Consider the following 72,089-nt stretch of genomic DNA (forward strand, 5'->3'; position numbering starts at 1 on the left):
TGTTCATCACATATTTGTACATTCTCTAAAGTAGAATAAAAACTTAACTTCTTCTACAACAAAAAATATTATTAAAATGTTAATCCACAAGATATCCCAACAACTTGAACATAACATAATAAGATTGCCCAACAAAACATGTTATTGAAAAGACATATTTTGATAAGTTAATTATAATAAATTATGATATAAAAACAGGTTATGTGATTCTGTTGTTATCAATTTGCTAGTCTCCTCTGCTCGGGTAGTAACTACGAAATGTACTGTCATGAGCATATGCTCAATTATTATGAGGAACCCTTCTGGACCTGGAGGAACCCTTTGCCAAACTACTGTAAAGATCCCTAGAAAAAAAAACTTTTGCAATATTTCTTAAAGAATTCCTGTATATATTCCTAGCATATGTTTCCAAATTCTTTTGAACAATCTGAGGACAAATTTCAAATTTAACCATAAATAAAATTTCGGAGAGATTTCTGGAGATATACATGGACGAAATCTTGAGGGAGTATCTGTATGAACTCCTGCAGGAATCTGTGGATGAATTTCTGTCTGAATCACAGAAAGTAAGAATACAAGAATCTCTGAAGGCATTTTTGCACTGCTTTCTAAATGTATACCTGAAAAAAAAATCTGGATACATTCCTGCGGAAATTTTCAATTTGATGGGCTGCTTAAAGAAATAGCTGTACGAATTTCTGAAAGAATCTCTGGAAGATTTTCTAAAGAAACTACTGGAAGAGTTTATAAAAGAATCCTTGAAGGAATTTCTGAAAGTACCTTTATAGAAAATTCTGAAAGAATTCCAGGAGAAATTTCCGATGGATTTTCTAAATAGATGTTTTTCCTATGAAGGATACATAAAGTAATCCCTAACTGGAACACACTACCTGGAAGAATTCTTGGAGGAACTTCTGAAGAATTTCATGAGGGAATATCTGAAAGAAACCCTGGAGAAACTTCTTAAAAAATCACTGGCAGAATTTCTGCAAGGAAAAGCCTCTGGTGGAGTTACAGAAAGAAACTTCAGTAGATTTTAAGTCCGAAATCTTGCAGTTATTTCTGAAGGAAATCAGGAAGCAATTTTAGGAGCAATCAATTTAAGATTTTCCAAACGAATCAATCCATCTCATATAGAATTTCTGAATGAATCTCAGGTATAATATATTAAGGACATCCAGGAAAATTTTCTGAAGGAAACTTTCTGACAGACTCTGTGGAAGATATTCTTGAAAACAACTTAGAGAAATTTCTGGAGGAATTCTGAACTTTTGATTTTCTGAAGAAATCCCTGAAAGCATTTCTAAAGGATGATTTCCTGAAGGCATTCTCGTACGGATTTCTGAAAGAATCTTTGAAGCAAATAATGAGGAATGACATGGAAGCTTTTCTTGAGTTATTCTCGAAGAAATTTAAGGTGAATGCTTTAGAGGAAACAAAAAATCGCCGGAACAATTTCTTATAAGCTATCCATGGATAGTTCCTGAATGAATATTTCTGAACGAATCACTTACATAAGTGTTTCCGACGGAGGATTTTCTAAAGCAATCCATGCACGCATACTAAAACAATCTTTTAAGAAATTTAGGAGAAAAAGCTAGAGTTCAATATCTTAATTGATTCCTGTAAGGACCTTAAGAAATCCCAGAACAAAATTTTCGAATAAATCTGGGATAGATTTGAAATTGTTAGGGAAATATGGTGGGTAATCCTTGAATAAATTTCTGAAGATATGCTGGAACAAATTTCTGAACTAATCCTCTCTTATATTGATAAGGGCACAAATATATCCAAAAAAATCACGTAGGCAGTTTCCTTATTTCCAGTAAACCGAAAAACAATTTTCTTACATGTTTTTTTTATCTACACAGCTGGTTACTCATTGAGTAACTTGGAGTAAGCTCTATGATGACATCACTTTTCTGCAAGCCTGAGCGTCTGTTCCGCATATAATGGGCAGTTGAACATCGTCCGAGCACCAATGAAAAACTCTTAAGTCTAAATTAAACTTGTCCACATGTTCCTCCGGATAGGAAACAACAAAACAAGAACACGAACTGATTCAATGGCAACGATCCATGCAACGGAAAAGAACTAGCGATTGTAAACTTGGTACGTAGAGCTGCAGATCTCTCAACTTCATCGGGAGCACCCGCTTACTCGCCGATGTACTAAAGGACCGCAAAAATCGCAGATATGGGAAAGTCAATGGAGGAAACAATTGCATCAGTCCAGCAGAGCTATGTAAATGTGCGAAAAAGAAAACTATGGTTTCGTCTTTAGATTTCGCCACATTGAATCACAAAGGGTCCTCTCATCCTTTTCTAAGCACGTCCTCGATCGAACATCGGAGATCGGAATCTGGCAGGCAGCAAGTGACGATTTATGCGTGTGAGTTCCCCGCACTCCACCCCACGATGCCCATCCCCATTAACAGAGCCCCTCCGACCCGGAGCGAGCTCCCCGAAACGAGCTTGATTTGTCTGCTCTGAAGATAAATTTCCCCAGCGTTTCCTCCAGCGCGCATTGTTTTTATTTTTGTATTAATTTTATTATATACAAGCCGGGTCCGGGTCGTCGTGGGTGCGTTTCCATCGAGAGTAAACGCGCGAGAGACTGAGAAAGTGATTTGTTTACAATCAATTTTTATTTTGTATACAATGGAGCTAACTCACGCACATCCTTCGTCTGGGTCTTGTGCCTCGGAGGAGAAGCGAAAAAAAAACATGGTATGAACATATGGCAAGGTGTGAACATTTTTTTTTATTCTTAAACAGTAATGCAGTGCTAATTTTAGACCTGTTGCCGTCGTCGTCGTTCTGCGATGTTATTCCTTAATGACTACCTCTAAATATTTGCCACGGTTGTGCGTGAACAGATGCAAGAAAACAACTTATGCTATCCACAGATGAACAAATTTACGACTTTTTAATTGACACGAGATATTCAGATACTATTTTATGCTATTTCTGTCTTTATAATTCCTACATTGGTTTTACAATTTTCCTTTTATTTTAACTACATAGTATTAGTCAGTTTGCGCAGCCGATGCTGTGCATCGTTCTTAAAGTCTCTGCAAAGTGATCCTTAACCAGAAACAGGAGAAGATTGACGCAACTCTCCGACGGCAGCAAACAGGATTCCGTGCCGGACGATCCTGTGTGGACCAAATTGTCACGTCCGCATCATTCTGGAGCAAATCAATGAATTCCAAGAATCTTTTTACCTGGTGTTCATTGATTACGAAAAATCTTTCAACCGTCTTATTCACGTAAACATGTGGGGAGCACTTAGGCGCAAGGGTGTCCCTGAGAAAATCATCGGCCTCATTGAAGCACAGTACCGGGCATTTCCGTGCAGAGTACTGCACAACGGTGTCTTGTCCGATCCCATCCGGGTCGTTGCTGGCGTGAAGCACGGATGTATACTATCACCGCTACTGTTTCTTATCGAAATCAACAAGATTCTGGTAGGTGGGATTGATCGTGAACCAAATCGTGGGTTGCTGTGGGTCCATTCCTCGCAGTCTCCCTCTTTAACCACGCCTCTTACCCGACGGTGGTTCCTGAAAATGTGAATATCGTCCGCGAAGCCCTGAAGCATATGCGACCGCGTGACAATGGTTCCAATCTTTTGCACACCAGCTCTCCTTATTGATCATTCAAGTGTTATTATCAATCCAGCTGAAACCCAGTATTTTCGACTAGCGAAGTTGGATTTTTCTCCAAATCCATGCGTCGGATCTAACTTCGGAAGTGGTGTAATATACAGCGTACCACTTCCGATGTTGGGTCCGACGCACGGATTTGGAGATAAATCCAACCTCGCTAGTAGAAAACTCCGATTTTCAACTGAATTGATAACACTATGTTGAACAGTAAGTTTGAAGAGCATCGCTTTGAAGAACATCGTTCAGTCCGTCTATGGTTACGAACGATGACGAAATTTCATCCGCAACCCGTACACTTAAATTCGATCCGTGAATCGTCACCCGAATCAGTCTAATCCGCTTCGCCGGAAAACCATGTTCCATCATAATCTGCCGTAACTCCTTTCCCTTGAACGAATCGCACGCTGCCTTGAAATCAATAAACTAATACAAAATGCAGGGGTTTTCAGACCTTTTGGCTCGTGGTACACTTTTTGGAAAAAAAAACTCAACGCGGTGCACCTGGCTATTAAGGTCAAAGAACACAATTTAGAATTTGATGAACAAGCTGTCCTTGAAATAATATTTCCCAAACCGATGTGATTGTGACACTAACTTGCATTTTGTTTTCATTTATTGTCGAAGCTTCGCTCGTAAAATATTTTCTTGCTGGAGATATTTCTGTAAATTTACGGGTGACATCCTGTGCACACCCATAGTAAATTTCTTGCAGCATTACTGCTATGTTTTAAGTGAATTCGACAATGATCTACGCTAAAAACCCTTGTAAAATCCTTGCAAGCTTATATATTTTCTAAACTTTGGCATATTTCTGACAAAATATTTGGTAAATTTCTTCTTGGTTTTTTGGACACCTCATGAGATCGGCAGAAGATTCCTTTGAAATCATTAACAAATTTTTTATATTCCTGGAAAACTAGTTTTGAAATCATGCCCGGATTTCTTCCGACATTTAAGAAAATCTTTGAAACGTACATTTCTTGAAGGATGCTCGATGCTATGGATATTCATAGCAAATTCTTGAGAAACATGTTATGATATTGCCATTTGCGAGTGCCTGGCAGACAGGGCCCTTGCTGGGTTCCATGCTGGATTCCTTCTTCAATTCGTTTTTTTTCTGTAAATTCATCTATCGCAAGTAGCATCGGGCAATTTTGAATCGATGTTCGCAACATCCATGTTTTTGTTCCGATTAATCGGTTTTTTGAATCGATGTTGAAGCACGAAACCGATCGAATCGATTTTTTTCATTCGATGTTTCTTTCGATTCAAAATTATTAAATTACTTTTTTTCAGAATGCACTGTAGAATTTTACCATTAAATGTACACAAAATCGGAGTACATAAAATCGAGGGTCTATATAATCTAGGGTCCACTAAATCGAGGCATATCAGTATATCAGGTTTCCTGGGCACAATCCCTCCCAGGAGTCTAGGTGAATCTTTCTCAGGATTTTAAAGGGATTCTCCTTATGGTCTAGAGAGGTCCAGAGTGTCCCTTTCAGGGTTCTAGTGCATCCTTCTCAGGATTCTAGGTCAGTCCATCTCTGGATCCCGAACTTTTTTTTAGAATTTCTCCCAGGATTCTAGATTAATTTCTTTTAATAATGTAGTGATTCCCTCTCAGGATTCTGGGGCAATCTCTTTTAAGGAGTAATCTCTTGCAGGATTCTAGGGAAATTTTTAATAGAATTCAGGGAGAATTCCTATTGGAAGAGTTTTTCTCTCATTTCTAGAATAAGGTCTCTCAGGATGCCGGTGTGATAGTTTTCAGCATTTTGAAGGAATCTCTAATAGAATTTTAGAGGGATCCTCACAGAAAAGAGGGACAGTCTGTTTCACGCCACTTTCACACACGTGAAAGTGGCGCGAAACGGAATCCTCACAGTTAGGGGGAGGGTCTTTAAAAATATGGAGGATTTTTTTCTCAGCAGCATTATATGGGAATACCTATCAGAGTTCTAGGGAATCTCTGGATTCTAAGGGAATAGGATAGATCGGTGAAGTATTAGATTTGTAGTACTGAGCTGAATTTTAGTATGGTGAGAAGGTCAATTCTCCGTTTCTGCAATGAAACGGTGCAAAAAGCGTGGGCATTATGATTCATTGCCTAATTTGATGCAGTTTGAGCAAATCTCTGGGAAACAGTGTTGTTATTTTCTCCATTTCTTGCTACATAAGCAACATAGTTATGCAAAGGATTATAAGAAATTTCAGGATTATAAGAATGATATGGGTTTATTGCTCTAAGGATTCTGGAAGACCCTCACTTAGGATCCCACTCAGAATTCGGAGGAAATCTTTCTCAGCATTCTCAGGAAATCCTTTCAGACTTCTTGGAGAATCATACTCAGCATTCTCAGAATTGTGGCGAAATTCCTCCCACAATTCTGGGGGAATATTTCTTAGGATTCTGCGGGAAATGCACACAGGATTGTGGTGGTATCCTTCTCAGGATTCTGATTTAGATCCTTTTAAGATTCTTGGGGAATATCATTGAGTATTCTTTGGATACTCTTCCCAAGATTCTGTAGTCTCCGTCAAGATTCTAGGGAAATTATCTCATGATTCTGGAGAAATCCTCGGGATTCTGAGGCTATATTTTTGAATATTCTAGGGCTTTTTCTTTCAGAATTATTGCGGATTTTACCCCATAATAGACTCACACGCGAAAAATATTGCCCCACCAAAATATTGTCACACCGCTTTTCCCAAAGATTGAGTTTTGCCACCGCTAATAATACCAACATTGAACGCACTCTCTCGGTTGGTGCATTGAATACATGGTTCGCTCAGCTGCTAAATGCCTTGCAATCTGACGTGTGAGTATTTATTTTTCCTCTTCGAAGATTTGCTCGAAAGTCTATCACCGAATAAAAAATGCAATATTAATTATTGAAAAATCACTCACGAGATTCTGGGCAGAATTCTCTAGAGAAATTTGGATTTTGGAAAATCCTTCACCTAGGTTATGTGATTTCTTTTGGGGTTTGAGGGAATCTTTCTCACGATTCTGGCGTAATCCTTCTTAGAGTTCTAAGCTCCACCTTTTTAGGATTCTGGGTCATTTCTTTTAAGTTTCTTGGAATGAATATAGAATTCCGAAAATCTTTTTTTTTTTTTGAGAATCTTTCATCTTTCAGATGAATTTATCTCAAGAATGTGGAAGAATCTCTGTTGGAATTCCTCTCGGGACTCTGGGAGAAATCATCTTGGGATTCTGGAACATTTTGGGAGAATCCCAAGAGGAAGCTTCTCATAGGATTTTGAGACAATCTATCACATGATTCTGGGAGAACTCCTCTCGAGACTCTGAGACAATCCGTCATATAGATATGTACTTATCTCTCTCAGAAATCTAGGAAGAATTCAGAGAGAATTTCTACCAAGATACTGGAAGAGTCTTGCTTTCTTTTCTACATAATGTCGCTCAGGATTCTGGTGTAATCGTGTTCAGCATTCTAAAGAAATCTCTCTCATAATTCTAGAGGAACTCCTTCAGATTTCTGGAGCAGTCTCTTTAAAGATTCTTGGGGAATATTTCTCAGTGTTCTGGGGAATATCTAGATCTCAGGATGTTTCTTTCGATCCAAAAATATTAAATTTCATTTTTATTTTTCAGAATGTACTGTTTTAACGTTATATTCATTTTCGAATCAGAGTCGCGAAATATTCGATGTGCAATCTCCAATTTTAATATTGAATTTATTTAGACAAGCATTCGATCAAATCGGTGAATTGATTCTGCTAATCCGATTCGAATCGATTCACAAAAATCGATGTCTCTGCCATATTTGCCCAATGCTAATCGCAAGTGATGTGAAGGTAGAACTTTTGAACTGTCGCGGTGCAGTTGTCAAGGCTTCAGCAAGTGCACCGCGGTGCACGCTCTGAAAACTCCAGACAGAATGGATCTGTAGGTTGTACTCCAAAATTCATCGAGAATCTTCCGCAGGGTGAATATTTGATCCGTCGTTGATTGGTCCTCACGAAAACCAGACTGATATTCGCAGACGAAAGACTCTTCAATTGGCTTCAGACTGTTAAACAAAATTCCGAACAACATTTTATACAAATCTTCTAGTAGGTTTCCATCAAGGATTCCTCTAAAGATTTAATCAGGAATTCCTCACGGGATTCGGTATTTCAGGACTCCTTCCAGGATTTCTTAATTGATCCTTCTTCAGGGACTTCTCCTGGAATTCTTTCAAGAATTTCTCCAGGACTCTATCATGGATTCCTTCAAAACTTGTTTGAACATTTTTTTTTTCATTTATTTAATTTCATTTATTTATAACGGTAAATACAATGGATTTAACTACTCATACTAAACTAATATTCGTTCAATATCTATCTTTGAGTATTTGAATTAAGACAATTCTAGTCTGTAACTTGTTTCGGGATTCTTTCATTGATTCCCCTCAGGATTCCTGTGGAGTATAGAGATGCGCGGCTCTTCTTCTTTTTCGGCATCGCATCAGGGATTCTTTCTGGAACTCCTCCAATGATTCCACCCAGAATTCTCCCGGGTTCTTTCACGGATAATTCCCTAGATTCCTTTAGAAATTGCTTAACTGAATTTATTAAAGATTATTGAATACTTCTAAGATTCTTTCAGAAATGTTTTCCGGAATCTGTCAAGGGAATCCATTCGAGATTATTTCGGGGTTTCCTCCATTGATCCTTCCCGAGTTTCATTCAGGAAATTCTCAAGGATTCCTCCAGGGATTCCTTCAGGATTTTGACAAGAATTTCTTCAGGATTTTCTTTTTCTAGAATTCCATTAGGAATTCATCCCGGGATTCTTGCATTGATTCCTCCCGGGAATCTTATGTAGATTTCTCTCGAGAATCGTTCACGGATTTCTGCTGGAATTCCTACAGGGATTTCTCCCGGAGTTCTTTGAGAAATTCTTCCCATGATTCCTTCCGATATTCCTTCTAGGGTTTTCTTCCAGGATTTTCCTGAGCCAGGATTCCTCCACATTATTATCCCGGAATACCATGTGGGGAAGTGGATTCTTTTATAATGTACCAAGCCATGAATTAAATATGGCAAAATATGCTACAGCGACCAGAAGGACATAAAACAAATATTGGAAAAGGATTTTTTCCGAGATCTTTTTTTTATAATAGTGAATCAATTTTAGTTAGATCAGGTAGTTAGATTGAGCCTATAAGTCTACAATCATATGATTTGTGGAAACTCATTGGAACTTTATGAGGAGCAACTATCGAAAGATGAAACTACAGATGTGTCCACATCTTTGGGCAACGAACATATACAAAAGTGGAATGAAATCAAGGAAAGCGATTTTTCGAAGACGAAAACTAAAACCCACTATATAGATTCGTAACACAAAGTAGAGCGAATGTATTTCAAATCACGCCCCGCCGTGTTGAGTACCAATGAGCACATTGCACGCCCCAGACAAAAAGGGCAGCACTAGTAGGGCTTCCCAAGGGAGCAGACAAAAATATGATTCTAGGCTTATAACTGCGCACTGTTCGTAGGTATGTCCATCGCTGGGTAAAAACAATCACATGTGGTAATGGAAAACCACAAAACAATGCAATGAATATAGATTCCTAGGCGTGATGTTCAAAATTAAAAAAAAATATGGAAATACATCAAATTGAACTCAGTATCTGACTGTTGATCGTGACATTTCAATTCTTAATAACAAATTAGTTAAAACATATCTTCCCCATTTTGATCAGTGACATCCCTAGCAAAAGAAAATCCATAAATTTACATTCGTCTGACAGGTATAAAAGGAAAATTGCGCTTCCACGAAGTCTCATTTCTTCGACGAAGCTTCACTTACAAGTTTTAACTGATAACTTCAACCACATTTCCACTACTTGTATTTTCGAGTTCAGAATTTCTCCCTCAGTAGAAAGTGCCTACCTCTGGCCCTGCCCAAACAAAACCATCATGACAATCACAAACAGCAGCACAGCCTCCTCCTGGTTCCAGTGGGCCTCGGAACAGTGCTCCTTTTGGGAAGCGGTATCGCGCGGCAATAACCTCAGCAATCCAATCGGTCCCCTAGCGATGCTGAAGGACGGCAGCGAAGTGACCGCGGGAAGTGAATTGGTGTAATGACAGATGCTCCCATTCCGAAAACAGTGCATCAATACAGTGTTGAATCTTTTCGTCCTTGTAGATCTGTCGGAACAATGCTCTCCTCGGCTGAGCTGGGGCTACTTACCGGAGTGCTGATGACCCTATTCCTGCGCCACAAGTTCAATCGCCTGAAGGAAGAGCTGGTCGAATGCAAAGTCCAGAAAAGAATCAAAAACCTTACGATGATCGACGTGCGACATTTCCTGTTTATTTTAATCACATTTCTCGAGTTCGTGGCACTGTCTCCAATTTTCTTCTCAATTTTCTACGGTTTCAAGTGCTACCGATTGGTGGTAGCATGTGTTCTAAAGCGACGCCACGGGTCACATTTCAAGGGGCTCCTGGACGGAGCGGATGTCGTGTGGGCTATCGAGCGGGATAACTCACGTGGCATGATCAACATTATGGCGTACATCGAAGAACCCGTTGCACGGCTCGCGACGAAGGAAAACTCAACGTGTGCCGAACTGCTGCTGGTGCTTCGGAAACGAATCTCGTCGAGGCTAATGAGATCGCACCAGGCACACCCGAAAATGTTCTGGAAGCGACATTTAGAGCTGGGATACTATTGGTGGAGTGATCTTTCGCAGTTGAGTATCGAAGACTACATTCGTTATCTGGAGTATATTCCGGTGGTTGAGGGCGAGAAGTATATTGATGAGAGGCAGTTGCGTGCAGTGATGAGTGAAATCAATAATCGGTATCTACCGGACGAGCATAGCTCATCGTGGGAAATCTTGGTCGGCAGGCAGCCCCTGTTGGTTAAGGAACGTGACATGCTGAGATATCCAGTGAGTACATTATGGAAGATAAATTATACTTAAAGTAAGGTATCTGTGTGTCCGTTTATTATTCAGTGGATCAAGTGAACAATGCGTGTGATGTCCATTCCGTACATACCGTTTACATACCCAAGACACTCGAAAACTGAGTAAGCTCGCTGGACGACAATGAAGTGCTATAAGTCAGTTGGACATGTTTGCAATCGGTTACTCAGATTTCAATTCCGAACTGGTACATACGGAGCGAAACGAAAAAGCAAAACAACAGATCGATTTCTTCACGAGTTCGTGAGTGGTTCATTGTTTTTTAAGCTAGCGCTTTTTTGGAGTCCGGCCAGTGCAGAATATTTGGCTTCATGTGTACCGTGCTTTAATTTCTCATATGAATGAGTTATATGTTCTACTATGAATGTGAGCATTTATGTATTTTTTTTATCTGTGTTAACGAGATTTTTAGCCCAAAGGCTAGTTCATCTCGGGACCCACGCTCTACTTCCCTTCCGAAGGAAGAACTCACATTTTGCGAGTTTGTCGGGAGTGGGATTCGATCCCAGGTCCTCGGCGTGATAGTCGAGTGTTCTAACCATCACACCAGATCCGCTCCACCGATTTTATGTAAATTGATGAGCTCGTTCCATATTATAATTGAAAAAAAATCTCGCAATGCATCATGTTCTAAGCAGCAAAGTCTTCTGGAGTAATTTGAAATATTACAGGGTTCGTCATGGGATATATTGGCGTAAGATTAGAAGCTAAAATTAGGGCCCATATAGTCGAGGCGGTAAACGCACGGGTATCCAGCATGACCATGCTGAGGGTGACGGGTTCGATTCCCGGTCGGTCCAGGATCTTTTCGTAAAGGAAATTTCTTTGACTTCCTGGCATAGAGTATCTTCGTGCCTGCCACACGATATACACATGCAAAATGGTCATTGGCAGAGGAAGCTCTCAGTTAATAACTGTGGAAGTGCTCATAGAACACTAAGCTGAGAAGCAGGCTTTGTCCCAGTGAGGACGTTACGCCAAGAAGAAGAAGTAGAAGCTAAAATTGGATTTTTTTTATATTTTTGTATTATTTTTTTTAACAAATATTTAAAAAGTTCACCATCTATGGTGCCAACGTGTTTCAGGTTGCATAGTATTTATTGTGCTCTACACTGTGAAATGGACATCAGAACATGATAAACAGCATCTGCGGGATACATTCTATTGTATGCTTGCTGAATCGCATTTGTCAACCCTGTGACTCCCAGATCCACCCACTACTCTACACTGCCAATCCAAAGTCTAAGATAATCATGAAAATGTAGAGATTGTTGGTTCCCATAAAAATGATTGTCAAATTTGTTCTTTGTTCTCCAAATACCATGAAGAAGTGGCTAACGCCGTATTGGTGTTCTAAATTTGGGAGTTCTCGTTTGGCGTACACGAACACAACAGAAGTACATGCTCACAGGAATATGAACATGGTATACATATGCTCGTGGTATATTTCGTAATTGGTAAAAATGTAGATTATTTAAGAAAAATTACCGAAGCATTAGTATTCGATAGCAAAAAAAGTAGCGTAGGACTCGGAACGAGCAAGTGTTCATGTTTTATATCACGTGCACGATCACATCTTCCGATTATCAAGTAAGTGGTGAAAGCATTGGGCAATTCAGTGCAAACTGGTGATTTCTTTTCCTCACTGCTATTGCATGACATTATCGCTCATTCAAGCCAAACATTTCTATAGGTCGTATGTGCAGATGAGAGGCTCTGTTTAAGTGTTCTCTCTTTCGATTATAACATGCTTGTATTCATAAATTTTGATTTACTTTATGCGTTGGAAGATAGTTCAATCAATCCTTTTCCGATCCTCACATCACAAATAGTCAAAATGTCCACTGTGACATCGTAATAATTTAAAGAGAGTCGGAACACTCTTTTTTGCAGATTGGACCTTTGGATATGTTTGTAGCCATTTCTTTTAATAACTTATTGCTCTGCAATAATACAAATACTACGAAATTTATGGTATTGTAAAGGCCACGTAGACACTTGAAGTCAGGGATGCCATAGTTATTTGTATTAACTATCATTAAAAACGGCTACGCAGTCTCGAAATTAGCCAAAGATTACCCAGACGTTATCATCACCACCAGACAATCCCGAACAATCCACCAGCTACACACGAAAGTCAAATATCCTACAAGAAAAGAAGAATTTAGTAACATAATTTATAAGATTCCATGCAACGACTGTGATAGCTGTTACGTTGGAATGACGAGGAATAATATGAGCAAAAGACTAATAGGACACAGAAACAATGTAAACAAGCTAGAGAAATTGATGAACGAACACCAGACTAACACAGAAGCAGCCAAAGAAACACTAATAGAGACAACCACAGCCCTGATCCAACACTGCATACAACACAACCATAGATTTAACTTAGACCTAACAGAGATTATAGACCACAGCTACAAACCGACACTACTTCCATTCCTCGAGATGTGCCACATCACAAACACAGACCACACAATTAATAAACGGACAGACATTGATAGACTAAGTATCACATACGCAGCAGTGTTGCACAGCATCAAAAATTCATCCAAACGATACACACTTGACACACAAGAAAATACTGAATACGAAACGTAGTTATTAAGATAGGGCAGTTTTCGCTACCAACAAATTTTAAACATAATTGAGGGGATGATAAAGGCAAAATTGCGCCATTGCCAAATGTCCGTTGAAAGTTATTACAAGCAAAATAAATGTAAAACAATTAGTTTCCGTAAATTTTATTAGATCAGACAAGTAACTAGACAACATTTAAAATGACTATAATTTTACAGCATGTACCAACAAATTAATGACAGGACAGTTACAGTTAGACGAAACACAAGACCAAAAACGACCAAATTAGTGTAAGTTACCGTGACAAAATTATGTAACAGACCAATTAGTACATGTATTAAATTCTAGTTCCCCCTGAAGAAGACACTAACCCCGTGTCGAAACGTTGGGCAAGTAATAAACATCGTTTGCTAATTTCGAGACTGCGTAGCCGTTTTTAATGATAAGGACTGTTCATTAAATAAAGAGGACATCTGTTTACCAATAGTTTAGAGTTAAAACTAAACAAAAATTTGTGAATTTTGCTCAGTGTGTAAAAACATTGTTCACTTCGCCAAACACATTCAAAGAAAACGGAAAAAAGTGAGAAATTTTGAGCGATGGGTTGGATTAGCTTAGCGACTAGCAGATAAATTCTGCACAAATGGTGCTCCAAAAAGTTGTCGTTTCGAGAATTGGCATACTAGTACACTTCCGGGACCGCAATTTTTCAACGCTGAGCAGGGGACAGATGTGCTGGATGATATAGAGTACATCAGAACCGAAAAATTTGAGAAAAAGTTTTAGGTGTAGCTAGCAAATTGTTCATGTGGCTTAAACAGTTCTTCGTATTTCACAACAGGAACGATAAACGTTGAAAATAACATAAAGGAATGCATCAAAAAACGACTTCTGCCCATCTATCGAAAACATACGGATCCTCCATTGTTTTGGCCGGATCTGGCATCCGCTCATTACGTTTCTTCTACACTAGAGATGCTCAAGGCGGAAAAAGTCGATTTTATCGAAAAATGGCAAAATCCATCAAACTTCCCTGAACTGCGTCCTGTGAAAAGATACTGGACTATAATTAAGCGGCATCTCAAGAAAGATGTAATAGAAGCAAGTTCTGTTGATTGCTTCAACAAAATTTGGTCTGCGGCACAACGAAAGCTTACGGAGAAAGTTGTGCAGAATCTAATGGGAGGTATCAAGAGAAAAGTCCGAGCGTTCTTCAGAAATGCGAAGTAAATGTTCAAACTCACGTGAATTCGGCCACATGTATGTTGATTGTCTTATATAAAAAACAAATTTATGAATTTGTTCGAAAATTAATCTTTTCTATTGAAAAACAGGTGTCCCCTTTCTTTAATGAACAGTCCTTAGTTGAAACGATACAGTCGAACCTCCACTAGGTTATTTGTATTATACAGATTTTTGAGGTTCCGTACAGATTTCAATTTATGTGAAATACAGATTTTTGAGATTGATGGGCTATTTTTTTGTATGGGTTACAGATTTGTTACATAAATTTTGTATGAGATACAGATTTTTGATAAGATAGATACAGATTGTTCAAAAAATCATCTGGCATCCCTGCTTGAAGTGTTTACAGAAACAGATTTGCATAAATTGCAATTGGTGATTTGATGTTGCATGAAGAAGAAGAACGATGGTGTTTTGAAAAAATCTTATCCCCATAACACAGGGGAAGTTTTTAAAATGCCTCTATAAAATCTAAAACAAAATCTAATTAAAAACGGTTTAATGTACGGTGTTAGACTTTGAACGGACTACAAATTAAGTATCTTAACAAGAAAACAATGTTGAATTTAATTTTATACGTTCAATATGTAGTCCGTCCAAAGTCTAACACCGTACATCAAACCGTTTTTAATTAGACTTTGTTTTAGATTTTATAGAGGCATTTTAAAATCTTCCCCTGTGTTGTAGGGATAGGATTTTTTTCAAAACACCATCGTTCTTCTTCTTCTTCTTCATGCAACATTAAATCACCAATCCCGCCTGGGGGAGTTGTGCATTGCATTGCCTATCATAACCAAGATCTGTTACAATCTATATTTGTTGGTTTGGCTAATTAGCCACAATTTCTGCAAACTAATTAAGCACCTTCTTGACTTTTTAAGAAGTACTCAAGTAATTAGCAAGCTTTTCAAATAGCATTTTTTCAGCATTATTGTTGTCTTAACGACAACACTTTTAATGCTAATTATCCATAGATATGCCCTAAGGCAGGGGTTTTCAGATCGTGCACCACGGTGCACTTGGTGCCCCGTGAAGTCTTGACAAGTGCACTGCGTAATTGATATCAATAGCATCGAACACCCTTCATCTTTCAAGTTATGTGCCTTATGGCAAGAATGTCGCTAAAAATCTCAAAAGTAAGCTAGTTAAGTAGTTTTTTTTCTTGTTGTCCAATCATTTGGCCGAATGTCATTTGAGTTTGCCGAATTAGCCTAACTTTACCAAACACCGTATGTAACATATGTAAACGAAAAAGAGATCACTCACCTGTGGATGATTTGTGGAAAAAATACCCGGATTTTCACGCTTCTGAAATGCTCAATGTATGAATGAGCTGCTATGGGAACAGCGAACTTCCCCTTCGATTTTCTCCGTTCGTGGATTTTGTTAGATACGGTGTTTGGTAAAGTTAGGCTTGAATTATGATCAAAATAATTCGGAGGAACTTTCTGGCAGCTGCCAGTATAATGATAAATATTTCCTTCTTTAAATCATGTATCCTAAGTAACACACTTGTCAGAGAAGAGTCACAGCGGCACAGGTTTTTTTTTAGCAGAAGTCACTGTGATTTTCTTCTACCAAATAAGGATTTATTTGTTAGATGTAAGTCACAGTCACTTCTGCGCAATAAAAACCTGCGCCACCGTCTTCATTGACAAGTGTGTTACTAGTTTAACTATTTAGGGGTTAGTTGGCATTGAAACTGCAAAAATTTATCAGATATATTTCGTTCTTTAAATCATAGGCGGTTCTTTAGAATTATACTGATGTAGAGAACAGTGCCATGCGCTCACTTAAGTTTATCATTCATTATTCGGTCAAACGGCATTCGGTAATACGACCCTTTCGGGCAAATGGCGTTCGGCCACATGACCCAGGACCGTTTTTCTTCGGTATTGCTTAAAATCTGAAAAGGAATCTATCAATGATCTCGAGATAAGTTTACCAGGATTTTATTAAAAACTTTTATATGATTTTCATGTCCAATTTTCTTTTCATCCTCTAATGAACTGGACAGACTATCGGGAAGACATCTACAACAAATGTTGCCAGTTATTTTCTAGACCTCTGAAAAAGTAGCTTCCAAGAATCTTGCATGGACTTTGCCATAGATCTCTGCGATTTGAAAAATACGACAAGTTCGAAATTGTATTCTTTTACAATATAACAATACAGTGCCATGCAATTCGGACAGGTGCACCGCAATGCAACTAATTTACGAAAAGTGCACCGTCAGCCAAAAGACCTGAAAACCCCTGCCCTAAGGATTCTAACACAATGCTAGAATTACATCATAGTAACTGCTATACAAAACTTGCGCTGCCGTAACTCTTGCATGACACGTGTGTTGAAACGTCGTAACAAAAATGTCAAAGAAACGTAACACCTCGTCTTTTTTTATTTTTTTCAACGAAACCATAACAAAAGCACTTCAGTAGATGTTCATATTTTAAACATGTGTTAAAGCAGTTATTACTGGGTTCTTTAAGGGTATCTAGACTATTTCTGGTCATTTATCCGGACTTATTTTTAAGAATAAATCAAAATAGAAAATTTCTTAACTTTTGGTGCAATATTCAATAATTAGATAAAACAAAATTTCCTTTGCTAAACGCGATTTTCTTTAAAAACTTTTGAAAGTTCTAATCGAATAGAAATACTTTTCCGGGAAACAAAATTGCTACACAAAAGTGTCTCCAAACAGAGTGCGTAAAAGATTTTTTTTTTTTAGATGAACTTCAACAAAACTTTTACATCAATAGAAATTTCATTTTATTGGTAGTTTAACAAATTTTGACAATTAATTTACTGACCTTTCCGGCTATACCTGCTGACCAGTATGAATGAAATATACGTTAGAAATTGAAACATTTGAAGGCAGAGATAAATTTGTGAAAAAATTGCCACTTGTTTTGGTAGGATTCGAACGCACGACACCGTATCGCTAGTGCGGCACTTTATCTAACTAAGCCACAGAACAAGTTACGATTCTGTAGAATGTCAAAGAGTGCAAGAGAATGACATCTAAGAGCCGAAGGAGATATAAAGCTGTGAAAAACGGACCCGGTTAGGGTGGCGCTTCGAATCCAGTTTAACTTTCTATTCTGCAGAATCGTAAATTGTTTTGTGGCTTAGTTGATAGAAGCGCCAAACTAGCGATACGAAGTTGCGGGTTCGAATCCCACAGAAACAAGTAGTATGTTTCACAAAAATAATCCCAATTTGTCAAATAAACGCACTTTGACTTCAAATTTTTCAAGTTTTTTCGTCTTTTACAAATAAACCCATTATTTGACAATGATTATACATATGTCTGTTGATGAAACGATTATATTATGCGAACAACTGCTTAGTATTTGTCTGCATCAGTTCGCTGTTATCATAAGAAAGTGAAGATGATGTTTTTTTTTACATTTATTGTAACAAGGAGCTAACTCTACACTTGTGAAGATGGATGACTTTTGGAGATGTTTTGGAAATAAGGACCAGTTTTTGACACCTAGTATTCAAAAAATTCTAAAAAACAGTGGTAAGGCTTTTGCCGAAGTTAACCCCTATCTTTATGCCGTTAATAAAGATTAATAATAATACCTATCTTTATGCAATCTGAATCTTGAAATACTCGTAGAGTTTTATAATCTCAAGTAGAGTTCAACCATGTTTTATTTTTTAGATTTTAAACTGAACGTCAATGTCTAAAACTCATATAAATGATATTGATTCAGATGAAAGTTTAAACTATGCGTTCTATCTGAACAAGATGTCATGTACACTGTAAATCAGAAGATTCCAGTAGCCTCTTGACATTTCAGCCAAAATATCGAAATAAATGGATGGCCAACATTCGATCTGAATATTTCAAGCGAACTTTGAAACAACTACGTGAAAAAGTAACTGAATCAAATAAGAAATAAAATATTTGAATAAACAAACTTTTGTATGATATGGTTTTCCCTAATTCCAAAAAAAAAACAGTAAATTTTCAAAAATATGAATAAAACACCAGATTCAGGGTTTGTCCCGGGCCACCCGATGCCTAAATCCAGTACTGATCCAGTAGTGACTCTTTTAAGTGATGTGAACGGGGAGGGAAAATTTATATCTTGTTTTTTTTATTTATACAGGGTCTTGGAGCTTTTGGGAAGGAGCACCTATTTTGGGCACTTGCTGCTATACCTCGGTCAATTTCAAACCGATTGACTTGAATTGTTGCACCTGGCTAGAGACTGTGCGTAGCTGACCGTGTCTCAAAAATCAAGACAATCGGTTCAAAATTCACTAAGTTATAGCAGCTCCTGCCCAAATAGTCCCAGACTGTAAATGTAAGGCGACATTCAGACAATAAATTGACTTACTTTTACTGATTTTCTGATAAGTTTATTCACAAATAATTTGAATGGATTTCTCAGAGAGATCCTGGAAATTTGAGGATAGTTATCCCAAAAAAAATCTTTAAAATTCTTGTAGATCAGTTGTTTGACTGATCCTGGATTTTTCAAATCTTTAAACAAATTCTGCCGAAAATAGTAAGCGATGTACAGCTGATGCATTAAGATGAATTTTACATCATTTTTGCTTGAAATTTGGTTCTCAAACAATATCTTCTAGTTCTTGAGAGCATTATTTACAATAATACTGGTTAAACCTTTTGTGAAAGTTCAGCAGTGATGATTGATTGGATTCCCAGATGAATTGCAAACAGCGTTTTTAAGAGTATTTAATACATATATTGCGAATTGCATGTAAATTTTGTTAAGTAAAGTATTGCAAATAATTATGCTTCAATACTGGCTGAAGTTATTTCTGCTTCAAGTTCTGAAAAAGGTTTCTGCTGGAATTCCCTTAGGTACCATTTACTTACAAAAATAAGGGGAGGCATATGGTTACGTTCGTAGCCCCTTTTTCAATACGCTTAGTACATTTCTTCTCACTGCTCGGGAAAGTATCCACAGTATTACCCGGGTACCACAGATATGGTATATTGTACAGAATTCAAATAATTCCAAAAGGCCCTAGATAGGGGAACTTACGTTTCCTCGGACGATTTGTTCTCTTCGTCATGAGGGGGTTTTTGAAACGTCAAGCCTCAAGACTTTTCCAACCAAGCTGGATTACACGACCAAGTTACAGGAAATTTGGCCGACAAAAACCCCTCGTGACGAAGAGAACAAACCTGCCGATGATACCTAATGTCACCCTAGCTTTTGGATCTGGGAATCAATCTGAGCTTCAACGCAAACTTGAAGAACCCTGAATTAAAATACTTAAGTTACCCAACGATTGTGTCTCTTTAGCAAAATGTAGCATAAAACTCACGAGTTAATTATTTTTCAGATCATCTTCCGGGTTCATCACTCTCTCGGAGATGGAGTTGCTCTACTCCGTCTGTTACTGGAAGGAATCGTCGACAAAGAAATGCCCTCTCGTTGGAAGCGTATCTCTAGCTTCAAGATAATGAACATCGAACATATTCTAAACGAAAAGTCACTCGGCTCAATGCCACGCCAAAACATGCTGACCAAGTTCTGGGAAAGATGTCCCTCCCCTCGGGCAATCTACGAATGGAAACAGAAACACCTGCGGCTTCTATGGACCATCTTCACCGCTCCGGCATTCTTCCACGAGGTGGCCAAGCGCCGCGTTGACGATAACTGCATCCACGCCAGTGACCTCTCGAATCGTAAAGTAGTCAGCTGGATTCACGAGGAAGAAACGAGTGACTCCCGGTGGATACAGATCATCAAACGGACGAAGCAGCAAGTTCCCGGAGCTCGGTTTTCCGATGCCTTTTTGACGGCTCTGTCCAGCAGCTTGCAGAAGTATTTTGCGCTGAAGTCGGATTTCGTACCTAGTAACATAACCGTTGTGTTGCCGACTCGGGTCGAACGGGAATGTAAGGATCTTTTGGTAAAATTATTGTTCACATGTATAATTACAAATTCAAATTTCTAGCTCCCCAGTTGAAACTGCATAACAAATTCTCGGTGGCACTTCAAACTTTACCGATTGCACCTGGGGTTGATCTCCAGGAACCAAATCGTTACCAGAATCTCCTCAATCGCCTAGGGGACGTCAAGCAGCATTCCGATGTTCTTCGCTCATCACCCGACTATTTGGTAACATCATTCGATTCTTTGTATAATTTAAGCTTAATAGTTCTCTTCTCGCAGATCAACTTCTGGATCATGTCGACGGTGGCGTGCCTCTTCCCGGATCCGATGCTTCGTAAAATCCTCACAAGCGCACACAGCACTCTGGCGATTTCGAACCTTCCGGGACCGCAACAGAAACCGTGCATCCATGGGTACGAGCTGAAAAATCTAAGCTTTTGGATACCGAACATTGGTCAAACGGCCGTTGGGCTGACGTTGCTCACCTACGGAGGACGGATGCAGTTGGGAATTCTGGCCGATCGCGCAGTGATTGATAATGAAGACGATGCGCATTCGATTCTTGAGGAGACAATTGCGGAAATTGAGCGAATGGGTGCTGTGGTGGATGAGACTTCGTGAGGAGGAGCGAGCAATGGGAATATCCAAATTATAAGACTGTAGAGAACCTTCGGAGGATACAATATATGATGTGTACACTTTTGGTTAATGGTTTTTGAGTTACATCACTTTTTGACGCCGAAAATCAAGAATTGCAATTAAAAAATACGTTTCCCCTCCAAAAAAGTTTGATTTTTTCAAAAATATTGTTTCCCTATAAATAACCCCGACAATCACTATAAAAATTTCTTTCGTGTGTTGAATTGTTTTATAATAGCGCTTCAAGAATTCATTGAAACTACATAAGACCAAAGGCATTCTCTATGACCGTTATAAGGCTATCATAAAATCAAATTAAAGCTATGCAATTACTTCAGAAATTCTGCCATGAGTTTTGTTCACTAAAACTTCTCCATGAATGTGAGCAGAAATTCCTCCATGGATTGTTCCATTAAAAATTCCTCAAAACATTTATTCAGAAATTTCTCTAGAGCTTTCTTTGAATAGTCCTTCAGAGATGCCTTCCGAAATTCTTTCAAGGTTTTTTATTTAAATTGTTCAAAAAATGCCTTTGTAATTTCATACAGGGGAAATTTTGGGTAGTATTCCATCAGAAAATGTTACAGCACTTTCTTTCCGATTTTTTTCAAAAATCTTCTAAGGATTGATTCAAAAATGTGTTTTAATTTTTAATAAAACCCTTCAGGGATTCCTTCAGAAATTTCACAAAGAATTGTTGAAGATTTTTTTCATGGATTCCTCTATGAATTTGTTCATAAACTTCTCCAATGTTTTTTTAGAAAATCCTTCAGAGATTCGTCCAGATTTGTTACTGGGGATTTTACAGATTTTTTTTTTTTTTCAAAAAACCCTTTGGATATTCTTTTACGAATTCTTTCAAACAATTGTGCAATGATTATTCCAAAAACTCCTGCAGGGTTTTCAGTTCTGTTCTGTTACTCAGAATCTATATACAAAAAATACAGGAATTCTTTCAAAATTTCTCCAAGCATTCTCTCAAAAAATCTTTTAGAGAATAATTCCAAAATCTAACGAATTCCTGTAGGGGTTCCTTCAGTTTTCTCCCGATGAAAACTTTTAAGAAATCGTCCGTGGCTTGCTTTTCAAATTTCTTTCGAAATTTATTTAAAAATTCTTCCAGAGTTGCCGTTTGAGATTTCTTAAATTTACTTAAAATTACTCAAGGGATTCAATCACGAAATATTCCGAAATTTCACCAGAGGCTCCTTAAGAGATTTAACTGGATTTTTTTTTTAAATTCCCATAATTTCTTCAAATTTTTTCAAATTCTTCACGAAATTTCTACTTCAGAAATTGCTCTCTTTCGAAAATCGGGGAAATTTTTACAATCCTTCATTCAGAATTTTTTCAAGGACTGCTTCCAAGCTCTTCCAAGAACTCTTATGGGAATGTTGGAGGATTTTTATTTCAGACACTCTTTCCAAGATTCCTGTTGAAACTCAAACAAAGATTTCTTCTGGAACTCCATCACGTATTTCTTTATGTACTTTTTCTGCATTTCCTCCAGGATTTCCTCCAAGGAAACCATTAGGAATTTCTCCTTGATATCTTCCAAGAATTCTTTCAAAACATCATTTAGGATTTTTATTGAGAGATTTCTTCAAGAACTCCTCTGAAAATATCTCAAGGTTAGGTACTCATCGGGGATTCTTTCAAGAATTTATTGAAAATTTCTTCATTTTTTAATTTCTTTAGGAATTTCTTTGGAGATATCTTCAGAGACTCTAATCATAAATAACATAAAAATATTTGAATGCGATATAATGGCAAAACTTGTTATTTTTTGTCTTTGGTTTGTTCTTCTTCTCTACCCGAGATTTCTTCCACAATTTCTCCAGGGATTCTTTGAGTAAATCTTGCATTGATTGCTGCCAGTTTTTTTCGAAATTGCTGGACTAATTAGCTGTAAAATAAAAAAATTAGAACTCCATGTAAAAAATCTCAAACGTTTCATATAGAAATTTCTCCACGGATTGCGTCAGATATTCTTATTAAGGTTCTTCCAGAACTTTTTTCAAGAGATCCCTTAGAAACTTTTCATGAATTCCTTCAGGAATTTCTTCATGAAATGTTCCGAAATTTGGAAATTTGCTCAGCGATTACTTTAGAAATTCTTCAAGAATTTTTTTTATAAATTCCCAAAATTTCTTCAAATTACTACAAATATTCTTTTACGAAATTTGTCCATCAGAAATGCCACGGATGCCTTTAGAAAGTTTCAAGAAATCCTCCAAATCAAAGGAGAATTTTTACATATTGTTCCAAGGATTTCTTCGGAAATTCCTTCAAAACTTGTAGGATTTTTTTTATTTTTCAGACATCAATTGAAAAACTTGTTTTAAAAATTCATGTAGAAACTCAAACAATCTATGGATCCTTCTGAAATTCTGGCAATTTCTTCAGAATATCTCCCTTTCATTTCTTCAGGCAGTTTATGGATTCCTTCAGATATTTCTGTTTTTTTATTTATTTTTTTATTGACGTGTATTTTAACATTTGGCTAATTCTACACTTAGATATTCCTGTTCTTCAGAAGTCGTTTCAAGAATTTGTTTGAAAATTTCTTCAGATTCTTCAGATACCGTGATTTCGGGTGAAATTGATCAGTGGGGTGAAATTGATCGACGAGAGGTACATTTTTATTTGTTAAAAATATCGCTTTAAACTTAAAACAGTTTGTAAAAAATGATCATCATCTGGCTCAAGAGTTATTGAATGATAAGTTTACATGTTTTACTGCCAATTAGTCACATATTTTTGTACAAAATTCAATATTTTCCAAAACTGCGGGTCAGGCGAACTTCAAAGACACTTTCAAACTTTTGTTACCGTAGCTGTATCGCAAATGTAATGAATATTCGAATGAATGTTTCTAGCTGCCAAGTATTCGCTAAACCCGATTTTGTCATCAAAAGTCCTATGAATTTTGAAATTTATGCATAAAATTGTACTTTTCCGGAAGTTATAACATATTTGGTATAGAAATTGCATACTTTCAGGCGTTTTCTTAAGATTTATTAAACTTCAAACTTAAATAATTAAAAATTTAGTAAACTTGTTAAAAATTTGCATACATTTTCGAATTCCGGGGTGGTTGAATCAGGAGGAAAAAATAATTTTCAGCACTTACAAAAACAATTCACTGACTGATCAATTTCACCCCGAAATTAAAATTTTTGATTTTTTATTTCAAATGATATTTTTTGTAATAAAAAGATTTGCAGTACAATTTTTAACCTCGTTGACTGATGAAAGCCATGGTCGTACTTGTTTTAAAGCATTAAATTTAACCATACCAATAAGTATTCAAAAAATATTCGCCAAAAACTACAAAAAGTGATCAATTTCACCCGAAATCACGGTACTTAGATCCATTAATTTCTTCAGAGATTTCTCAAGCTTCTTCAGAATTTTCTTTAAAGACATCTACAGACAGGTGGAGCGGATCTGGTGTGAAAACCTCAATTTTTGCATGTTATTTTTATTCACTTTTAATTTATGCACCTTTTTTATGTCCTGCATAAAAAAAGGGGAAAGCTACTCAGAACCAATATTGTGCATAAGAATATTTAATAATGACGGTAACTATTGCAACGGCGGCTAGAGGGTGTTTATAGGGATGAGCAAATGGAAGTCACATGGGAGTTTCAGGGGGTCCCAAGGGGTTTCTGCGGCGTACCAGGAGATCTCAGGGGAATTTTCCGAAGTCTGAGGGGGTTTCCGAAAGCATTGCAGTTTCAGAGGATTTTCGATGGGTTTTGGAGGCGTTACAGATACGTGTTCGGGGGTTTCCGAGGGTCTCACGTGCGTTACATGGACCCAAGTGGGTCTTAGAGAAATTTGAAGGCGTTAGGCAGGTGTTTTTGGGGGTTCAGATGCGTTACATTGGGTCCGAGGGGATTTTAGAAGGATTATGGAGGCATTTCAGGATGTTTCAGAGCATTTTCGGCGGGATCCAGAGGCGTTACGGAGGAGTTTCCGGGGGTTTCGGAACGTCTCAGGTGATATCCAAATTATAAGACTGTAGAGAACCTTCGGAGGATACAATAAATGATGTGTACACTTTTGGTTAATGGTTTTTGAGTTACATCACTTTTTGACGCCGAAAATCAAGAATTGCAATTAAAAAGTACGTTTCCCCAATGAATGAACGAATTTTCCAAAAATATTTTTCCCCCCATCAATAACCCCGATAATCACTATAAAAATGTCTTTCATGTGTTGAATTGTTTTATAATAGCGTTACATAAGGTCCGAGGGGGTCTAAGGGGAATTTTGGAGACATTTCAGGATGTTTCAAAGCATTTTCGGCGGGATCCAGAGGCGTTACGGAGGAGTTTCCGGGGGTTTCGGAACGTCTCAGGTGCGTTACATAAGGTCCGAGGGGGTCTAAGGGGTATTTTGGAGGCATTTCAGGAAGTTTTAGAGCATTTCCGATGGGATTTAGAGGCATTACGGAAGCGTTACGGAGGAGCTTTCGGGGATTTCGGAGCGTCGCAGGTGCGTTACATGGGGTCCGATGAGGTCTAAGGGGGATTTTGGAGGCTTTTCAGGATGTTTCGGAGCGTTTTCGGCGGGATTCAGAGGTGTTACGGAAGCATTACGTAGGAGTTTTAAGGAGTTTCTGAGCGTCTCAGGTGCGTTATATGGGGTTCGAGAGGGGATCTTTGAGGCGTTTCATGAAGTTGCTGAGGATTTTCAGGAATTTCATCCCAAAGTCCCTTGAAACGCCCCTGAAATGCTATTTGATTTAAAGATGTTCTGGAAATCACCTGATGCGACTATGACCTGAAATACCTCGAAAAGCCACTGAAATGCTATCATTTTGGAGGTTCAGATGCATTACATTGGGTCCGAGGGGATTTTAGAAGGATTTTGGAGGCATTTCAGGATGTTTCAGAGCATTTCCGGTGGGATCCAGAGGCGTTACGGAGGAGTTTTCGGGGGTTTCGGAGCGTCTCAGGTGCGTTACATGGGGTCCGATGAGGTCTAAGGGGGATTCTGGAGGCTCTTCAGGATGTTTCGGAGCGTTTTCGGCGGGATTTAGAGGTGTTACAGAAGCATTACGTAGGAGTTTTAAGGAGTTTCTGAGCGTCTCAGGTGCGTTATATGGGGTTGACCTGAAATACCTCCAAACGCCACTGAAATGCTATCATTTTAGGGGTTCAGATGCGTTACATTGGGTCCGAGGGGATTTTAGAAGGATTTTGGAGGCATTTCAGGATGTTTCTGAGCATTTCCGGTGGGATCCAGAGGCGTTACGGAGGAGTTTTCAAGCGTTTCGGAGCGTCTCAGGTGAGTTCGGGACGGGCTTGGTGGTCTAGTGGCTACCGCTTCTGATTCGTATGCAGAAGGTCATGGGTCCAATCCCTGGCCCGTCCTTTTCATCCTACTTTGTATCTTTCTATCCACTTTCTCTCACTCTCTCTTCTCTACATATACAACTCATGTATATTCATATGTTCATAGCCATCGGTAGAACCAGAAACGAATTGAAAAAAAGTCGTTTCCCTCCCTTCCAACTTCCACTCACAGCACAGTGTATATATAACGCCTATAAGTTATGCAACCAAAGCGTGCTGTGCCGCTTGACCTTATTCACCTTATTCACCACACAATCTATCACGAACACTATAAATAACCCTATCCATGGATCGCATCACCGACCCAACGGTGACTCCCAGATCTCCCATCCTTTCCGTCTAACAAAACCCCAGTCCGTGCGGGTTGTGGGACGCAGAGTGCTCTCGGTCTCTAGTAGCAACAACCAGTACACTCTAACATTCCTTTCCCTTCCCCAGCTGACTATAAGGACTTGGCCGGCGCCGTTATTGATCAAATATGCATGAGCTGCTAAAATTGCACTTTGAGAATAAGTGGAATGTCCCAGTCCCTTATTCAGTTGGATCACAGTGCAACTGGTACCAGTTCAGATCAATCACGGAGGAGCAACCATTGACATGTATAGTCAGAATTGATCGTTTTTGATCGATCGTGATCGTTTCGGAGCGTCTCAGGTGTGTTACATGGGGTCCGATGAGGTCTAAGGGGGATTTTGGAGGCTTTTCAAGATGTTTCAGAGCGTTTTCGGCGAAATTCAGAGGTATTACGGAAGCATTACATAGGAGTTAAAGGAGTTTCTGAGCGTCTCAGGTGCGTTATATGGGGTTCGAGAAGGGATCTTTGAGGCGTTTCAGGAAGTTGCAGAGGATTTTCAGGCACCCCATCCCAAAGTCATTTGAGACGCCCCTGAAATGCAATTTGATTTAAAGATGTTCTTGAAACCACCTGATGCGACTATAACCTGCAATACCTCGAAACGCCACTGAAATGCTATCATACGCCCCTAAAATCCCTTAAGGCACCTTGAAACGTCCCTGAAACCCCCTAATTTCTCTTGAAATGCCCCTGAATTTCCCGTAATTTCATGAAAACGCCACCAAAACCTGACAGAACGCCCTTAAAGGCACCCGAAATTCCCTAACATACTGCATACAGAGATTACTTCAGAAATTCCTCCGTTATTCCTCTGCGTATGTTCTTTGACATTTCTCCAGCATCTCTTCCAGGAATTTCAAAATTTATTTTAGGACTTTTAATAGGGGATTTCCATAGTATTTCTGAAAATATCGGAAAATATTTAACCAAGGGTTTCACAACGAGTTGCTTCAGATATTCTGCAAAATGTTTTCAGAAATTTATTTCTTCGGGATTTTTGAGGATTCCTTAAAATATTTCAGAACTCATTTAGAAATGTATTTAGAAAGTGCTTTTGATTTTTTTCCTGAAACATCTTCTTCAGTATACCAAAAATTATTTCAAAAATTTCAACAGGAATTTCTTTTTGACATCTTCCAGGAATTCTTCAAAAAAATCGTTTAGGATTTTTATTAAGAGATTTCTTCAGCTATTCTTCTGAAAATATCTCAAGAGGTTTTGTTAATTATTCGTCACAACGAGTTGCTTTAGGTATTCCTCCAGGTGTTTCTTCAAAAAATCCTGCTTTAATTTATTCAGGATATTTTATTTTGATGTTGTTCTTTGCTTGGGTAGATCGACTCAAATATTTAGATTTTTTATTATATCACTTCAAAGTCGAGAAGTGTTGCAAGTTACTCCATTAGACGGTAGGTATATGATATCAATTATCATGCGTTTCCCTTTATCAATAGTAACTAACGTTATTTATCAATAATGGCGTTCGATCCACATGTTATCTCTAGTAGATACAAATGAACATTTCAATTGACTGTGAGGGCAGTAGTGATAACAAAAATTGCATTTCGTATTCAGATCTGCAGAACTTGGCCCGTTGGATCAGCCAAAATTACTTAGCTGACCTAGGCGCTGTCCATAAACTACGTAGATTCATTTTTGACCATCTAGACGTTTGTCCATACTAAATTTATTTGTTTGTTTATTTGTTTGTTCGTCTATGCGACCCCCTCCTCCCTAAGAGTCTACGTAGTGTATGGACAAGCCCCCATTAACCTAAGCCCTGGTAGTGTCTCGTTGCAACAAAGGTTAATGTTTTACGACAATTCTGCTCAAGTCGTTGAGTTGCCAGACAACACACTTGCGCAAGCGTAATCTCGTTTAACACCGCTAGAAAGACCGTCTGTGAGTAATCTCAAATAGGGGAATCCGGTGTCGCGAAAAAATTCTCAATAATTACTCATTCAGCGTCCGACAGTATGACCCCAATGTTCTTTAACTGTCGACGCGACTTTTGCGGCATTGCAATCTCATATACCTAGGTCAGTGCAGTTTTGCTTTTACTGGCTGTAAGTAGTTACTCGTTGAAATTTCACACAAGGCACACGCTCTTTGCGGCAGTGAAGCTTCGTCCATTATCGAAAATGCAGCGATTTATTTCATTCTTAGTTTTCTTGCCATTTGCTCCAGTGCTGTTGTTGATGGTTCTAGCGTTTCGAGTTTATCGGCAGGTCCTTTCATACATCCTTCGAGTGAAGCATGGAGATAGCTTTGTCGGGATGCTGGACGGTCGAGATGCCATGTGGGGCTTAGAAGAGCATAAGAACTGTGGAGTGGTGAACATCGTGGCTTTTGTGGAAGATAGCGCAGTGAAAGGTGAAGATGATTTACCTGAAAAGCTAAGGGGTATATTTGTGAAGAGATTTGCAACGTTGATTGAACATAAGAGAGATCAGTACAGAAAAGGACTGTTGAAACGAAATCGTGCATTTGGCTACTACTACTGGACGGATGACCTCAACATCAAGGCCGGCGATTACATCAGGCTTGTAGAACCTAAATCAAGGGGCGTCAATTTAAGTGAATTGGAAATACAGGAGCTTGCAGGTCGTATAACTACTGCCAACCTGCCCTACAATCATAGTGCTTTATGGGAAATTGTAGTCTTCTCAAAGCCTATTCTGGATGATAAACGAAACGTTCTAAAGTATCCAGTAGGTATAACGCAAACTATACATGAACTCAAATTTATTGAAAGTAGATACTTACAGGTATTCCTGCGATTTCATCATTCAATGGGCGATGGAGTTGCGATTCTTCGGTTCGTAATGGAAGAAATCATGAATCCTACTGAAATGTGGAAGTTTTCACCAAAAGTGGATAGTAAACCAGGATCCCACCAAACTAATAACCTCTCCGTGTGGTTGAACGCACTTTACGAATTTCCTGCCCATATTATTAGAATACTACTGATCAGGTCCGACAAAAATTCACTGGACACGAACAACATCAGTCCGCACAAAATGGTGTGCTGGCAAAACGAACGTTCAGTTTGCAAAAGCCTGCGCTGGTTGCCGTTACTCGAAAAAATTCAAACTAGACAATCTGGAGTGGCTTACAGTAGTGTATTTCTCACTGCTCTATCTGGAACGCTACACAAGTATTTCGATGCCAGAGGAGAACATCCCGGTGCCCTGACAATTGCTCTACCGATCCGAATGAAACATGAAGGTGATAGTTGATTATTGATCCGTTTTCAAGTCTGTTTTCTAAATAATTTCTAACAACTGCAGAGGTGAATCTGAAATTGGAGAACGCGTTTGCAACCCCTATGGAACGTATACCGTTGAAGCCATGTGTGCAGCTGGATGATCCAAGTCGACAACAGAAGTTGATAAACAACTTGGCTGCTATGAAACAGACAACCAAAATCCTACGATCAACATCTAACTTACTGGTAACTACACCTTAAATTTTGAATAACAAATTGACTTCACCTTCCATCCACCCAATCTAGATCACCCACCTCATAACGATCAGCTTGGCGGCAGCATTCCCGATGCCCATCCTCAAATACCTTTCCAAGTTGTTCCACATCACGGCGTCGGTATCCGCCATGCCGATGTTGAAGAAGAACCTCCAGGTTGGGCCGTACGAGCTCAAAGATATGATATTCTGGCCACCGGCATTCGGCAGCGTAGGACTGAACTTCTCGCTGTTTGTCTACGGCAATCAACTGCAGTTGGCACTGCTGGCCGATGGCTCGGTGCTGGGAACGGTCCAGGAAGGGATGGACCTGTTGGAGGAGATTATGCACGAGATCGAGCGCATGGATACGGTTATGGGGGAATGAAGATTCAGGATAATTCTGATACAGTGGAACCTCTTTTTATGCACATGGCTGGGTCTGCATAAGTTAAAAATGTGCAAAAATCTAAAAAAAAAGGCATAAAAAGGAGGACATTTCAAGACCAACAATTGAAAAGGCCACAACAACATTTTGTAAACAAACATGTTGCTATCGACTTGAGGCCTTTTGAGCTCCACCCACACACCTCACCACCACTAACAGATAGCGCAAACATCAAGCTTTTGTCAATGGTGGTGAGATGCGTGGGTGGATCCCAGAAGGCCCTAAGTCGACAGAAACGTGTCTGTTTACGCAATGTTGATGTGGCCTTTTCAATTGTTGGTCTTGATTTGTGCATAAATGAAGTTTGGGTTTTAATGAGGGAATGTAGTTCTCGAGAATAGGTCTTGCTCTTGGTCATTTGAGATGGGGCTAGCGTTAGGGGGGTTTCCTGAAAGTTCCCAGAGAGCCCAGAAAAAGGGGTTCCAAGTGGCTTCAGGGACGTTTCAGGGGTTTATTTCAGGGAATTTGAGAAAACTTTTATAGGCATTCTGTCAGGTTTTGTTGGTGTTATAATGGGATTAAGGGGAATCCAGGGGCATTTCAATAGTATTAAAAGGGTTTCAGGGACGTTTCAAGGTGCTTTAAGGGAAATTCAGGAGCTCGCAGCGTAAGGGGTTTGATGGGCGTTTCAAGGCTTTTCAGAGAATTTCCGGGGGTTTCAGGAGCATTTTAAGTGCGTTCCTAGAGGTTTTAAGGGGTTTTCGGGTGCATTTCAGGGGTTTTCTGGAGGCTATTGAAGGCGTCTAAAAGGGTTTCAGGGGCATTTCAAATTGATTATGGTAATTTCAATGGCGTTTCAATAGGATTACGAAGGTTTCAGGGGCGTTTCGAGGCATTTAAGAACAGGTTCGTATCAGGAGGTTTCAAGAACACCTTGAAATCAAAGGGCATTGCAGGGGCTTTTCAAAAAATATTGTGATGGAGTCTTTGGAAATTCTCTGAAACTTCCTGAAATGCCTCAAAAGATCTCCCTGGAACCGCCAAATGACCATATAATATAAGCTTACATGGTCATTTTCACAAAATTGGCCATAACTCAGTAACGATACATTCCAAAAATTTCAGCGATCAAAGCTTTTAAAATAACCTTCCCAAAAATATTTTTTTGAAAATTTTCCGCGAGTTCGGACATAGTTTTTTCGGCTTTTCCTTGTGAATTTTCTCGACGGTGAAAAATTTTGTGGAAATCTTTTTCCACTTCACATTTTTTTGAATTCCTGAGAAAATTTGCTTTCGTTTTCATTAAAAAAACTTTGTTTCTACGATGCTTCGTTCTTAAGTTATGATGTTTCAAAGAAAAGGCTTTTATTGCACATTTGGACATATTTCAACAAAATTGGCCATAACTCAAAAACTAAAAAAAAGTGCATTCCAAAAATTTCAGCGATTAAAGCTTATAAAATAGAATTCCCAAAAAGATTTTTTTCAAATATTCCCATGAGTTCGGGCATAGTTTTTCCGGCTTTTCTTTACGAATTTTCTCAACTGTGGAAAATTGTGTGGAAAACTTTTTCCAGTTCATATTTGTTTTTGGATTCCTGAGAAAATTTGCTTTCATTTTCTAAAAAAAACTTTGTTTCTATGATGCTTCGTTCTTAAGTTATGATTTTTCAAAGTAAGTAGTGTCAGGGGAAAACCAAAAATTTCCACCTGAGTTTTCCGGGAAAATAGGCGACCCTGAATTTTTCTCAATTCTTTTTTGTTCATATATCCATGAGCCCTGCCTGTGGAAAAAGTTTCATGAAAATCTGAGACCCTTCGGCCTAATTTGTACGATAATAAAAAAAAATTCCATATGTAAAATTTTCTTCGCATGCAAGCAAACTACAAATTGAACTGGTTAAGCCCAAGAATTCCTAAACTAATCAAAGGAAAAGCATAGAGTATTTTTCACATTTGGAAATATCGGCTATAAAAGCCCACGAAATGTTAACGATTAAGCGCTGATTATTTGGCATAAACCCATTAACTACCATGCGCCTCCAACACCTTCCATTATTCCAACGATGATGGAGAATTTCACATAAAGCTAAAGCGGGAAATGACAGCGGGTATTTTGCCCAACCTTGAGATACGTTTTGACCACAACAGCACCTGAAATGATACATTTTTCTTAATGTGTATTTGATGCGCCTTATTTGGTATTACGCGAGTTAAAAGTTTGTATCTCTTACAGTCAAAGTATTGAACTATCTTCCAAAATGTAAGACATCAATAAAAGCATCATTGCTTTAGTTATATCACCACGTTTGCTTTACGGTGCGTTATGTCCTGCTATTCTCTATACTTTATTTTAAGCAAACAAATGCCAAATCTACCAGTTCATGTTGGTCGTGCAGCAGAATCTGAGATATACGTGCAGAGCGATGGATTATTATTCCAATGACATTCCATATCGTTCCATTGAAAGAAAGTTCTCAACTATGCCCATGTAAATGATATGTTGCGTGTTGGATAAGTACCGTTTAAATACCAGTAGCCATTCGTACCGCGTAAAAAAAAACTCAGTTTAAGATTCAAAAAACCGCGTAAAAAAGTCTCACCATTTCTCGACGAATCGTGCAAAACTTAGACGATGAAATTTTGTTGTATGAAGTTTTCATGCATGAAAACCGCGTAAAAAAGACCTGACTGTACGTTGCTTCTGCAAACCTTAGCGTCTTTTCTCCAGGAGGATAAACATATTAAAAAAAAGTGTAGGATTGTCGAAACTCAATTCATGGTCTAATGTAGAGTATAACATGTGATCTGCGACCGAAACAGATTGGGCAGGCGTTTACTATCACAGTTTCAGGTAAGATACTAAGGTAGTACAATCGATGTAGTACCCGGTATTTAGTAAGTTAAATGTTCGTATACTATGGTGAAATGCCATGAAATGGTGCAAACAACGTGAGTATTATGATTTATTGTCTAATTTGATGCTGTTTGAGCCAAAACTTTGGGTCACTGTGTTGTTCTATTCTCCATTTCTTGCCTTTCATCTAGTGCACTGTGTTGCTGACAACAACGGGAATTATTTTTGGAATGATTCGACTATAATTTTAATAACTATGGGAGTTTTTCGGATTTCAGTCACGGAGAAAGCGTTGGTGGCAATGAAGCCGAAAAATTCCATGGATGTGCATTACTTTTGCCATGATTGCCAGTACATGACGAGCTCGATGTACCCTCTGTACAGGACTTCTGAAGTACAGTAAACGCACCTATCAGCAAGGCAACAGAGAGCTCCATCGGGTACTTGGAAAAGAGTCGACGAACTAAATGGTTCTACGGGGAGTGCAGAGCGATTTCCGAGAAGAAGAACGCAACACGCGTGGTAATGCTGTACAGCATAGAACCCAGAAGAACGTAGAACTATACCATATACTATGTGGAGAGAAGGGAAATTAAGCTGCTGTGCCGTCTCAAGATACATGGAAGTTTTATAAGAAGTTCTACACGTCTTACAACGGCTTCGTGCCGCAAGTCGAAATCTGCAGAGATAAGGACAAAAACTCTTAACGGATGAGCGTGAGGTGATTGAAAAATGAAAGTGCACTTCGGTGAACACCTGTATAGTGTAAAGAACCTCAGCGCAACAGAGGACGGAAATACGATCCAACTTTCACGCTGAGGGAGTTAAGGATGTCATTCACAAGACTAAAACCAACTAAGCAGCTGAAAAGGATGATATCACAGCTGAACTCATCATGATGGGCCCAGAAAAGTTGGCCACCTGTCTGATCGATTGAGAGTTCTTAACATAAAAAAGGGACATGAAACTTGTTATAAAATTTCATTCTGGGGCAATCCATTGAAGTAGAATTGCTAAAAAGTCGCAGAAGTAAATTTCAATGGCTTAGAGATTCCATTACTAACACCCTTGAGACTTCCCGAAACAGTTTTAAGATCCCCTGGTGCCCCCTAAGAACTCCCTAAAACGCCCCTGAAACATCCCTGAGACCACCTTATATGCCCTGAAACCCCCCACAAAACCCAAATAAAATCCTCTCTGCGACACTCTATTGTTTCTACCTCCTTTTGATTTAATTTATAAACGGCCCCGGCTACTTTTGCCATAATTACCGTCATTATTACAATTTGAATGCACAACATTGGTACAGAATAGGTAGCTCTACTCTTTTTAGGTAGGTCCAAAAAATATGTGTGCATAAAAATAAACTGCTTAAAAAAAGGTTTGGTGTACACCCAAACCTCAATTTAGGTAATGAGCTGGAATTGCCTATATATAATCTTACTACCTAATGACTTTCAAGGTCAAACGGAAGTAAAAGAAAGCTGAATGATAGGATACTTAAAGGGGGTCATGTCGGGTGTTTCATGAGAGGCGGGGCAATCAAGGGCACTTTCGAGGGTTTCATAGGGTATCATGTGTGTATAATTTCAGAGGCTTCCGGATGCGTTACAGGTAAGAATTTCAGAGGCGTTTCCGGGGGTTCAGGAGGCTCTCATGTGCTTTACAGGGGATCCACCTCGATGATGACCGCTGTAATGCCTACCAAATATTGTTTTTTTTGGAAAAGTTGTTCATTCCAAGAAATTCGAGTTTAGCTGCTTTTCGTCATACAAAATTAAATGATTTTACTTCTGCTGATCAACTGTGGACGCATCCCATACGGTTCAATACAAGCAAAAGGAAACATTTTTTGATATTTTTGATACCAAAAAGAGATTCGACGTACGAAAGAAAAAAAACAACAAAACGCTATATCCAACCGTTCTTTAGTTACAGCAAATTGAAAAAAAATGCATTTGACCTTGTAAAACGTTATTTGAGATTTTTTTAGATTTTTGGGTAAAAAAATACCCCTTATTTTTCAGACACCTACCTATGCGAATTGGCCATCTGGGAATAACATTTTAAAAAGTCCGTTTTTTTGTTTATTTTTTTTTTTATTTTCTGTTAAAAAAGAGATATAATAGTTACATGCATTTGTCCAGCTTCGGCTACTTAGCAAATCTTCTTTCTGTAGAAAAATAATAAAAAACGTACCCTTTGAGGTTTTTGAAAAATTGAAATCATATGAACTTTTACATAGATCGGCAGTGATTATTACTCTCAATGTACATAAAGGGGATACTCAAAATAACTGGGACAGGTAAAATTTTCACTTTTCAAAAAATGTTCAACTAGCTGTAACTTTTCGAAAAGGGCATCAAATATTCTGAAATTTTACTGTAAGTTCATCAACTAGTTGTGTATCGATGGTCTAATTTTTGAAAAGATTGGGCTATTTTACACGCAGTTAGAAAGATTCTTGAAAAGGGTATAATTATTCGATATCCTGCTTTGAGCTCTTATATGTCCAGATTCAATGAACCAAATACAATGAAATTTTGATCAATCATGACTATTATAATGAACTTTGACAAACATTTGACTTATTTTCAAATTATTAATAGGAAAAAAAAGTTATAGCATTTTCATTTATTCCATGCATTTTAGTAAATATATCTATTTTTATTATCCCATTACTTTTCAATTTAATGCCGGCCGTTTGCTCGCTTTCCTTCGAAACATAAATATATTCAAGTCAATTAGAGGGAATTGAAATGAACTATAATTACTATCTCGAATATCGAAACGATGGATAAATTGGTGTTATATTAGAAAAATAATCTAATCGTTACAATATTCTTTCGTGTAAATATGTAATGTTAGGTTAAGTCAAAAAAATTTAATAGCATATTATATTAGTCATAAATGATCAAAATTTCATTGCATTTGGTTTGTTGAATCCGGAGATATAACATCTCAAAGTTGGCTATCGCATAATTATACCTTTACTAGAATATTACTAACTTCGTGTAGAATAGCCCGACCTTTTCCAAAATTGGACCACTGATACACAACTATAGACTGTTTCATAAATTATAAAAACACTAACTATAACCTGCCATTTCAATTTAAGCACAATATCCCAAAAGTTTCTTCTAGCTCTTATAGTAAACATGCTAACGAAGCAAATAATACCAATTTTGTTGATATTTGTGGTAAAAGTTAAAAAATAGGGCTCTGTAAACTAGATGATTAAAATTTGAAGTTGCACAAAGTGGTCAAAAAATGTAGCATAGTAGAAAAGAAAAAAAAAACTCGCAGATTAAATATTTAATTTCCAAACACAATAAAAATTGCTGTATCGATAATAAAAGATATTTCTCGATTGGTAAAAGTAATTTTTACTGGAATATTTGATCAAGAACCACCATTACGGGCCTTCTCAAAACAAAATTTTTGTTTCTAATTTCTCAACAACACCAGTAGCAACAAACGTTAAGCAAACGAATGTCTTAATTACTGTTTACTGCATTCATTTTTATGGTATGACAAGCTTTGCCATCTGAAGGATCGAATGAGCTGAAAAAATAAGTTTGTTTAGATTCAATGCGTGCAGGAAAGCTATGAAACTGTGTGGTAGTTCTTATGTTCCGTAGAAAAACTTAAAAAATGAGAAACTTGATCTCCGAAAAAATATTGTGGAAATGCCTATATCGATTTTTCCCAAATTTTGATCAAGGCATTCCTTAGACAACTTGTTGAGAAAGCGAATGTGATAAAAATTTAGATAATTTTTGGTGATTAGTGATAAAAAATGTTGAAATCATTAATAAACACCTTTGTGAAAATGCAAGCTTGGAAAATTAAGGTATTTGTTAGAGAACTCGACAGTTCTTCAAAATATCAAGACAATTGAAAGGAAATATAAAAATATGGAGTACAATATGCTATACTCTGAAAGAAGTTGGTACAAATCATTAGAACAGTTCATTTAATTTAATAAACAAAGTGTATTTATAATTTCTGAAACAGTCTATAGTTGATGAACTTACAGTAAAAAAATTAGATTATTTGATGCCCTTTTCAAAAAGTTACAGCTAGTTGAACATTTTTTGAAATGTGGTAATTTCACCTGTCCCAGTTATTTTGAGTATCCCCTGTATATTCTAAAAGGTCGCGTCTATGCGATTCGTTCGTTGAACTAAGAATTCTCAATAAACATAATGGAAGCCAATACTGAAGTTGTTAGGTTATTCTAAAATACTTCTTAAAAATTAAGAAATGTTTTTTTTTTAGTTTGCAGTCCAATTTTTTGCAAACTTACTGTTCCTCTGAATATCTTTCTATGCATACCAGAACAACAGTGTACCCATATTGATAATCCTCACGCTGGGTAGGTAATTTGTCACAAACAAGCATTATTTGTACCTTTTGAACAATCAATCGCTAGCCATCTTGCGGCACTAACGGAAAAGTTGAGCTTAGCCCCCAAGCGGTGAATAGACGAAACATATGTTCGGTGGAAGAAACATTTCTCGTTACCATGCACGCGCATCGAGAAACTACGCAAGTCATGTATAAATTCAGTGCATACGTGGTTAGAGGTAGTTGAATTTATTGAATAATGAATAAAAAATTTAAAAACAAATATCTATTTATTTAAATGTCAAATCAATTAAGATTCATTAAATGCATGAGCTGCTGGAATTTAACTTCGGTATCAGTGGAGACTCACGACCCTTATTCATTGGGAATCAAGTGCAATTTATATCAGTTTACTTTTACTTATAGGTACAGTCGGGTCTCCTATTAGACGCTGCCACTCACTTTACGCCCATTTCCAGACTGTCTTCTAACCAATTTAGTTCATTTTTTGTATGTGATGAGTCTATAGTAAGCACTAACTGCACACAAAAAATCAGCTGAATTGGATGCAAGACAGCTGAGAAATTGCGGTGGGCGTAAAGTGGGTGGCAGGGTCTAATTGAGACTCGACTGTATTCCACTTAACCCACCCAGGTTCATTATCCTAATCATTTGGGTTCGTTAAAATATTTTTTTGGATTTTTACCTCAGTTTTTATAGATTTTGTATATTAGTATTGTTGAGCATAATTCGGAAAGCTGACTAAAACCAGTAAAAATCAATAGTATTCATACCTCATTGTAGTTCTATAGAGTAATGCGGGGCAAAAGTTCGCACTTAACAGACTTCACAAAATAACTATTTAACGAAAAGAAAACAATATCGTTTTTCTTCGTCTAACGGGTCCCTATCATGTTGCCTTCAAAACGTAGTACTAGATTTTTTCGCGTTCCTTCTGTAGTTTTAGTAATTAAATTTTTAAAACAAGTACTCCAATGCGAACTTTTGCCCCATAGTGGGGGCAAAAGTTCGCATTATGCGGGGCAAAAGTTCGCACCTTGTACAGGGTAGTTTATTGGTGTGATGTTCATTTATTTCATGTTAATTCATGTTCGTCTTTTCACTCTAGCCATGAAATCTGTTTCTTTCTGCTTTAGCATTACGGCCCAACTGGAATACGACCAGATGTTCAGCTTTTCTATACAGTGTGTTTTATGAAGACTTCCACAACTATTAACTAAGAGCTGTCCTTTACAGCGTTACTGAAGTTGTCAAAATACATTGTGGGCTAATCATAGAGATACGTGTTGCTCAAAATACAAGAAAAAAAATCAAATATGCAGTAAAACTGTTGAACGGGACCGTAATCGAATCTTATCCCCGTCAGTATAGTGATGCATTATAACTGTGAATTCACAAACTAAGCTATAAAAGACCCCGGTAAAGTAGATGAACATATAGGACATTCAGAAACATACGAGAAGACACGACGAGGATGACGAAGAAAATGTTTTGAAATGTTTTTTAACCATTTTTCATTTATTGATTTGAATGGGTGGACATAATGTTTGCCTTACAGTCAAACTTCTTACAAAACTAAGTTCAAACCCTATGCCGCATCGATTTCAGGGTGCATACTTTACATATTATGCATATATAGTAGTTTCTTTACGAAATTGTCATTGCTTCAAATATTCCATAATTATATTGATGTACTAGACTCAAAAATCTAGTGCGAACTTTTGCCCCACAGCTACTGCGAACTTTTGCCCCACTGTCGAGGTTTTAACAATGTCCCTTTCTGCAAGAAGCACTAGTAGTTTATTGTTTATTCGAATGCACCTCGCGAACTACTATGGAATAACGATTCTCCGCCATCAAAATGTTTTGAGATTCTTCTTCTTCCTGTTACTACATATTCTTATTCCAAAAGGTCTAAAAATTCTATCAAAACACCTAGAAACACATTTTTTCGCATATCTCTGCCAAACCATAATGAAATCGTTCCAATTTTTATTGATGAGTAGCTGACCTGATTATGTGTCGAACCCATACAGATTTGTTTGGGCTCTTAACTCGTGCTCAGAAAAAGACCCACTGCGAACTTTTGCCCCGTGCGAACTTTTGCCCCGCATTACTCTACAAGGTAATATTTGAAACACTACTGTGACATCTAAGCGAAATGAATATGTGTATGCCCGGTTTTTTTTAACATTAACATTATACCGTAGTAAATTTAGTTTTTTGCAGTAAATATTTACAAATATATTATAATAAAATAAATGAAAAAAATAGTTGAATTTAGAAAATTATGCCAGTTTTATTAGAATTGAATTCAGCATCAAAATGGTTGCAACATTCAAACATGTAACATATTAAAGTTTTTTTTTTTATTTCTTTATTATAGAGATTTTTAGCCATTGGCTATATTAATGTTTTAATTCGAGGTCTCACCAGTTATAACCTGGAGATATTTTATGATTAGAATAAGATCATTTTTCTAAACAGAAAAACATCAAAACTATTGTGAAATAATTACAAGTATTAATTTATCAAAAAATCATAGAAACACAATTACTAAACAATGATTCATAAACATACAAAGTTAAGAAGATACTGAGTCCTAGTTTGAAAGAACAAGACACATCAATTCTAGTTTAGCGTGGGACATTTCTTTCCAATTAACACATTTTAGCTCAGTTGTCAACAGTGTTTTGTAGCAAACATGTTTTATTAGACTTCGTCAATTTCTTACTTCAGTTCCATAACATATCTAAATACTAAATCTATTTCAGTATAATCACTTTTCACAAACAGTTGCTATCGCTTTCATGCATCCTACTAGTTCAGCACATAATCATTGCAATTCCAAGTGTTTCCTTCTCCCATCGGTAGTAGCTCTTAATCTGCTCACAGGCTCTCAGCTAATAACTCGCAAGGTTCACGGTTTGTACTCCTTCTCCTAATCCAATTTGAGATACATATGACTAATTTTTGGAGAACGATCCCAACTATGAACTAGCTTTTCCCCCTGTTCTTAAACGAAAAAAAAACATACAAATTAAGCGTGAAATCTTAGGCCGTAGTGTCCAGAGTAACGTGACAAATGGACTTGATGGTACCGCTCTAAAATAATTTGTTTTTTGGCAAGAGAACTAGGAACCAATTTGATGATCAGGTGTGAAAACATAAAAACTATAGGAAACCAAACCAGCAGCTATTCAATAATCACCCATTCGCACAAGACGCTTTCAATCGTGCTGACATTCCTAAATGCTTGCTAAAGCTGATCACAGAAACACGCCCTAGAAGTCAACCGCCGCGCCGCTTGCACCCCACTTCTCTTCTTGTCCTGTGTGTCTTGATGTTTCCTTAATGCCTACAGGCTACTCCTTCGCTATGTGCTGTTCTAGCATACTGATTCTGAACTGATAATTATGCACCATTTGATTTCCGCCAACTGTTGCTCTGTACGCCCCATCAGAGTTTCGAAAGGTACCGCTAATATTCCGAATTAGTTGCTTTCACAGATTTTCATATAGTGTGTATCCTATAAGGTTGATTAGTTTCACGATAGGTTTTTTAAGTATTCTTTTTGTTTGTTTGTCTTGTCTTGTGTGTAAAACTGTGTGTGTATTTTGGTTTCTTATGCGATTTGTTGTGCTGTCTTGCTTCTACTTATGTTACAACTCAGACTTTCACAGGTTTTTGGTAATATTGTTGAATATTCTCCTCCCCCACCAGGATTCCAGATCGAACGGTTTGAAGTCGACCAGCACCGGACTGGGCGGGTCGTTGTAGTACAGGGTGGTGGTACTACTGTTGGAACCATTCGACGACATCGAACTGGTGCTGCAGGATGATGAGAGGGAGGTGTTCGAACCTGAAAGCGAATGAGATTCATACATTAGCTGTGAAAGATATACGAGAGTGTGCATAGTCGCCTTACTCATACTGTCTGGCGATCCTGGGACGTCATAGGGATTGGACGCCATCACCATGTTCCACGCTGAAAATGGAAGAAAAAGGAAGCGTCGTTAGTTACCAGTTACGGCATTCGTAAAAATATCTCTCACTGTTCGTCATCAGAAGCAGAGCAAAACAAGGCATAAACGTTTCGTAATTTATTTATAGCACAAATCACTTTCGCTGTCGTTAGCGTGTGTCGCGTTTCATTGAGTAAACACTCATTTCCGAAGCTTACATCTATTGTGTTTTTTCGGACGCAAAGGAAACGGACGATAAATAACCATAATGTAAACTCTCCTCATATTGACGACATTGAAAGTTCACCAAGGGTTTTGACTCTTGGTATGAATATTGCAAAAAAAAAATCCTTGTTTTAACACGGTTTCTCCCAAGTCTCTCCTACATTTTCGGGAAAACTTCTCATATATTGTTGCCAAATTCCTCGGAAATCTGTTCAAAAGTTCTTCGGAAGTCTGCTCAAGAGATTCTCGAGTATACCTCCAGGAGTTACTCGGAGAAATGGAGTTCCTAGGAAATTCCTCAATGTAATCCTCGACATTCCTCCAGGAGTTCCTCGAAAACTCCTCCAGAAGTTCCTCGGGAATTCCTATTGCAGTTTCTCGGGAATTCTTCCAGGAAATCTTCAGGAATTCCTCCAGGAGTTCTTAGAGAATTCTTTAAGAAGCTTCTCGAGAATTCCTTCTGGAGTTACTCGGGAATATCTTACGGGGTTCATCGAGAATTCTTTCAAGAATTCATCGGGACATTCTCCAAGAGTTCCTCGAAAATTCCTCCAGGAGCTCCTCGAAAATTCCTCCAGAAGTTTGCCGAGAATTTCTTAGGAACTCCTCCAGGAGTTCCTCGAAAATTCGTCCTGGAGTTCCTTGGGAATTCATCCTGAACTTCCTTGGACATTCATTCAGGAAATCCTCAAGAATTCGAGAATTTGTAATTTCTCCAGGAGTTCCTAGGAAATTCCTCCCTGTAATCCTCGGTATTCCTCCAGGAGTTTCTCGAAAACTCTTCCAGAAGTTCCTCGAGAATTCCTCTTGGAGTTTCCTGGGAATTCCTCCAGGACTTCTTTGACAATTCTTTAATAAGCTTCTCGAGAATTCTTTCTGGAGTTCCTCGGGAATTCCTTCAGGGGTTCATCGTGAATTCCTTCAGGAGTTCCTCGCGAATTCTTTCAGGAGCTCCTCGAGACATTCTCCAAGAGTTTCTCGAAAAATCCTACAGGAGTTCTTCGGCAATTCCTCCAGAAGTTTACCGAGAATTTCTTGAGAATTCCTCCAGCAATTTCTCGGGAATTCCTCCGGGAGTTCCTTGGGAAATCATCCTGGACTTCCTTGGACATTCCTCCAGGAATTCCTCGGGAATTCCGTTAAGGGATCCTAGAGAGTTAACTCCCCCAGGAGTTTGCTGAGAATTTCATCAGGAGTTCTTCGGAAATTCCTCAAAGAAATCCCCAGCAATTTCTCCAGGAGTTCTTCGGGAATTCCTCCAGGAGTTCTTTGATAATTCTTTAAGAAGCTTCAGAAATTCCCTGTGAATTCTATCAGGAGCTCCTAGGGACATTCTCCAAGAGTTCCTTGAAAATTCCTCCAGAAGTTTGCCGAGAATATCTTGGGAATTCCTCCAGGAGTTCCTCGGAAGTTCCTTGGGCGTTTATCCTGGACTTCCTTAGGCATTCCTCTAGGAGTTCCTCGGGAATTTTTCTAGGTGTTCCTCGAAAATACCTCCATGAGTTCCTCGCAAACTCCCCCAGGTGTTTGCTGAGAATTTCATTAGGAGCTCTTCGGAAATTCCTCCAAAAGATCCTCTGTAATTTCCCTAGAAGTTCCTTGGAAATTCTTCCGTGTAATCCTCGGCATTCCTCCAGAAGTTCCTCGAAAAACCCTCCAGAAGTTCGTAGGGAATTCCTCTTGAAGTTTCTCGGGAATTCCTCCAGGAGTTCTTTGGGAATTCCAGGAGCTCCTCAGCAATTCCTCCAGAAGTTTGCGAGAATTTCTCCAGGAGTTCCTCCTAGAGTTCCTTGGGAATTCATCCTGGACTTCCTTGGACATTTCTCTAGGAATTTCTCGGGAATTATGTTGAGGGATCCTCGAGAATTCCTCCAGGAATTCCTCGGGAATTTATCCAGGTGTTCCTCGAAAATACCTCCAGGAGTTCCTCGTGAACTTTCCCAGGAGTTTGCTGAGAATTTCATCAGGAGTTCTTCGGAAATTCCTCTAAAAGATCCTCTGTAATTTCTCCAAGAGTTCTTAGAAAATTCCTCCATGTAATCCTCGGCATTCCTCTAGAAGTTCCGCGATAAATCTTCCAGAAGTTCCTCGGGAATTCTTCTTGAAGTTTCTCAGGACCTCCTCCAGGAGATCTTGGAAATGCCTTCAGGAGTTCTTTGAGAATTCTTTAAGAAGCTTTTTGAGAATTCCTTTTGACGTTCCTCGGGAATTCCTTCAGGGGTTCATCGTGAATTCCTTCAGGAGTTCCTCGTTAATTCTTTCAGGAGCTCCTCAGGACATTCTCCAAAAAATCCTTAACCCTAAAAGGGATACCTTCATGGCCTCAGTTTCGTCACCTCGCTGAATGTGTTCCATCAAAGACGAGCTCTGAAAGGCGCCTGGGATCCAATGGACCCCAGGTATCCCTTTTAGGGTTAAAAATTCCTCCAGGAGTTCCTCGACAATTCCTCCAGAAGTTTGCCGAGAATTTCTTGGGAATTCTTCCAGGAGTTCCTCGGAATTCCTCCTGGAGCTCTCTGGGAATTCATCCTGAACTTCCTGGAAATCCTCGAGAACTCCGTTAGGGGATCCTCGAGAATTTCTCCAGGAATTCCACGGGAATTTCTCCAGGTATTTCACAGAAATACCTCCATGAATGCCCCGCAAACTCCCCCAGGAGTTTGCTGAGAATTTCAACAGGAGTTCTTCTGAAATTCCTCAAAAAGATCCTTTCAGTAACAAATTTTGCAAACGACGTATAATCAATGCTACACCATTGATTCTCCAAGAGTTCCTTGAAAATTCCTCCAGGAGTTCCTCAGCGATTCCTCCAGAAATTTGCCGAGAATTTCTTGGGGATTCCTCCAGGAGTTCCTCGGGAATACCTCCTGGAGTTCCATGGCAGTTTGTCCTGAATTTTCTTGGACATTTCTCGAGGAATTCCTCGGGAATTCCGTTAGGGGATCGTCAAGAATTTCTCCAGCAGTTCCTCGGGAATTTCTCCAGGTTTTCCTCGAAAATACCTCCATGAGTTCCTCGCAAACTTCCTCAGGAATTTGCTGAGAATTTCATCAGGAGTTCTTTGGAAATTCCTCAAAGAGATCCTCTGTAATTTCTCCAGGAGTTCCTGGGAAAATCCTCCTTGAGTTTATCAAGAATTATTCTAGAAGTTCCTCGGGAATTTCTGCAAGAGTTCAGCAGAAATCCTTCCACGAGTTCCTCGAAAATTCTTTCTAGAGTTATTCGGAGATCTCTTCAAGAGATACTTGGGAATTCCTCCTGAAGTTCCTCGGGAATTCCTAATGGAGTTTTTCGAGATATCCCCCAGGAGCTTCTCGATCATTACTTCAGGAGTTCTTAAAGAATTCCTTTAGAGTTTCATCAAGAATTTCTCCAGAATATCATCGGTAATTCTTCCGGGAGTTTCTCGAAAATCGCTGCAGGAGTTTCTCGAGTATACCTCCAGGAGTTCTTCGGGAATTCCTGAAGGAAATCTCTCTAGGAGCTCCTAGAGAATCTTTCTCGCATTTTATCGGAAATTCTTCAAGAGTTTATCAGAAATTTATCTAAATGACCTTCAGGAAATCCTCTGGAATTCCCGTGAACTTAGAAGAATTCCCGACGAACTCTTGGATGGATTCCCGAGGAACTCCTATAGGAATTTCAGAGGATCTCCTGGAGGAATTCCCGATGAAATCTTGGAGGAATTCTCGGGCAACTCCTGGAGAAATTCCCGAAGAACTTTTCTTGAAAATTTCCTGGAGGAATTCTAGAGTATTCCTGGGAGATATTCCCGAAGAACTTGTTGAAAAATTCCCGCGTATCCCCTGGAAGAACTCCCAAGGAACTCCTGGAGGAATTCCTCAGGATCTCCTGGAGGAATTCTTGATCAATTCTTAGAGGAATTTCCAGGAACCTCCTGAAAGAATTCACGAGATCTTCTGGAAGGATTCTCGTGATCTCCTGGAGAAATTCCCAAGGATTTCCAAGAATATTTCCCGAACAACATCTGAAAGAGTTCCTGAGGAACTCCTGAAGGGAAGGAATTCCCGGGAAATCTCTGGGAGTATCAAGATTAACTCTCGGGGACTTATGAAGAAATTCCCGAAGGATCTGCTGGAGGAATTCTCGCAGATTTCCTGGAGAATCATCAAGGATCCCCTGAAAAAAATCCATTGACGAATTCCTGAAGTAAAATCTGGAGGGAGTTCTCGGATATTTTATGTAGTTATTCCCTTTCAAATCATGAAGTAATTCCCAGGGTAATCAATTGTTGCAGGAATGTTTCTAAAGGTGTTCCCGTGGTATTCGTAGGGAAGCCATGGAGGGACTCCCAGGATACTCCTGGAGAAATTCCTCCCAGGAATTCCTGGAGGGATTCTCGATGAACTCGTGGTAGAATGACTTCTGGAAGAAATCTCCAAGAACTGTGTAACTGGAGGAAATCCCGAGGAACTCCTAGACGAAATTTCCGACGAGCTCTTGGATGATATCCTGAAAGAATTTCCGATGGGATTCCCGAGGAACTCCTGGAGAATTTCCGAGGATTTCCTTGAGGAATTCCCGAGGGACTCCTGGAGGAATTTACGATGAATTTCTAGAGGAATTTCCGAGGAACTGCTGAAAGAACTCCCGAGGAACTGCTGGAGGTATTCCGAGAAACTCTTTAAGGAGTTTCTGTAAGGAGTTCCTGAAAGGATTTCCGATGAATTCCTGCTGGAATACTAGATGAACTCCTGGATCCTCCTTCCTCGCGAATTCCCTGAAGGATCGCCAAAGATCTTCTGGCGGAATTCCCAAGGAACTCCGGGAGGAATTTCCATGGAACACTTGAAGAAATTCCCGAGGATCTCCTGGAGAAATTCCCGAGATATTCCAAGAGGAGTTTCCAGTGCACTCCTGGAGCAATTCACGAAAGATCTTCTGGAGGAGTTCCCGTGATCTCCTGGAGCAATTTTCGAGGAATTCCCAAGGATGTCCAAGCATATTTCCCGAAGAACATCTGGCGAAGTTCCTGAAGAACTCCTGACAAAATTCCCGGGAAATCTCTGGGAGCTCCAAGATTAACTCTTGGGGACTTCTGTGGATATTGCCTGTCAAATCTTGTAGAAATTCCCAGGGTAATCCTAGAGGGTTTCTACCACAACTGCTGCAGGAATGTTTCTAAAGATGTTCCCGTGGTATTCGTAGGGAAGCCATGCCCGAGCAGAAGAAAATAACAAGTGAATAACATATCAAGGTATTTATCTAAAATACTACCATACCCTGATATGCCCTTCATTAGGTGGTAATAAGAGGTAAAATATCAAAAACGAATACCAACATTTTGTATAAATAACACCTACAAAATAACAAGTCTTGTTATTTATATAATGAATGCATACCTAAGATTTAAAGTGCTGTATTTGTTAACCAAAAGTTATTGAATAACAAACTAATAACATTTCTTGTTATTAAATGTTATATTTGTTAGATGACTTCATGATGTAAAAGCAAATATTGTTCTTCGGTTATTTTCTCTGCTAAACCAACAAATACTACATAAATACCAAACTCTGCTCAAATACCTGAAACTGTTATTGCGATGTTCTCATGACATTTCGTAGAATACCGCAGCAATAACAATTTTAGGTATTAGAGCACATGTTGCTCTTCGCATGGTATTTGTAAGGTATGCCCTTCTGCTCGGGTGGTGGAACTCCCAGGATACTCATGGAGAAATTTCCGTGAAACTCCCAAAGGAATTCCTGAAAACTCCGGAAGCAATTCCCGGGATACTTCTGGGGGAATGCCGGGGGAGGGCACCTGGACTAGTTCTCGGGAAACTCCACGAGGACTTCCCGGTGAACTAAGGAAATTGTCTTCGAATTTCGACTGTTGGTGATTATGTTGGAAGGGGAATGGCGTTCAGTCTTTGGAGGAATGGCGTTCAGTCTTTGGAGGAATAACTCAAAAACGGATTCTTAAGCTTTCATACGACGTTTCGTTATTCCTCCAAAGACTGAACACCGTTCCCCTTCCAACATAAGGAAATTGTTGTAAAACTCCTGGAGGAATCCCAGAAGGTACTTCATGAGGATGACCTGTCCTAAGGTATAGATAGAGGATCTGGTCGGGCTATCACCTTTGGTATAGCTTCCGGTGGGAGAGCATTCCCCACTCAGCCGCCGGTTGCCAGAACAGGCTGTTCCACTCTACAACAAAATTGTTTGTTGGGCTTGTCATTTTGAACTGTATTAACGCCAAGAAAAAAAATAATGTATTGCCCCTCTTTTGGCAACAGCATGCATTGAACATATAAAAGAAAAACATTTCAATCAAAAACAATAAACTGCCAATGCGAACAATGTTGTGCACAAATCCCACTTCGAATACCCGCGTGAGAGGACACCGAAGTGACGCTATCACCACAAGGCATAATAACAATCGAACAAAAAGAGCAAAGTCATTCGCAGTTCAGAAGAACTCTCTCCCAGACAGACGGTAGTAACAATAACAGCAATACTCACAGTCATTGATATATTTTATCAGCTCTTCGTGCTGCGGGCTGAGATGCTCTGGCTCTGATTGCTGCTGTTGCTGCGCTCGATGCGCCGATGACTTTTTCGTCGTCTGAAACACCGGCCGGGGTATGCTGCAAGTGAGAGATATCGAGAAACGGTTATCAGATAATGTTGATCATGTTCGAGATGGCTGAATGTTCTATTGTAAAAGCTAAGGTTTCAGTTGTAACGTTGTAACTACTAACGGAAGCGATAGAGACAGTTTCTTTTCCTCTTAGAAAGCAGATTAAAATAAACACGTCAATCAGTTCTTTTTCTGACCGCGTTCTAGTCAAACACAACATCCGTATAACAGGCAAAGGCAGTGGAAACAAGGGCAAGACAAGCAAGTTATGTAAATTATCTCTTATCGCATCAAGCGTTCGCGCGCGCACACATGTGGACCTCCGCACACGTGATGAAGGCATTCCCTACTCGCTACTACTGTCTCCGCGTAGTCCATCGTTCATCCAAAGCAAAGTTTCTTTTTTGGTTGAACAAACATGGCACTTGAGTTGAAGCAATCGAGAGCATCGAAAATAGATCGAATGTCTCTGGGTGTCCCTTCGGAATGGTTGTTTTCCATGTTGTCAAGCAGAAGAACCAAAGCGGAGACCAAAGCGTTGACGGACGGACGGACGGACGGGAATTTTCGAGAGTGCACGCTTGTTTACTCGAGCGAGAGCCGAAATCTTATCTATCCGACCGGATAAACTTTTCCGTAGGCTGCGTCGCTCGTGGTGTCACCAGAAAAGCTGCGATCGATTCACCTACGGCGATATACAGTGTATCAAACAATTGTTCGTACAGCAAATTTTTTGTCAAAATAATTTTTCATTCAAATGTTTATAACTGTTTTATACGTCAATCAAAAACGCTGAAATTTTGACCAATCATAAACTATATATTGCAGCTCCATTGGTAAAATTTTGAGCGAGATCGAATAAATTTTCAGAAAGTTATAGAACTTTTAGTAAAACTTTTAGGATTTTTGAACACATTTTTAAAACATTATATCTCAATATGTAGTAGATGAAACTTTTTCAATCTTTTTTGTGTTACAGCTTATACCTAAGGCTTTCATATGCAGCTTCGTTTGAGGTTTTATATTCACTACATAAAATATGAAAAATGTGCTTATGTAGTTGACGATGTTTTAAAATTTACCATATTTTGCTCATAACCTGCCAAGCGTTTTCCACCAATAAAAGTGCATTAACTGAACGTAAAGTCCATAGGGTCTACTCTTCATATGTAGTTTAGTAGGTATAACTGTATAAAAATATTACATTAAGAGAGTTCAAAAAAGTTGAAAACACTTGGCACATTTATTGAACAAAATATGATAAACTTCCAAATGACACTCTGAACATATACAGATTTTTCATATTTTTTGTAGTGGATATAAAACCTCAAATAAAGCTGCATATGAAAGGCTTAGGTATAAGCTATAACACAAAAAAATGAAGCAGTTTCATCTAGTACATATTGAGATATAATGTTTTAAAAATGTGTTCAAAAATCTTTTAAGTTCTACTAAAGTGTCTATAACTTTCAGAAAACTTATTCGATCTCACTCAAAATTTCACCAATGGAGCTTTAATATACGGGTTATAATTGGTCAGCGATTTTGATTGACGTATAAAAAAGTTATAAACATTTAAATGAAAAATTATATTGACCAAAAAATAACTGTACGGACAATTGTTTGATACACTGTAGGGTTTTCAACTAATTCCCGTCTGTGTAAGCACCGACCAATAAGGATCGTTTTATTCTTGCACCTCGTCTAACGCTTCATGGCCAATTTTTTTTCCGGGAATGGAGCCCATCTTCAGCATAGTGTTCCCATTTTCAAAGTTAATAAGCGTCTTTTGTTTAGTTTATTATTTCTGTATTTTTTGTTAGGAGTGAACATGCATGATAACAAAAATAACGGCAACAATTGATGCTTGAATGAATGAAAACAGCTCTGCCACCGTTCCAAATGTTCTGGCAATAATGTCCATGTCGTCCGCAAAGCACACAAATTGTCCGGATTTTGTGAAAATTGTTCCCCGGCTGTTGAGCCCTGCTCGTCGCATCACACCCTCCAGAGCGATGTTGAAGAGTAGGCATGAGAGTCCATCGCCTTGTCGCAGTCCCCGGCGAGATTCGAATGAACTGGATAGTTCAGCCGAAACCCTTACGCAGTTTTGCACACCGTCCATCGTTGCTTTAATCAGTCTAGTCAGCTTCCCAGGAAAGCCGTTTTCGTCCATGATTCTCCATAGCTCTGCGCGGTTGATACTGTCGTATGCCGCTTTGAAGTCGATGAACAGGTGATGCGTTAGGACCTGGTATTCACGGCATTTCTGGAGGATTTGCCGTACGGTGAAGACCTGGTCCGTTGTCGACCGGCCGTCGATGAAGCCAGCTTGATAACTTCCCACGAACTCATTCGATTTAGGTGACAGACGACGGAAGATGATCTGGGATAGCACTTTATAGGTAGCATTCAAAATAGTGATCGCCCTGAAGTTCTCACATTCCAAATGGTCGCCTTTCTTGTGAATGGGGCAGATTACCTTCCACTCCTCCGGTAGCTGTTCGGTTCCCCAGATCCTGACTATCAGCCGATGCAAACAGGTGGCCAACTTTTCTGGGCCCATCTTGATGAGTTCAGCTGCGATACCATCCTTACCAGCTGCTTTGTTGGTTTTGAGCTGGTGAATGGCATCCTTAACTTCCCTCAGCGTGGGAGTTGGTTCATTTCCGTCCTCCGCTGCACTGGCGTCGTCGTTTCTTCCGTTGCCGTGGGCTCCCGTGCCTACGTTCTCTACGCCGTGCTGCTTCCACCTTTCGATCACCTCACGTCCGTCCGTCAAGAGGCCTCCGTCTTTATCCCTGCATATTTCGGCTCGCGGCACGAAGCCGTTGCGAGATGCGTTGAGCTTCTGATAGAACTTCCGTGTTTCTTGGGAACGGCACAGCAGTTCCATTTCTTCACACTCCGCTTCTTCCAGGCGGCGCTTTTTCTCCCGAAAGAGGCGGGTCTGCCGTTTCCGCTTCTGTTTATAACGTTCCACGTTCTGTCGAGTCCCTTGCTGTCTGTATCGCTCCACATTCTGTCGGGTTCCATGCTGCAGCATTACCGCCCTCGCTACATTCTTCTCCTCCAAAACCGTTCTGCACTCTTCGTCGAACCATTCGTTCCGTCGATTCCGTTCCACTTACCCGATGGTGCTCTCGGCTGCGTCGTTGATGGCTGCTTTCACTGTACTCCAGCAGTCCTCTAGAGGGGCCTCATCGAGCTCGCCCTCGTCTGGCAACGCGGCTTCGAGATTCTGCGCGTATGCTGAGGCGACATCCGGTTGCTTCAGTCGCTCTAGGTTGTACCGTGGCGGTCGCCGTACCGTACATTGTTGATGACGGAGAGTTTTGGGCGCAGTTTCACCATCACCAGATAGTGGTCGGAGTCGATTTTGGCGCCACGATAGGTCCTGACGTCGATAATGTCGGAGAAGTGCCGTCCGTCAATCAGAACGTGGTCGATTTGAGATTCCGTATGCTGTGGTGCTCTCCAGGTGTAACGATAAGGGAGGCTGTGTTGGAAAAAGGTGCTACGTATGGCCATATTTTTGGAGGCGGCGAAATCAATGAGTCGTAGGCCGTTTTCGTTTGTCTGCTGGTGGGCGCTGAACTTACCAATCGTCGGTCTGAATTCCTCCTCCTGGCCTACCTGAGCGTTCAAATCACCTATGATGATCTTGACGTCGTGGCTTGGGCAGCGATCGTACTCGCGTTCGAGCTGCGCGTAAAATGCGCCCTTGTCATCATCAGTACTTCCGGAGTGTGGGCTGTGCACGTTTATTATGCTGAAGTTGAAGAATCGGCCTTTGATCCTCAACCTGCACATTCTTTCGTCGATCGGCCACCAACCGATCACGCGCCTCTGCATATCACCCATCACGATGAAAGCTGGTCCCAGCTCGCGTGTGTTGCCGCAGCTCTGGTAGATGGTATCTAAACGTTCGCACTATGGATCCTGTCCAACACACCTCCTGCAGCGCTACGATGCCGAACCCGCGGTCCTTCAGTAGATCGGCGAGTATGCGGGTGCTCCCAATGAAGTTGAGAGATCGGCAGTTCCACGTACCGAGTTTTCAATCGCAAGTCCTTTTTGTTCGCTGGGGTCGTTGCCGTTGGTCTTGGTTCGTATTATTCTGTTGCTGATTTTCCGTTACAATGGGTTTTTACGGCTGGCTCGTAGGGCCTGACACCAACCCCCTACTTTCCGGAGGACCATAGTGCACAGTTGAGCTTAGAGTCCTTCCCTGGCACTCGGACGTAGATCAGCCGCCCCTAACATGGGAATTAGACGCTGTTGTGAGCCGCTCCTCCTGGAGAACAGACGCTCAGGTTTACCGAAGCAAACCCCCTCTTCCCTGTCAGCCTACGACCAAAGTTCCCACCGGGGTTGGTTACCCGATCTACCCTAAGGTTGCTCATAGTTTCCGGCCTTCACAATAAGTATGATTGTTTAATTGATTAGAGATTCCTTCAAGGATTTATCCAAGAATTCCACTATTTTCTTAGCGGTAACTTAATTGATTCCTTATGGGATTCTTCCACATGTTAATTTTCTTCCTGGTCTTATGTCCATACTGAAACGAAGCCTGCTTCTCGGCTTGATGTCCTATGAGTACTGATGTTTTGTGGCTTCTCAGTCTTTACAAAATCAAAACGCTGGTATTTTCGTTTGTCCGACGTTTCGGTCCGTTTACGACCTTTTTCAGGGACTCAATAGTTACAGTGTTCTCGTCCAGTGTGGTTTTGGCTCGACGTTCGCACTGGAACATGGCCTGCCTCTCTTCAACTTAAAGTTATTAATTCAAGGGCTTTCTTTGCCTGCCATTGCATGAATTTGTACATTGTGAGGCAAGGACAATGAAACACTAATGCCCGGGGAGTCAAGAAAATTTTCTCGACCGGAACGGGAATCGAACCCGCCATCTCCAGATTGGCAATCTGTAGCCTTAACCACTAGGCTAACTGGATGCCCTATCGGAAAGAAAACTCGATCCAAAGTTAGCACTCCGGAACTTAGTACCTAACCCGAGAACGGTCACCATTGCTTTTCCAAGCTTTGGAGCTTTTGTAGCTTGATATCTTGGACAGGTACGAAGATGCGAAGATTCGAACTCGTCTCCCATAGCTGTTTCCTGATTTTTCAGGGATTTCTCTCTGGATTTTTCAAATATTCCTCCCTCAATTTTTTATGGATCTTTTCCCGGGATTCCACTCGGTATTTTTTTCTGTACTTATTTTGAGACTTCTCCGAGATTCTTCTATGAAAATTCGTCCCGGGATTTTTTTAGAGATTTCTATAGGGATACCTACAGATTTTCTTTCAGCAATTTTCATCTCGGATTTTTTTTTTCAACTATTTTTATTTTACATATTTTTTTCGCGAATTTATCGAAGATTTTTACATGGATTTTCCCTCTAATAACCCAAAGATTCCTTCTAATGTTTCTCTATAGATATATCCAGTGATTTATTCAGGAACTCCTCCATATATTCGGCCAAGATTCTATCCAGGACATATCTTGAGATTTTCTCAAAGATTCCTCCTGAGAATCTCTTCTCAAAATTCTTCCATTGATTCCTCCTTCTATTCTTCTAATGTGTTATCCGCAATTCTCGGGTTCTTCCCAGCATTCATTCAAAAATTCTTCGCAGAAATCCTCCATTTTTTCACCATTACTTTTGAAATATTTTAAGAGATTTTTTCAACAATTACTTCGTGGATGTCTCCTGAGATTTCTTAAACGATTTTTTTTAATCCACCAAGAATATTTCCCAGATTCCTCTCAGGATTACTTCTTTCGTTCCTTCAGGGGTTCACCCAAGAATCTCTTCAAATCCCTCAGATATTACTGCAAGGACTATTACCGAGATTTCTTCAAAGATTCATCCCAAACATTCTCCGGAAATTCTTTTCTAGATTCCTACTACTCAGTCGCGTGATTCCAACAGAGATTTCGCATGATTTTTTTCGCCGATTTTCCCAAAATCAGGTGTTTCTTCATGATTTTTGCCGGATTTGTTTAGCGCTCCCTCCCGGCTGTCCTCTCGATATTTTTCTAGGATATCTGGGATTCTCTCCAGAGATTTTTTCTAATACTGTCAAAGGATACTGTCAAATATTTCTTCATGATTTCCATAACTGTGTATATTCCTACAAAATACTTAAGATAAGATGTACATGGGATGTCCCATTAGAGTCGCAATGCCAGGAGGAAGAAGATAAGCAAGAAGGGAAAGTACCAGCACTCGAATTTTGTTAATATGGACAATTGATCTTGAGCTTGAGCTTGATTGACTGCCCGTGGATGCTACTCCAGTATCGCCAGACCAGCTACACTCACACCAGGAACCAATGAGATATTTGACAGGGACTAGCAGGCATCTTCAGTGTGTGACTGTTGGTGAACTTATATTTTAGACGACAAAGGCGTCTGCCACATCAGGTTGCAGGTCAATGTGGGTAAGGGGAAGGAAGTGATGATTGCAATGGGTTGTATCCTCATCAGATCGAATATACCTTTGCGTCTGCACAAACTCATGGGTATGTCGGAGTGTTGGTTGGCTGAAGGTTCACACATTAGTGCGTGAATGCCAGGCGTAAGGTGAAAGATTAGTGTTTTAATTACTCTGAAGATAATGCGGACAGTTCACCTAGCTCGTAGGGGTTGTCTGATAGATTATGCTGTAAAAGTTGAAGGTAAGGAAAACGGATTTTCAACCGATGGCTATGAACATGTGAAAATCCATGAGCTGTATTATGTAGAGTGTATATGGAAAGTCTATAGGTACACAGATCGAAAAAATAGTGTAATAGTAGTTTACGCAACAAGGTGCAGAATGAGGACTTTTACAGCACGATAATGGATAATGTCGACGAGTGCTGGAAAAATCGAGTTCTGCACCGAGTTGCGTACAACGTTTTTTGCAATTTCATAAATTACCCTTTAGAAAAGTTTTTAACAAAACTTATTCATCAAAATGCAAACGTATGTTCATAGCCATGTTGAAGAAAGTCTGATCATAACAGGATATACTGTGCAGTTGTCACAATTTTTAAAAACTGCGTTAAGAAGTTTACCAAATCTGAAAACAGTGCTGTAATGGTTCATTACGCAACCCAAATCAGTGCTGTAATGAACCATTACAGCACTGTTAATTTGGTGTGGGAAAGTAGGTCTTTTCCTGTCAGATTTGCATGAGGTAAAACAGCCTATTACGATGAGAAATTGCAAAAAATTGTTTGGCCTATAATGCACATAATTGGAGCATGGGATATCACAGAAGTTTACATGACATATCATGTAAATGTCATGAACTATCATGTAAACTTCCATTATATGTCATGTAATTCAGCATGACTCCAAGTGTTTACATGACATATAACATAATTTTACATGATATATCATGTAAAACATAATAGTTTGAAGTTTACATGACGGAAATGAAGTTTACATGACGTGTAAACAACGTCACTCCATAAGTATAGGGCGGTGAGAAACAAATCGATTCTAGTAACCAGCCCGATGGAAATAAGTTTGCCAATAGCAAAAGCTATTTCAGTCTGTTATTTGAGCACGTTTACTCTGTAACGCCAAGCGCCTAAGCTTCTGAAGCGGCGCTGGCACGCTCCATGTTGGCCGGCTAAAATACAGTATGCGTCAAAAAAAACTGTGACAATTCTAAAGTTATGCATTAATCTGTTTCTTGACTGAAAATTTTAGATGTGAAGAATTAGCCTAAGTTAAAATTCACAAATAAAAAGAAATTAAAAAAAATTGAAAATTATAGCTCGTTTCGAGCAGTCAAAAATATTGATTTCTCTAAGGTTCTTATTCAAAATGAGAAAAAAAAATCTGTATTAATTTTATTGAAACTTGACTATTTTTACAATTTTCTCAAAACGTTCATCAACTAGAAACATACCATCAAAATATTCCACTTTTTATAGCCACATGCTGTATATGCTGTTATCATCGCGATTCGGCTAACTTAGACACTCCCAATCACAAACAAAAGTTTGATGTATGGAATCGTACCTCCGCCTGACCTGCACCTGATAATTGAATTAGCACACCGGTGTCAGAATAAATGTCTAAACATGAACCCATTCTAATACACCATGCACCACCAAGCATTATGGTTTGAACTTGAGAGCATGAACCGACGACTCATTCCCTTCTCAGACGAAGACGATTACGAAACGAGCCGGCTCGCATCATAAAAAAATGTGGAGAGGAAACACGCAGTATGTTGAACTCCTCGAATTGCCTTGCCCGCCGCCTGCAGCGTTGGAGTTCATCAGGTTAGTCACCAACCGCACGTTCTCATAATTTCACGCTCAACACACATTAGCATTACATAACAACAGAAACAAGAGCCAAAAAGAGTCTCGTGCATAGTGCAAGGGGAGCTTGCACACACAACCCCGCGACCCCCTCGAAACAAAAAGTGCATCCTCTGGCCGCACGTTTTGAGGTTAGGAAGTTGTTATGTAAACTCCCGTCTAAGCCGTGGAGATGGACTCACCTCACTTCACTGGCCATATCACAGTCACCGCCGTTGCTGCTCTTCTTGCCCAGGTCACGCATCAGCTCGAACTTTTCATAGTTCTGTGGAATACCTGTGGGTGGGACGTACCAAAATCCTCAGAATCAATGCACTGCCCTCAAACAAACAAAAATCACAAGCAAATTTTCAAACAGCATTTTAAGGAAAGTCCCTTCCGGTCACGAGAAAAATCGATTGCACAACATTTTGCGCTGTGGCCGTCAGATGATGAGATTTCGTCGTCGCCGGTTTCCTTGCATTACCTCGTCGCGTTTTTGCCACCAGCTTGCTGGGCCCTTTGGACACGGTATACATATTCTTCTGAACACCCGGGAGTTCGACTCTCCACTAAGAACGGTACTAACAAAAAAGCCCTAATCAAGTTCAGACAGACGACGGCCGACCGACAAATTCAATCAGTCATATACGTTCGCGGTTCCCCGATAGCAAATCGAAACTTAATCAACCAGCTCAAGAGTGTGACTACCGTGCCGTGATCCACAGTGGCGAGCGCGAACGCGTATACCTACAGTCAGTGTACGGAGCCGAGGAGACTCTTCTGAAAATGAACGAATGCATGGTACCGCACAGGGGAAAATCTCGCGCTCTCACAGTTCTCTTCTCGCGCGCTAGATAGAACGTAGAAAGCATGGTCGGTGATGAACGAAGTTGCACCGATTCACGTGATAAAAACAGTAGTGGATTCATGCCGGAAAGGGTGATGAATTTTCACATCAAACAAATTGCTACACGGTTAATATGGATTGCATCAGCTGAGAAGGAGTGCAGCAATTACAGAACAACAGAATAACTACACTGTGCTGCATAATTGATCGGACAAACGCCGATTTTCATACAAAATGGCCAAGTTGAAGATGCTGTAACTATGGTTTGCTTTGTTGGATTGAGCTCAATTTTTGACACGGAACTACAAATATGCTGAATTTTGTGTATACAAAGTATAAAATGTTTTCGTTCACAGGTCTGGGCGTGGCAAGGCGTTGAAAAAATTGCAAAAGTGATCGGACAGCGGCACGCGTGTAAATCAAAGGGGTACCGCTGTCCGATCACTTTTGCAATATTTTCAACGCCTTGCCACGCCCAGACCTGTGAACGAAAACATTTTATACTTTGTATACACAAAATTCAGCATATTTGTAGTTCCGTGTCAAAAATTGAGCTCAATCCATCAAAGCAAACCATAGTTACAGCATCTCAAACTTGGCCATTTTGTATGAAAACCGGCGTTTGTCCGATCAATTATGCACCACAGTGTATATAATTACGTATACTTTGGCATAGGGGTGGTGGGGGTAAAATGGACAGGGTACAGTTTCATTTTATTGTTTTTCAAAATGTTTCAAAGATTGAAGCTTATGCCTAAGCATGAATCATTATACTTTTGCTGATCTTGAACATTAAAATCAAATAAACCTGTTCAAGATAACAAAAACTTTAAAAATCACGTGAAAATCGGAAATGATGTAAAATCTGCTAATAGTTGCTAAGGTTTTCTCGTAAGTTATTTTCAAATTATTACAAGTTTTACACCCTAAACCAAAAAAGTCCACGTAGAGGAATATATTTGACAAAAAAAAATTAAGTTTTGGTAAAAAAAAAGTTATGGAAATAATTTTAACAAAATCAGACCGTGGGGGTAAAATGGACAATCGGTTCAAATTTAGCATTAGCATTAGCATTAGCATTAAGCGAGTCGCACAAATTCGTAAGTGGTACAGTCCTAGACCGCTGTTATGAGGGTTGCCTCCTTCCCGTCCGAACCAAAGCACAAAGATTTGGGACTAATCTCTGACTCTTAGACAAGACTGACGCAATCCTCCAATGGTCGAGCACTGTCCTGGTCACGTCCTTGCGACTGCTGAGGAATGGGAAAGGATGGTTAGTTTTGGACACCTATGAAAAATGTAGACAACTCTACGATCTCTCAGGCCTAGGTGTCACGGGAATTTGGGTGTTGTTAGTGGAAGGGTAAACTCCAAAGGATACGCTTGGTTAACGTTTTGGCACACCATTGTTAGACCGCTTCGAATCAGTTGTCTGTCCAATTCATCCTCGTCATCTTGTTGGCATTTGGTTGAATTACTAGATTCTTCGGTTGATAATCTGAAATATAAAAGAATATTAACATCGTACGTCAAATAAGCTACACATTAGTGATACGCTCGCCACAGTGACATATTTTTAAAATATTATTTATGTCGTGCGATACATTTACCTGAATCCTGCTGAAATAAAATGTTAATTGGCAGTACATTGAACCACAAATACTACAAAACACAAGGAAAAGAGCATCAAACTTTGATCTTGGAATATTTAAAATTACGGTAAATATCAAGATCAAAATTTGATTTGGTAGATCTTACACCGCAACGCACCATTCTAAGGTAATCTACCCACGTCACGGGGTAAATGGACAATCGGTTCAAATTTCACCAAAATTTCATATATTTTTTTGCAAACCTCAGAATCATCAGCCGTTATACCTATCGTAAGATAGTTGAAGTAAAAAGTTATAAAAAAATATTTTATATCAATAAAATATAATTTACATCCTCGTTTTTTACACTATTGGGCAATTCTCGCTGAGACCGGCCCACTATTTACACCTTGTCTTCAAAAATGTTTAAGGTGCCGATTTTCTGAAAGCCCTCGCTAAAAAAGTAAGAAAAATACATTTGTTTACTCAAATTGATGGACCCCCCGTTAGTTAGAACCACAACAATTTTTGCAGACCCCTCGATTTTGGTCAAATGGTGGCTCACTTAAACCGTTGAAACTCAAAAGTTTCTCCAAAAACCACCTCAAAACGAATTGTTGTTGAAAAGAGGAAAGATAGAGCTACTATTTACAATAATAAAAAGTTGGGTCGGCCATATTGATTTCGGCCGCCATCTTGGATTTTTATACCAAAACAGTTTTTTCACCATGAGGGCAACCACCGATTTTCAAAATTTTTGCATCAATTGAAAGCTAAGGCATTTATACATAACATATCAAAAAATTAGAGATGTCTTTTTTTCCTATCAAAAGTTATCTGCAGGTTCGTAAATTAAGCCACGTTTTCTCCATACATTTCCACGCGCACCGGCAACGACATGCAACAGCATCCGAGTTTACGCCTGCATGTATACACAAAGGCGCGTGCCGCAAAATTTGGCCAAATCGGAGGTTCGTTTCCGTTTTTGACTGTTTCTCAATGATTACTTTCATAACTTTTATAGTGTTTTGAAAAGCTTAAACCTTCAGCTTTCCATTAGTGGAGTCAGAATTTAAATTCGTGTTCGTAAACACTGCGAAAAACGTTGCATTTATGTAAACGGCCACCACTGGGCCCAGTGCGCAAAAGTGGCATGATTTACAAAACGGAAGATAACTTTTGAAAGAAGAAAAAGACATCGCTAATTTTTTGAGATGTTATGTATAAATGTCTCAGCTTTCAATTGATGCAAAGATTTTGATAATCGGTGGTTGCCGTCATGGTGAAAAAAATGTTTAGGTATAAAAATCCAAGATGGCGGCCAAAATCAATATGGCCGACCCAACTTTTTATTATCGTTAATAGTAGCTCTAACTTTCCTCTTTTCAACAACAATTCGTTTTGAGGTGGTTTTTGGAGAAACTTTCGGGTTATAACGGTTTAAATGAGCCACCATTTGACCAAAATCGAGGGGTCTGCAAAAATTGTTGTGGCTCTAACTAACGGGGGGTCCACCAATTTGAGTAAACAAATGTATTTTTCTTACTTTTTTAGCGAGGGCTTTCAGAAAATCGGCACCCTCAACATTTTTGAAGATAAGGTGTAAATAGTGGGCCGGTCTCAGCGAGAATTACCCTATTTTTTAAATAATTATTTAAGTATGTTTCAAAGTTTGTATTAAAAGTTTGAAAACAACAAAATAAAGGTATCGTATGAAATTTGATAGTTTGTATTGACGGTTTTCCCCCTTATCGAACGCGACGATTTGAATCCGTCGCGGATGAAACCGTCGCCAGAGTCGTCGCAGCCAATCAGCAGGCAGGAGTCTTACGTTTCTCCGATCTCACTAACACAAACAGCAGCAGAGGTGGTGCTTGATTCGTTGCGATGATTCAGAAATGACGACTCGAAGTTGACAGCGCGTTTTGTTATGAAAGCAACATACAATATTTAAAAACATAGAAACAATAAGCTGTTATATAACTTTTAACGAGATGTTCATTTTACTCCATCGATTGTCAATTTTACCCCACCAATTTTTTTCACGCTATTTTGATGCACGATTTGGTGAAGAAAATAATCAAAGAAAACAATATTTTTTAAATGCAACCCCTTACAAGATTTCTAGAGTATATCATAACCTTCCATGTTACTCGGAAAAGCAGATGGATTTTGCCGCATGTCCGCGGGAAACGACCAAAATGCTTAGGCTGTCCACTTTACCCCCACCACCCCTATCGTGTATGCTTCTTACATACATATTTTTTATGCATGCATAAAAACTTACAAATTATAAGGAAATCATTATAACAATTCGTTGCATAAATAACTATTGTAAAATCTTAAAAAAACGTAGCTGCCAAACTCCCCTCCAGTGATGGAATTACTCTCATCATGAAGCAATTCGCGAGTGTAAAGCCAACACAAGGCTTCCTCACGATTCCGAGAGTAAAAAGTGTAGCAGCTTCGCGAATCACATTCGCCTTGACGGAGGTTCTGAGAGAATTGCGCTGTGCGTGAAAACATTTTTTTTACCATGGGAAAGGATAGGAGCTGCGTTTTCAAATGCTTCTAAAATATTTTAGGGGCTTCAGATTGAAAAAAAAATGTTAATGTTGTGCAATATACTTTCAATTAGCCACACTATAACTGGTTTTAGACAAAAACTTTTGCATTTGCAAAAACTTGCCAGCTTCGTTTACTCACGAATAAAGAAGTGCGAGTATTCTCGGGTCCCTGTTGTTCACGAGTAGGTTTGTTTTGGTTTGTGTCTGCTCAGCTGCAATCTTCATCATGTTCCATCTCCGCTCCCCTCCTCCTCCCGTAAGCCGAATCTATTTCTAGTGGATTACTAATTAACGAAGAAATTTTACGACGAAATTATCACAGAATGGTCTTGGTCTTGGTTTTTTTGGTATGCTTATGAAAAAATCAATTTGGAATCGCCGGCCGTGTATGGGAAACTGAAAAAAATTCGCTCCACTATATATGTATTTTTTCCGTTTCTGAATCCGAAAAGAGGTCACCCTGCACAAGCCATGCATTAGACGCCGCCTTATCGATAAGCGCTGTGGTTTCATCATACTTCGACTCAGAGTACATGATGTGTTTTTTTTTACTGGACAACAGCTGAATTAATCTATTGTTAAGTTGTTAACCATAATGTTCTGTGCTAAATCACCACTGCTGAATAGGAGTCGAAGTCTGATCATTATTGAACCACGGGAAGTTTTGATTTGAGCGCTGCAATTCATTATCTCTAAGATGGCACAGATAGGAAGGCATGCGGCTGGCAATCGAGTCTCGAGTTCGAATCTTGAATTGGGTAAATGTATGTGTAATTATTATTTCACAATAATTATTCACAGCGCAGCATAAGTGTCAATCATAAACTCTCGTGGAAATTGATAAAAATGCATTTTATTCATTTTTAATCATTATTGTCAAAGCTGAATAACAGCTTTACTATATAGTTGTAGATCGATTTAACAATAAGCAGTTCAGTTGGTACACAACACTATGCTTTATAGTTTCTCCAAATTTGTTTCAACAAAACCCGAAAAAATGTTGTGTCTGAAAATTATCCAAATGTTTTAATTGATTCGTCGTAAAGGTGCTTACAAAATGAGTGATTTTTATTTGGGTACTTCACGTACAGTGCGATACATTTCGAAAAGGATCCAGCTTTATACGAAATATGCACGCAGCTGCTGGATATGGGAGGCACATAGTGCCTGGATGACTCTCTCGATGAACTACTTTGGGTGGCAGTTGGAAACCGCAATTAATACTGCTTGTTCAAGCGGCTCGAGGTCAGTCTTGGCCCACTTTACCACCCCAAAGCTGTTGATCGACAGGGGCACAGCAAACGTGTTGATCGTCTTCACCTTGTTGCCGGCTGACAGAATGCTTCTCAGAACACAATATGCAAGAACTTGTCCTGCAGCTCCTGTTACCGTTTTTGGTACGGCCTTCTAGTCAGCGAGGAGCAGAACTAAGCCCTCCCTCAGTCGATGGTATATAGCTGTATATAGCAACGGCAGCCTCTTTGAGTCAATGAGTCCCCGGATCATTTGAAGTTATTTCGAGTTTTTCAGACCTTGCGAATCACTAAAGATTGGATGTGAGATTAGAAAGAATTTAATTACTCACTACTAGATGAACCGTTACAGCGAGAAAAGCGTAGGTGGGTGGCAGAAGATGATAGGTTGAACGTGGTACGCTTTGCTGAAATAATAATAGCGACGGTGGCTTGAAGACTGTTGAAGAAGATGGGCAGCGAAGGTGGTTGATATAGCACAGATGGTTTCAGCGAGGTACGCCGCGCGTCCCTTACCGCGTTAATGCAGGGCTCTGGCGCGGCGGACCTATTTTCCCGTGCAACTTGTGGGATCAAACATGAAAAATTCTATCAATAAAAATTAAAACTAGGGAGCAAGTGGACGTGGCGAGACAAACCCCTTCGCAAGAAGTGGGTTGGCGAGGTCTCCGTTAAGAAGAAGCGAGGAGGTAGGAGCGGGAAGCTGCGCACGCAGCTCCAGCGTGAGAGCTCTGATTCGTTCCCCTAGCTTGCCAGGGAAGATAGTGGCGGAACGCGGTTTATGAGGGCCATCAACCAAACACAAGGAGGGCTGTCTGCAATGGGGGTGGCTGAGCTGTGCAGCAGCTTGCATCCAAGAAGTTCAACATAAGCAAGAACCTTGAAACGGTTGCGACTTCATAAGTCGATAGACGATGCCAAGCAGGATCACGAGAGACTCGTGAAAACTGCAGTAGCGGTAGAACCGGCGAAAGCAAAGGTTACGAAGTCTACCCCGACGGAGGCCTTCGCTTTCGCAGGAAGCCCAAAAGTTGTGGTAGATGCGACTGCTTTTGATAAGCGCTCGCAGAAGTGGGTGAGGTACTGAGGCAGCCGTCAGGTGAGGAGCTGTCTAGCGGTACCCGCAATGCTAGGCGGATACTAACCCCGAAAATCGGCAGTAATGTCGTAATGTTGGACCCCTGCCAAGCGTTCCGAAAAGCTGGAAAAGGTGGGCCCGTCTCGGATGGAAGGGAACAGGGGGTTGCGACCGTTGTTAGGCCCTCAACAGCCACAGAGTAGGGCGAACCAAAGGGGAGGACCCCCCCCCCCCCTTGGACTAAAGTTAATCGTAAGAGGAAGAAGAAAAAACCGCTTGTTGAGGAAGCTAGGGACGCCAAACCAAGAAGGTGTAAGAGGGTAAGTGCCAAGCGCAAGAAAGGCGACGCGCTCGTCATCAAGACCGAACAGTCTAAGTACTCGCATGTCTTGAAGGTGATGCAAAGCGATGCCAAGCTCGTGGATCCGGGAGCCGACGTGCGCAGTATTAGGCGTACACTCGTACGTGTGAAATGATCCTAGAGCTCAAGCGCGACAAGGAGCGAAAGGGTGCCGCCTACAAAAATCTGGTGGATTTGGTCCTTGGCGAAGGGGTCGAGGTTAGGGCTCTTACAGTAGTGACGATTCTGAAGATGAAAAACCTAGGCGAGATCGCCGAAGCGGAAGAGCTCGCCACCACACTGTGGCAACAGCACGAGGAACAGGTGGCCACCGTAGCCGTTCTGCTACAAAAGGAACCGGGAGGGATACAGCTAGGTGTAGCCTTGGTACAGTTACCTGTGGCGGACGTAAATAAGTCCGTTAAAGTAAGGAAGCTGAAGGTGGGCTGGTCAGTATGCTAACATATCTTTCATGAGCCGACGGAGGTTTGCTTCAGGTGTCTGCAACCAGGACACAAGTCATGGGACTGCAAAGTCCCTGACAGGAGCAAGCTATGCAGGCGATACGGCACCGCAGGCCATAAGGCACAAGGCTGCGCGAGTCCACCCATATGTTTGAATTGTTTTGGGAAATTCGTGAACAACAGCGCCGTGAAGTAGCTGAACCTCATCATCTGCATCATAGCGAACCCATACCGAGTACCCGCCGGCAACGGCAATTGGATAACGGATGGGTTCAGAAAAATGGCTGCGGTATGGACAACGGGTAAATACCCCATTCAGGAGTTGGTGTCTTCTACCTATGAGGGCTTCGTGGTCGCCAAAATAAACGGGGTCTTCTTTTGTACATTCTTCTGCACATCCGCGGTGGTTGATCGAGCAGTTCACGCAGATGCTGGACTGTATCGCTAGTGACTCCAATGACTGGACCTTTGAATAGGTGAAGTCGGTCGTTGACATTGGCCATCCTAGATGTCGACTTGGCTAATGTAGGCGTAACTACTGCAAGGCACCCCCTAGAATTTGAAAGCATTACTATGAAATATGGGATGATGAATGAAGAATGGATGAACTAATGAATATTTAAACACGAAAGTTGTTGTTTTTCGGATAACCAGCCGAAATGGTATGTTAGACATACGTAATGACTGAAGTTCATAGGCACAATATGTGTTGAAAAATGGACAAATTGAGTGGAAAAGTTGCGAAAAAATCCACGTAGTTCTGGTGGGGGTCTCCCCAGGTTCAGACAGGGCGCGTAACGAACTCCGCCACAGAACAAGTAACAATTCTGTGAAGTAGAAAGCCAACCTGAATCCAACGCCCACCTCACCCCACGCTCTTTCCTCGCAATTCACCATCTCCTTCGGCCCTTTAGATGTGCCGAGCACGATCTGAGGATGAGCGAAACGATCGGTGGGTTGTTCGCCGCTGCCAAAATTGCGCTGAAGACCGAGATAAGGGCAAGTGAAAAGGCCTGCTTTGAGGGTCTCTATCAAAGTGCAAATGAGAATCCGTGAGGTGATGCCTACATGATCGTGATGGCCAAGTCGAGAGATGTAATGGCTCTTATAGAGCAATCTTCAGAGATGCTATAAGGGATCATCGGGGGCTTTTTTCGCGTCATGATCCTAGTCCTTGGTCTCCCTTCGTAGGACAACCGGGGACTGGGGCTTGCGATGAGGAGTGGGCCACTGATATGGAACTTGCTGGGAATAGCAAAGTAAGGCCCCAGGTCTGGACGGAGTTCTGTTCTATTGCCAAAGGCGAGGAAACCACCCGGAGACACGTCGGCATATATAGACCAATATGCTTGATCGGGGCGGAAGATGCTCGAAAAGATCATCCTCAATAAAATGTTGAGGCACACCGAGATATAAATGGTCTCTCGAACAACCAGTTCGGCTTCCGGAAGGGGAGGTTGACCGTAAATGCTATCCTTTCGGTTACAGAAACCGCTGAGATAGTGCTTCGGCGTAAGAGGAAGGGGATTTGCTACTGTGCAGAAGCGACTCTGGATGTATTGCCAGTTGGCCGGCTATTGCCGATGCGCTCCTTCGTCTGGGGATACCCGGGTACCTGTACAAAATTCTCGGAAGTTACTTCCAGAATCGAGTACTAGTTTATGACACGGAGATGGGTCGGAAGTGCTTTCACATAACCTCAGCAAGGTTCCACACTGTGTCCGGTGTTATGAAATGTCGAGGTGTTGAGTTCCCGGTGAGAGTCAAGATCGTCGGCTTGGCTGACGACATTACGCTGGAAGTCCACGGCGAATCGATCGAAGAAGTGGAATTGACTGCTGGCTGCCCACTCGATCGCGGTTGTGGAGGAGTGGATGAGAACTGGGGTTGGCTCACCACAAAACTGAGGTGGTGGTTGTGAACAACCGAAAGTCGGAGCAGCAAGCGGTGATCAGTGCAGGCGATTGCACAATCACTTCGAAGTGCTCCGTCCAACACTTAAGGAGGAAAATCAATGATGAGCTTTTACGCTGATAAATGACTGAAAATGATTGCACCAAAAATTCATTACCATATTATTTTGTCCAAAGAACTACCCCAGTTTCCTGTTTTCAAAAGTTTCAGAAATTTCTTCAGAGACTTTTTAGGGTGTGTTTTTACCAGTCCTGTCATAAATTGTTCTAAACATATTTTTCAGAATTTCGTAGAGATGTTTTCAGTAGCATCAAACAAGTTCCTTGTAAATTCGTCCAGTGATGTGTCTAGTAGTTATATAGGCCTAGCAAATATTTTTTTACTTCTTTGTGTTACTGGTTCGTGGCGAGTAATCTTAATGCCGACAAAAAAAGGAGATTTGCTTTGTGAACGATGGGCGTTTGTTGTCCAGCTTAGGAGCGGTTCCCGACAGTCTATACTGCCGATTTTCCGAGCATTTTTAAAGAAAAAGAAAAATGTTCATCATGTTTCTTCGGAAATCTGAGCAGGTGATGTCAGGTCCAGTGAGCCAGCCATTATAAGTATAAAACACGGCAAGTCAACGAAAGAATATGATTTGGTGCCGAAAACTGTTTCCGAATATGTTTTAATTTAACCAACTTGAAACTGTGTCACATGTTTGCACATATTATCAACCACACGCTCATTTTTTTGCAATTTGCAGTTTAAGTTGCTAAATTTGGCCTATGTCGTACATATCGCAATGTCAAGAAAATCGTAGTATTACCTATTATTTTTTCAGCCAACAAATGACATATTCACTGCTGGAAAAAAATCATGCAATCGTAATCATCATCGCACGTGCGTTTAATGTTCATTATTAAGATTTGAGAGACTACACACACTGGTTAACATAAATAGGTAAGAAATTATAATTCTTCAGTAATACATTTTAGTAATAAAGATATGAATTATGAGTTTAAAAAGCATATAGTGCAAACTCATCGGGTACTGTATAAAGTGCAGCAACCTATAGACTGCTATAGGTTGTTGATTGCTGTTTTTCTAACCACCAACGCTCTACGCATTGCTTAAAAAAACATCTTCAAACTCAACGGTTTTTTTTCTCTTGTCCAGTTCCAAGAACTCAACATGTGTGTCAATCGACTTTTGCTGCATTCTTCGGTGAAAATGTTTCACTTTATCGCAAACACAAACACACCCCCGTCTGGATGCATTCTTGCAGTTTCACATTCCACATCTTTCTCTATTTTTACCCTCGAAAAAAATCCAACAAAAATTCCATCCCTGCTACCTGCTAGCTGACTCCCGCCCTCGGCTCGCTCACAGAAATAGGTGCCGTTCAGTTCTAGTTCAACTCTTGTTACCTATACGTAGTTCGTACCCATCGATCGTGTCTACCTCCGCGATGGAAGTAGTCGAGTGGATCAGTGCCATTCTGGTAACGATCGTCATCAAAATATCTTGGACCTTACGGCAAACGATGGAGTCGATGGAGCAGGTGAACACCCATCCCTCGATGGCACCGGACGACTCGCTCTACTACACGGCGTACATCGAGGTCGAGGACTTTTCCGAGGAGGCGAACGAGAACGAAAATAATTCAAACCTGGAACGATCGCAACGGTCGCTTGGTGGTTCGCCCAAGGAAGCGGTGAAAACTATTGCAACTTCCACGCCGCGAGCGAAAAACGGAACCGCAGTGCAAATGATTGTCTCGCCGGGGTTTTCCGATATTGAGGAAGCTCCAAAGGACACCTCACCGGATAAGGAACGCTGCGAGGGCGAGCTGGTTGAACGGTTTTGCATGATGAAAATGCCAACCGAGGAAGATGCCGAAGCGATCCGGACTACTTTCGCTCGGGGGAAGATTTCGCCGGAAACGGAGATTAAGTATCGGAAGTTTCTGCAGTCTTCACCGTCGGCAGGAAGAAGTAAGACCTCCAAGGGTACACTGCGAAAGAATATAAGACTGTGATACTAGTATTGGTAGCTTAGAGGTAAGAATAGACTAGGAATCAACTCTTCCATTAGTTTATAGTGAGCCTGAGTTTAAGTAAAGATCCCATTTGTTATAGTAATACGGCCTTTCATTGTTTGACCAAATGTTGAAGAACTGCGATTTGTCAGTTAGATAGATGCATAATTGATCGGACAAATGCCGATTTTCATACAAAATGTTTCAGACGCTGTAAGTATGGTTAATTGCTTTGATGGGTTGAGGTCAATTTTTGACACGGAGCACCAATATATTAAAATATGCAAAAGTTTGTCTGATCAATTGCGCACCACAGTGTAAATATGTTCGAAACGATCTTTCAATAGAGATAAAAAAAAAACGAATGTAATAGCATGCTAGAAAAGCTGCAGCTTGCAAATCTTTCTTCAATAAAGTATGAAATTGATAATTATTTCTGGTATATAAATTTGTGGATAACTAGTTCTCAAATAATACAAAGTGGATTTCTACACTGTCTTGTGAGAAAAAAAAAAACATTCAAACTCTATACGGTCACAAATATAGAAGCAGTATTAATAGAGACACCGGCGTATGTCTGGTACATTTCTCTAAAGAGCAAAACAAGAATGACTGGTTTCAGCGAGTTCATGTACACGTGATAACAATTTAAATCGAATCAATATAAGATTAGATCAATTACGTTTAGATAGAACGTAGGAATATGAAAGCCTGAGATACAAAGCCTCACATTAGCTACAATTGCAAGCAACAAACTATTTTGCTGTATAAGAGTTTAGGAAAGATTTCCTCCGAAAGCGTTTACTCGAGATGCTGTTATGAATTAGGCTGCTTCATTTGTTAGCAGTGAATCACCATAGTACAGCTACTGTTGGAAAATTAATAAAAATCTACCTTAGTTTTTTTACCTCATTTACATAGAGTAAGATATGCTTACCTAACAACTTCAGCACTGCTCATTATGGTTCTGCTATTTTTTTTCTCGTTTTTACTCCAGCAGCTGTTTCTTAGGCTGATAAAATAATTACTTCCAATAACTTCAACAATAGTAATTTTATGCATGATTCGTTGATAATAAAGATGAAACACACATAAAAATGTACAGCTTTTGATTGCATGCACAAAAATAGCTGAAAAAATAGCATTAGAGTAAAGTGGGGCAAAAGTTCGAGTGGGGCAAGAGTTGCTTTTGAAGTTTTTGAGCTCAATTCAAATTATTTCTTTCGGGTGTCAAGGTTGCTCGAACCCTTTTTGAAAAAGAGTCTTTCACTTCAAAAATTATGAAAATTGATCAATATTTCGAGAAGTTGTGACAAAATGTTGGTTTTTGATCAAAAAATTGTAACATGCGATGGCTCTTCCAACGCATGGAATGAAATTTTAATGAAATCGAATTCGATATTTTATTTTGGGGCGTAACTAGGTATATTTTGAAGATTCTCTAGCATGTATAACTTTTTGCAAAAAAGATTTGGAAATCGTATTTTACACATAGTGGGGCAAAAGTTCGAATTGTGGGGCAAAAGTTCGAGTCATGTGGCAACTTCAGGTAGAAACCTAAAATTCTGCAAAATGTGCATATTATCTCTAAGAGTGATGGAATTAGTGAGAAAATTCGATTAAAGTTGAAAAAAAAATGTTGTTTTATCTGAATTTGGCGGAAAACTACTAATTTTTGGTGTAGTAAATTTAACCCTGATTTGGGTAAAATCCAAATCGAATTTTAAAGTGTATTCCAGATCTAACATCAAATATTAAGTGGTTTCAGGTATTCCTATTACCAAAGTGTCAAAATAGTGTGCTACGGTTAGCGAAATTCCACAAACACTAGATTCGAACTTTTGCCCCAGTGGTGGGGCAAGAGTTCAAATAAAACACACTCATACAAAAAGTGTTGCAACTCAAAATTGAAAAGACATTTGGCGTAACTTTGTTTAGCAAACTTTTAGCTCATGGATGGTAGAATCACCACACGGTATTTATTTATTTTTATCTGTTTCGATTTTTTGAAATAGGTTGAATTATCAACTAAGGTCGAACTTTTGCCCCACCTTACTCTATGTGTAGTAAATACCATACAAATTTCATCAAAATCGGTTTAGTATTGGCGCAGGTATTATGATTTTGGAAACTTTGGGCACCCATTTTAAAAATTATTTTTACTCATCAAAACGTCTGAAAATTTGAGTTCTCCAAGTAATGCATAAGAAGTAATGAAATCATCAAAATCGGTTCAGTACTTTTTTTACCAAAACGTTTTTTTAATTTTGGACACTTCTTAACATTTAAAATCAGATTAAAATTGTTGTGTTAAATTGTTTTCAGTGATTATTTCAGCCATTTTGATTGAATACTCTCAAAGTTAGAGCACTTTGAACTTCACTATACAAAAAAAAAACATATCTGGTTATTGTGACATAGTGCTTCATATATATCTATAACTTATTAACGGTTAGATCAAATTGAGTGAATACCCAATAAAAATGGTTTTTGAGAGTATATATAAGAGTGAGTGATTGGTGAACCACAGTCATTTATCGAATCAAATAAGCATCCTTTTGTGGAATTCTATCTGGAATTTCTACACTGAGGATACTGCAACTCCGAAAATCATACGAATCAACTATGATTTTTTGCCAGAAGAATTTCTTGCGAAAATCATAGTTACGAACTTTGATTTTGGATTCAAAGCACCAACTATTATTGCCATACTGTTACTGCATAAGTTTCATAACACTCACGTATGAAAACCATACCGATAACGTGTAAAATCTGAAATAATTTCGTATGACTATCATACATATTTTTATGAAATATTTTGCACAAATTTAAAAAAAAATCGCAACCTGCAATCGAACCAGGAACGTCAAGGTTGGCAAGTGCGTGCTTTACTCATTCGCCCATCGACGCTTCGGAAGTTGAAGTGGTTAGAAGCCAATAAAAGGTTTTGTTGTTTTTTAAAAATGGTGTTTCATAGCACATCTTATGATTTTCATACGATGCTTCTTATGAGATTTTTCATACGGCAAGTCTTATGGATTTCGCTTTTCAATGTATGAAAAGCATACGAGAACTATGAAATGATGAAAAAAAATAAAAATTACTGATTCATAAGATGCAAA

General features: G+C 39.6%; 3 protein-coding genes and 1 long non-coding RNA gene across 5 annotated transcripts; 3 read left to right on the forward strand and 1 right to left on the reverse strand.

Annotated features, from left to right (window-relative positions):
* The first annotated feature begins 9,460 nt into the window (after positions 1–9,460).
* Positions 9,461–21,054, forward strand: LOC109426047 (uncharacterized). Its single transcript, XM_029875962.2, has 5 exons — positions 9,461–9,771; positions 9,840–10,590; positions 19,789–20,347; positions 20,407–20,570; positions 20,625–21,054. Exons 1-5 carry the CDS (start codon positions 9,608–9,610, stop codon positions 20,964–20,966), a joined length of 1,980 nt encoding a protein of 659 aa, XP_029731822.2. The 5' UTR covers positions 9,461–9,607; the 3' UTR covers positions 20,967–21,054.
* LOC134292099 (uncharacterized) lies at positions 12,861–13,606 on the forward strand. The gene is made up of 2 exons (XR_009999463.1): positions 12,861–13,499; positions 13,558–13,606. It is a non-coding gene; the product is annotated as an uncharacterized LOC134292099 (long non-coding RNA).
* A 7,695-nt stretch (positions 21,055–28,749) lies between the features above and the next one.
* Positions 28,750–30,574, forward strand: LOC109426046 (uncharacterized). The gene is made up of 4 exons (XM_019701486.3): positions 28,750–29,416; positions 29,474–29,933; positions 29,996–30,159; positions 30,220–30,574. Exons 1-4 carry the CDS (start codon positions 28,847–28,849, stop codon positions 30,553–30,555), a joined length of 1,530 nt encoding a protein of 509 aa, XP_019557031.3. The 5' UTR covers positions 28,750–28,846; the 3' UTR covers positions 30,556–30,574.
* Positions 30,575–40,698: 10,124 nt separating this feature from the next.
* On the reverse strand, positions 40,699–57,660 carry LOC109426045 (MAPK regulated corepressor interacting protein 2). 2 transcript variants are annotated; one of them, XM_019701485.3, is made up of 5 exons: positions 57,377–57,657; positions 57,093–57,186; positions 48,462–48,586; positions 41,712–41,771; positions 40,699–41,645 (listed from the first exon to the last, which is right to left on the reverse strand). In XM_019701485.3, the coding sequence occupies exons 1-5, from the start codon at positions 57,426–57,428 to the stop codon at positions 41,461–41,463; spliced, it is 516 nt and encodes a 171-aa protein (XP_019557030.3). In that variant the 5' UTR covers positions 57,429–57,657; the 3' UTR covers positions 40,699–41,460. The 2 variants fall into 2 exon arrangements, with proteins under 2 accessions (XP_019557030.3, XP_062712535.1); XM_062856551.1 differs by having other exon boundaries at positions 40,699–41,771; positions 57,377–57,660.
* Positions 57,661–72,089: the final 14,429 nt, after the last annotated feature.

This window comes from Aedes albopictus, chromosome 3 (genome assembly GCF_035046485.1).
Source record: "Aedes albopictus strain Foshan chromosome 3, AalbF5, whole genome shotgun sequence".
In the NCBI taxonomy this organism is placed as follows: Eukaryota; Metazoa; Arthropoda; class Insecta; order Diptera; family Culicidae; genus Aedes; species Aedes albopictus.

Excerpts from the sequence above, each read along its gene's own strand:
- LOC109426047 (XM_029875962.2), top strand. The coding sequence starts at position 9,608 with ATGACAATCACAAACAGCAGCACAGCCTCCTCCTGGTTCCAGTGGGCC. Across the intron at positions 20,348-20,406 it reads GACTCGGGTCGAACGGGAAT|CTCCCCAGTTGAAACTGCAT; the intron begins GTAAGGATCTTT and ends TCAAATTTCTAG. Across the intron at positions 20,571-20,624 it reads GCTCATCACCCGACTATTTG|ATCAACTTCTGGATCATGTC; the intron begins GTAACATCATTC and ends CTCTTCTCGCAG.
- LOC109426046 (XM_019701486.3), top strand. The coding sequence starts at position 28,847 with ATGCAGCGATTTATTTCATTCTTAGTTTTCTTGCCATTTGCTCCAGTG. Across the intron at positions 29,417-29,473 it reads GAAACGTTCTAAAGTATCCA|GTATTCCTGCGATTTCATCA; the intron begins GTAGGTATAACG and ends AGATACTTACAG. Across the intron at positions 29,934-29,995 it reads GATCCGAATGAAACATGAAG|AGGTGAATCTGAAATTGGAG; the intron begins GTGATAGTTGAT and ends TAACAACTGCAG.
- LOC109426045 (XM_062856551.1), bottom strand. The coding sequence starts at position 57,428 with ATGTATACCGTGTCCAAAGGGCCCAGCAAGCTGGTGGCAAAAACGCGA. Across the intron at positions 57,187-57,376 it reads GGTGGCAAAAACGCGACGAG|GTATTCCACAGAACTATGAA; the intron begins GTAATGCAAGGA and ends TCCCACCCACAG. Across the intron at positions 48,587-57,092 it reads GATATGGCCAGTGAAGTGAG|CATACCCCGGCCGGTGTTTC; the intron begins GTGAGTCCATCT and ends TCTCACTTGCAG.